The 70,155-nt window shown below is 33.5% G+C and overlaps 1 protein-coding gene and 1 long non-coding RNA gene across 14 annotated transcripts; one reads left to right on the forward strand and one right to left on the reverse strand.

Annotated features, from left to right (window-relative positions):
• The first annotated feature begins 24,863 nt into the window (after window positions 1–24,863).
• LOC107915511 (glycine-rich protein 23) lies at window positions 24,864–25,343 on the forward strand. The gene has a single exon (XM_016844662.1). The coding sequence runs from the start codon at window positions 24,864–24,866 to the stop codon at window positions 25,341–25,343; it is 480 nt and encodes a 159-aa protein (XP_016700151.1).
• An 18,459-nt stretch (window positions 25,344–43,802) lies between these two features.
• On the reverse strand, window positions 43,803–55,492 carry LOC107915067 (uncharacterized). 13 transcript variants are annotated; one of them, XR_001689170.2, is made up of 7 exons: window positions 55,334–55,492; window positions 55,036–55,112; window positions 49,119–49,208; window positions 48,457–48,828; window positions 48,013–48,374; window positions 47,797–47,887; window positions 43,803–44,096 (listed from the first exon to the last, which is right to left on the reverse strand). It is a non-coding gene; the product is annotated as an uncharacterized lncRNA (long non-coding RNA). The 13 variants fall into 13 exon arrangements; XR_005919343.1 differs by adding an exon at window positions 55,223–55,278 and having other exon boundaries at window positions 48,457–49,208; window positions 55,382–55,396; XR_005919342.1 differs by having other exon boundaries at window positions 48,457–49,208.
• Between the last annotated feature and the right edge of the window lie 14,663 nt (window positions 55,493–70,155).

Raw genomic sequence — 70,155 nt, forward strand, 5'->3', positions numbered from 1 at the left:
TAAGTCATATTTACACATTTATCAACTTTCCAATTCAACTTAATACCAAAAATTAATGTCATTTAAATAGCCAACTCAATTTCATCCTTAATATTTCTTATAACAAAATTTATCAAAATTCAATAAGAAATACATTAAATTCCATGACCGAATTTGCATTTCACCATAATAGCCACTTGCCCTAAAACAATTAAGCCACAATCATTTACTTTACCTAGCTTAGACTTAGATTAATAATTATCTAAATTATTTAAACATTCAACACAAACTCTTCTTTAATTAAGCACATATTCGGCAAGGAAAAATGGTAATTTAGCAAACCTTAGTTTAACATATAATTTGTTTATAACACATTTTAAGCCTTCTTTTCATGCCGTCAACTCAAAACACATACATTACTCAAATATAACCAAGTTCATATTCGGCAATAGCATCCAACATGATAGCCGATTCTTTCTACTTAGCATCTAATGCATACATATGATCATTTGTTTGGCTCAAACGCCCATCCACCATGATTCGTCCAAATTAATATGAAACAACAGCCATATTCTTTATTGACTACTATGGCCGAAAGCTTTATTCATTCCCAAAATCAAATTTTAACATAAACTTTTTACCTTAGTTTAAGCCTAGGATGACCGAGTGGTGTTTCTCCCCTATTCTTCCTTCACATTCGGCTTAGAAGAAACAAAGATGAACACTTAGTTTTCTTCACCCACCCCCCCTTCTCAAGCTTCAAGTGACCGAATGTTTTTGCCCCAATTCTTTCTTTCAATCCGGCCAAGAAGAACCAAAAAAAAACACAACTTGTTTTTCTTTCTTCCTTAGAACATTCGGCCAAGGGGAAATGAAGAAAGATGGACACTTTTTTTTTGTTTTTCCTTCTTACTTTCACGGCAATGGGGAGGGGAAGAAACAATTACACACATCCTTTCTTTTTTCCATTTCTTTATTTCCCCATACTTCTTATTATATTTTATCCTACATACCTCACTAGGCCAACATGTTCCCAACATGTTTCCACCCATAGCATGGCCGGCCACTACTTATTAGGAGGGGGAATTTGACATGCAAGTCCCCCCTTTTTCCCACATGCACTAATAGGTCCTTACGCATTGACCTATCACATTTTAAAATTTTCTCACATAAGTCCTATTGACTTAATTCACATGCAATCGACTAAATCGAAGCTTGAAATTTTCACACATTCATAGTTACATATTCTAGACAATAAATATCACATTCAAACATTTCGGTGACTCGGTTTAACGGTCCTGAAACCACTTCCCGACTAGGGTCAATTTTGGGCTGTCACAACCACTTAGCCCAACTGTGTGAGGAAACTAAGACCGTGTAACAAACTGTGATTATGTGAGTACCTAATTGTAAAAGCTTGCAAACATTCACACGACCGTGTGGTTGGACCGTTTAAGAGATTGAGATTGTTACCCAACTTATATAGACCACACGACCGTGTGTCAGACCGTGTATGCCTAAATGGTACCCTACAAGGAAAGTTACTCTCCAAACATTAAAACATGCCACATCCAAGCAACATACCATTTCTCAACTTATTAAAAGACATCAGAAATATATCAAAACTCAACATAAATCATCCATCCTAAGTGTCTAACCAATATGCCTCAATTTTCACCACAAGTCAACCAATCACAACCAAACATTCATCACCATTCATACCACCATTTTCATACATAAACATCCACACATATATATTATTCCATGTACCAAGATTTCATCAAACAATGTTCATAAAAATGACTAAAACATAAAGACCAAATCATGCCACAATAGGCCATAACAATTTAAAGCTCACAACATTTCATATGTATTAACTTAACATGAACCAAAACACAAGTTCAACTTTATATTACAAAATCATTTACTCCTATTTACATGCCACTTATAACCAACCAAAATGAGTAAAAATCTACAAAGAGTTGACGGATAGTGTGATCTCCAAAGATGATCCAATCGATAACATAAATCTTACAATCTACAAGGAAGAAAACAAAACAACATAAGCTTACGTAAAGCTTAGTAAGTTTGTATAATTAAACACAACATACATGTCATTTAAAATTATACTAATTGAAATTAACATAAGAACTTAGAATTTATTTCCACTTTACAGATTCCCTACCATACCAAAATGGTTAGTCATGATCATTCAAGAACATCAATACATATAAAGATAGCATATACACATAACATTCATATGCATTTCATGAACAATATCTAATATATAGGTTTCAATTCCCATTCATTCACATATCTTGTTTTCCCATTCATTTCCATATCTTGTTTTGCCTGAAGAACTTTAGTATTTAACTTTGGATACTTGGGATAACTTTACCCACTCGATAATTAAATCAGGACATTAACCATTACTCGATGTTGCTCACACAAGCTGTTAAGAATCCACAACAAATGATGGATCTTAACCATCGGTATGGTATCCACCACCAGTACATAATACCTGATAAGTATAACACCGGCACCTACTGCTTGATACAACATGAACACCGGTACAAAGTACTTGATAATGCAGTCATTGGTACATAGTACCCGATAATATAAACACCAGCACATAGTGCTTGATAAAATAAACTCCGACACCTAGTGTCTGATAACCCTAATGATATGCCATTTGCATCCTAATCATTCACTAAGCTCACACGGGCCATAATTGAATTTCCATAATCTTTCCATTGTTTAACATAATCAAATATAACAACATGTACCAATTGTCATCCCATATCATATCTCTACTCATTCCAATCACATATATATCACACTTTACAATTCAGTCCTTCAATCTCACTTTCAACATTTATCTCATGCCAACACATATATATACATAATACAAACATAAGTAAATATAAATTCAAATAAACCTAATATGACTTACCTAAATAAAAAAAACAAACACCACACCAAGGACTACTTAGTAATTTTCTCTTTTTCGTGTTTATCGACTGGTTGATCTATTTCTTGATCTATATAATAATTTAACTCAATGAACCATTTCAAATACCTTAAAATATCTAAAAACATGCATTTGACCCTTCAATAAAATTTTACATTTACCTTTTATTTAATTTAGTCTTAAAAATTGAAACTTACACATTTTTCACAATTAAAAACATTTTAACCGGATTCTCTTTTACTCCCTTACAGCCCATGATTTATGAAATTTTACAAGAATTTCATGCTAAATTCATTATATTATCATTTTATTCCCTAAACTTAAAAGTAACAAAAATCTCTTTACAAAATAGTCATATTTAACAACAAATCTTACAAATATGTCATGTAACTTCGAGAAAATCTAAAAATCAAAACCTTTAATAATTTTATAAAATAGAAGATGGGTTAGCTAGATTAAGCTATAACGATCTTAAAAACATAAAAATTACTAAAAATGAGATCAAAATCGATTTACATGCAAAGTGTAAGCTTCGTCGAACTTCTTAAGGGTTATTAATGGTGCTTTCGGGTGGAAAGTATAAAGAAGGAAGAAGATCACTTCAAAATGTTTTGCTTTTACTTTTATTATAATTATTTTTAACATTATTTTAATATAATCTCATCAAAATATGTCACACCAGGTTACCCTAATTACCCTAATTGTCAAGTTCCAGTAGAAGATTAGAAAATTTTAGTGACTGTAATGTGAATAGTTGGATTTTAATTTTGGTTCGATTAGGTTGAGACCGAATAATTTCAAAGTGGGAGTTAAAATGATTAAAAATGGATGGTGGAAAGTGCCGGTGAAGATCATGGCCAAGGAGTATATATATGGGCAAGAGTGGAGACCGAATTATCTTAATTTTGTTTGTAAGTCTTTACGTCCCCCAAGCATTTTCTTCCTCGATTGTTTTGAGGAAGAAGGTAATGCAATTGAGGGAAGCCCTGCATGTTGTAACAAAGACGTGAATCTGTAACACCCCTAACCCGTATTCATCGTTTGAATAAGGTTACAGAACATTAAAACATTCATTTCACACATCATTGCAAACATAACCTAAATACATTCAATCACATACATAACGCCCCTTAATCGAGCCCTCGAGGCCCTAGAGATACGTTAGAAACAATTCGGGACCAAATTGGAAACATTTAGAAAGTTTAAAAAAAAGTTAGAAAAATTTTACTATAGGGGTCACACGGTCGTGTTCTTCACATAGCTGAGACACACTCCCGTGTCTCAGGTCATGTAACATTTGAAATAGGGACACATGGTCGTGTCTTAGCCCATGTCCTCACCCGTGTAACTCTCTGAGTAGGGTCACACGACTGTGTCACACACCCATGTGTCAGGCTGTGTAACTCTTGAAACAGCCCCACACGCCCATGTGCAAGCTATGCGCTAGGCCGTGTAACAGCTTGACTTCTCTGTTATAAAACCTACAGGGGACATACGGCCGTGTCGCCAAGCCATGTGTCACACACGGCTAAGTCACACGCTCGTGTCTTAGGCCGCGTGGACATGAAATTAGCCCAAATCAAGCCATTTCCAACACCAATTCATTCAACCACCTAAAATCACTTTGTGCACATAATCAAAGCATCAAAACATGACCAAAACCTACATGAAATGACCAATTCAATAGTCCAAGATCATTCAACCAATATGCCATACAAGGCACCTCAATTGTAAACATTCAAACTTACTTAAACATGTATTCATTTGATCACATTTCCAACATCAAACATAGATCAACTTCTAATAATCATGCCACCATTATGACCATTAGCACTTCAACATAAGCACACCATTCATGCATCACAAGTACCAAAATGACAAAATCCAACCAACATCAAATGGTACCAAAACAACTTATACATGGTAAAATTATCAACAAACATCCAACTAAATACCAATACAATTCCACCTATACTTGCCATTATAACCTTGGCTAAAACATCAAAAACTATGGATATTTATGTTGGATAGTGTGATAGATCTTTGACAAGCTTTCAAACCGATCGGGCTTTCAATTATCTATAAAACATAGGAAAGAAAACTACGTAAGCACATAATGCTTAGTAAGTTTGTAAAATATGAATCATAACTTACCATTTCATTATAAAACATTAAGAATATGCATAATGTAATCCAACCATAAGTTTCGCACAAACCTAAGCACCATCATCAGTACACAAGTTAGTGCATTCATACATAATTCATTTCAATTAAACATATGGTAATTCATTTCCATGGAACAGACATCATTTGATTCATTCTTCATTTTCATGAACATAAGCATACTTCCATTTGAAATTTTACCATTTAAAGCCTTTTCATTGCTCATTAAACCATTTAGAATATCTTCCGATACTCGGGAAAGCTCACACAAAGTGTGTTCAAATATATAATCGTAACATTTTCTTTACATCATTGCTCACATGAGCTATGGGTCGGAATGTAAGCTACACAATACTGCTCACACAAGCTGTAGAGTATTCGCAACAAATGCAGGACCTCAACCATCGGTAGGACATTCAAGACTATCACCCAAAACATGAAATTCTTAATGACATGTCATTTGTATCCTACCACTTCCAAAGGTTCAACCGGGACTCGATAACCGTCAGGGCATTATTGGATATTCATCATTCAATTACATGGCAACTAACATATTAACATATAATTGAAAATAGCATTAAAGCGATATTCATTTATACAAACTTACCTCGACGACAAGGGCGTAAAAATGGGATCAACTAATCTGAGGCTTTAGCTTTTCCTCGATCTAGATCCGTACGTGGTCTATCTTGATCTAAATAGACAAATTCAATTCATTTAATATTTATATTATTCAATTTAGTCCATATTTCATATTTTTTCAACATTACCATTTTGGCCCTAACATTTTAACTTTTCACAATTTAGTCTTTAAGCTCATAAATTGAAATATAAGAATTTTCATCATTTTCTCAAGTTAGCCGATTTCTCTAGGGACCTATATCAAGTCATACAAACCATCAATTCATAGATTTAACATGAACTTTTACTACTTTTTACAAATAAGTCCCTAAATGCTATTTCCATCAAAACTCACTTTACAAAACTTGTTTATTTATTAACAAAGACTCATAATCTATCATTAAACATCAAGAATCATGCAAGAACATTCATGGAAAAACCCTAAATCTTTAACAGTTTTGCAAACTGATCCTCAGGCTAGCTAGGTTAACTACAATGATCTCAAAAACATAAAAATCATTAAAGTGGGACAAAATTACACTTACATGCAAGCTATATGCGTGACCGAATGCTCCAAGCTCTCCCTCTAGTGGTGGTTTCGATTGAAGCATGAAGATAATGAAAAATATGATAGTTTTTACTTAGTAATTGTAAGTTTATTTACTAAATTACCTTATTAACCTTTGTTTTTAACTTAAAAATCACTTAATTTATGTACATAAAAGTCCACTAACTATTTAAATAGTCTAATTACCATATAATTCCTCTCACTTTAAAATTTCATAGCTATTTGACCCTTTTTAGTAATAGAAATCTACTTTTGCACCTTTTACGATTTAGTCCTTTTTACTTAATTAAGCATGCAAACGTCAAAATTTCTTAACGAAATTTTAATATGACCTTACAACATCCCATATAAATTAAAATAATAATTTACTCATCAGATTTGCAGTCCTGAAACCACTGTGCTGATTTCACTAAAAACGAGTTGTTATAGAATCTAAGTCTGATGGTGGAGAAATTGAGGAACTGGTAAGTTTCCTTATATTCCTCTGTGCTTAGGAACTGAGGAAAGAATTAGAACAAGGCTTTCAAAGCCTCTATATAATTTAAGATTTTGGGTTTTTAAGAATTTATCACTATTGGTTTAACCACAACATGGTTGTCATGCTTAGTTGCCAAGAAGAAGAAGGCTCTAGCATTTGGATTAGCTAAGTTGTCAAGGATGGGAAACAATGTGAGTATCAACACTTTATCCTCTACTGTTATGTGTAATTATGAGAAATTGTCATGATATTGGTGATCGTAATATTATGTGATTGATGTTCTGCATGGTATGTATGATTACTACATGCATATTATGAAAGGGGTGACTAACTATAGGTTGGGAAAAGTTCGGAACGGGACAAAGGGATGGTTCTATTAGATACTGTCATACAGTCTTGTTGAGTACAAACCATTATGTACAAAGTTTTGGGCCTTACGAAGGAGACCCTATGGTGTTCAAGTATCAATGTATAGGATGGTGACACAGAGGAATGGATGGAATACGACGGGGAGAGTGAACAAAATATCATAGCAAGGCATGGGATCGATCAAAGGCTATATGCCTAAAATGAGTAAAACCATAACTGAAAGGTTCTATGGTATCATGATGAAGATGAGTAAGATCATGGCTGAAAGATGCTATTCATCATGATAAATATGAGTAAGATCATGGCTGAAAGACTCCATGACATCATGGTAACGGGACTAAGACTATGGTTGAAAGGCACTATGACTTCTTAGTAGTCCACCAGGATGATAAACACAAGATTATATCGATTATGACCATATTTAAAAGATGTTATGGCATCAAGAGACGATTTGACGGTATAATGAGTAAGCCTATGGTTGAAAGATCTGATGGCATCGTAGTTAGTCTAACGAGACGCTAAACATGAGATAGTCCGTCGGGATGAAAATCACGGTATGTTCAGTTGGGACGATAGATAAGGGAAATTTTCCAAAAACTTAAATAAGGGGACAAAAAGTGGAAGACTCATGGATCCTGAAAGATGTTAAGGGCGGACGTAATGTTTGCCTTATATAGGAAATGACAAGAAATAAGTTGGTGCGCCTAAGGGACATAGACCATCAGAAGAATGAGTGGAGTCAATGATGTGTCTTCAAATTGATAGAATGAAAAAGTAAAAGGAAACTCTGCGCATGATGAGTTAAGTATGAAATCTGTAAATACTAGTCCACCAAGGGAATTATGAAATTTTCCACATTACTCCAATTGGCAAAAATTAGCCAACGGAGAAAATAAACTAAAATCTATAATACGATAAAAAGGTTAGTCGAGGTGTTTAAGAAGTTGATCGGGACCTTAAAAGGAGGGATCGTATATACCTAAGGCTAAATGGCTAGTAAGGTCCACCAAAGATTAGTGGAAAGTGGAGGTCAAATATGGTAACGAGAAATGGCAGGGAAATTGTGAAGCTTTTAAGGGTTGGAACTATCTGTACCAAGAAGCCTCCAAAAGAAATACCTTAATGGGGCGCAAGTATTCTGGTAATGTCAGTGAGCCCTAGTTCTCTATAGTAGTGAGGATGTTTAAATGTGGAGAGTCTACAAACTTCAAAATCACACAGGTAGGTGCCAAACGTATTCACCAGAGAAACTAAATGTGAATGATAGGGAGTCAAATTTTGAGTTGAATGCTTTGAAAATTTATTGATTTCGGTATATGGATCTCACTAAGATCCCCCGAGCTTATAAGTTTTCTCCTTAAATGCAATATACTTAAAGATTTTGGCATCGCAAGGGACCAAGTCAAACTTCGCTAGAAGTAAGGTGAAATACAAATGTTTACATGTGTACAAAGGGGCACCCACAGAGGCTTTGCCTTAGGGTTTTAATTGTCATTTTAAGTTTCGAGTCTTAGTTCAGAACTTTTGTAATATATTGATTTAAATGAAGCCTTAAAGATTTTGGCATCGCAAGGGACCAAGTCAGACCATGTGTAGCATAATAACTTGTTTTAAGCAATTTGCATACCATTCAAACCAAATGACCTAGAATGCCATTTCACGATACAATTCTGTTCACATGCATATTACCAATTAAGATTTTCCATTTCTTTAACATTCAAGCATATTAAACTTAGAAAATACCAAATATACAATATCAAGCCACAACCATAGATTTACATATACAAGGTTATTGTACTAAAACGGACTTTAACAAGCTTAAGTTCAGTCAACCTATGTACATGCCACAAGTAACCAACTTCAAACATAAAAATCTACCAAATCGAAAGTTGATGAGTCTGAGCTTCTCGCTAATCCGATTGACACATCCTAGACGTCGAAAATCAACATAAAAGTAGTAACACAAGTATATAAAATACTTAGTAAGCTCATACAATATAAACAAATAGGTTACGTCAACGATTTAACAAATACATGAATTAATATGAAACAATTTCACCTATCATGACATCCAAAAACAACATCAATCAAGTGAAGTTTAAACCAAATCCACATATATAAAGCCAAATGGTGAAACACCATATTTAACTTAAAATATAACATAAATTCGTATTCTTATTTATCACCTTGCTCACATTCACCCTTCAGTTCGCATTATATACCCTTATCAACATTCAAACAACATTATACATATAAAGTTTTAAGCTCAACCACATATACAACCACAATTGTTTGCATTATCATTTCAAACCATCTTATATCATATATCCAAATTATATACATTATTTTTCCTACATTTTATTATCATCACCTTTTCATTTGCAATTTTTACCCAATGAAACTTTTTAAATGAACTCAATACATAGGTGCAAATAATGTCTGATGCTCGTCTGAGCTAATCATATACATTGGTGTCAGGTTACCCATCCAGGCTAAACCTTTAATGACACAGTAAATAGCCTGTCCAAGGCTGTATATACATGTAAGGGTATCAATTCAAGCTAAACCTTTAAAACGAGAACAGATTACCAGTTCAGGCCAAAACTGTGTCACATGTATCTTTGAGTCCGCAACAAATGTTGTAGCTTGGTACCATCGAAAATCAACCTGTACCTTCATGTACGAGACTTTTACTAAGTTCATCAAGATTTAACCTTAACATTTCCATTTTGTATCAACCCATTTCAATTAAATTAAATCATTAATTTATGTAACAATTCATACACAATTCAAACTATAAATAAAACATTAATATACAGTCAGATATAATTTAATAACAATTTAAACTTATTTATATTGTATGAACTTACCTGAAAAAACTATAGCAGTTTAGCTAATAAAGACTATTCAGTAGTTTTCCATTTCTCGCCTAAGTCAACAGCTTGATCATGCAAGAAGGCCGAAGGTTTGATAGCTTGAAGCTTTTCATTCTCGTTAACAATGGTGGAAATTCGATGATGGATGAAAAATGAGAATGAAAATCTTGTCTTTTCCTTTTTTATATAATTTAACATGGTTTTAAATAATAATAACAAAATCATATAAAATGGACACCAACCGTTTATTACCAAATAAAAGTGGTTATTTGCCACCTTAGACCTTCAACATTTACCTTTTAAACCCTCAGAACAAGTAAAAATCAAATACGGTTAATTTTTACGATTTAGTCATTTTTTCTTAATTAACTATCAAATCACTAAAATTTTTGGGTCAAACTTCAATACACCTATATAGTAACTCCGTAAATATTTACGAACTCATTTTATAGAAACAAGGTCTCAATACCTCATTTTCCAAAATCACTTGACTTTAGGGACAAGCCACTTCTACTTAACTAATTATCCAATTAAATAAAATTATCAAATGAAAAATTCACTATATCATAAGGCTTGACTCGTAATTATCAAATAATAATATTTACGTACTCACTCGTATGAATTATGGTCCCAAAATCATTATTTTTAACACCATGAAAAATAGGCTATTATAGTGCATCATGTATGCATACTCATATCTGGAATAGTCATCAATAAAGGTTACATAACACTTGTAACCACCTCTTACACTAATGCTCATGGGGCCACATACATCAATGTGTACAAGTTCTAGGGGTTTTCCAACCCTCTTTCCTTTTGCATTAAAAGATCACTTACTCACCTTACCTTCAAGCAAGCTTCACATTGTGGAAGATCAACTTCTTTAAGTGAACTTAAGATGTCGTCTTTCACAAGGCTAGTGATTCTTTCTCGGTTAATATGACCAAGTTTCAAATATCAAAGGTATTTCTCATTAGAGTGAGAAGTTTTAAGTGTTTTATTCGATATTTCAGTCTCAAACAATGTGTACATCTTTGGTTTGATAAAATAAAGATTATTTGACATCCATCCATTACAGATAAGATTGATATTTCTAAATATTGTAATTCCATTATTAAAAGTCATGATCAAGCCATCTTTTTATAAACATGCAACAAAAATTAAGTTTTTCTTGAAACTTGTTACATAGAAAATGTCTTTCAAATAATCTTCCTAAAATTATCAAAATAAAGATGTACGTCTCTCACTGCTTGAGCTGCCACACTTGTTTCGTTCTCAGTCCGTAATGATAAGCTCCTATCTCTAAGAACTTTCTTCTCCTTAAACCCCTGTAGAGAAACAAAAATATGATTAGTGACTCCCGAATTAATGACCTAGTGGTCTATTGAATCCTCCACTAAACAAGCTTTTATCATCAAGAGTTCCATACATTTGCCTTTGGTGGCCAGATGTTCCTTTCACTCTTTACAGTTTGCCTTGAAGTGCCCTTTCTTACTGCAAAAAAAGCATTTAGGCTTAGATAAGTCTTTATGCTTTTTGGTTCTCTTCCTTTCCACTTATGGTGGCCCAGAGACCTTAGCATTGCCTTTCTTAACACGTTTTCCCTTTCCTTTTGAGGAAGAAACAATAATTATGTTTGCTACTGCTTTCGAACCACTATCATTCAAAATCAACTCATAGGATTGTAACTCTTTCATGAGTTGTATAAGTGTCAGGTTCTTGTTCCAAAGGTTATATGCGGCCCAAAAGTTTGCAAAGTCCTTGGACAAGCTCTTGAACACCATCTCAATCTAAGTGTTCTGGTCTAAATTGACCTCATTATCCACGGCCTTGACAAAATATCCCATAAGAGTAATTATATGGTCTTTAACCGGAGTGTCAGACTTCTACTAGGCATTTATCAAGCTAGGTATAGAAAACTATCGAGCCAAGGTAGCTTGGCCTCTAAACATTTCTTCTAGCTTATTCAGAATCACTTTGGCAGCCTTATAGCTCTCTAGTTGCTTATATAGGGTGTTGGTCATGCTTTCCAACATATACCAATGAGCTATCTCATTAGACTCCTCGCAGTGTTTTCTAGCCTCAGCTTGAGTGGTCGGTGGGCACTTATTATCAAAAACTATTTTAAGTTTCTCACAGCTCAGGACAACTATCAAGTTCTTTTTCCGTTCCTTATAGTTATTTTCATTCAGTTTGTTTTCAATGGGTATGTTCAATAAGGGAGTTGGTGTCATTTTTGAACTAAAAATAAAACATCCATATATTAATATATTTGTATTAAGAAAATGTTTGAAAATGTATTGCAACATTACGATATACATTAATATGATGCATGCGTCTTACATTAAACCTTGAAAACATTTGTAAGTCATTGCAACGATAACTCCCACCCCATTTAATTAAGCCACCTTGGGTGATCATGATCAAATAGTAAGAACATGAATTTCCATCCAATTAGTACATGAACCTAATTCCTTAGGTATTCACATGTATCAATAATCATGTAACATTTGACCATCATTCTAACTTAAGCATAGCTCCTTGGAGAGATACATAACTAGATGATCTTGAGTGTATAACCATCAATTCAACACCTATCGCATCATGCACCACAAATGAGTCATCTTGCGACAATCTCACCGAGCAGCATGTTGTGCTAGTTGTCCTTTTTGAAGACAGAATTTCTTAATGTATTGCATGACAATACCTACCACAGGGGCCGGTCCAACTACCATATGATCATAAAAATATTTTGCTTACTTTTAGAAAGTCTCTTCAATGAAATTTACATGACAAAGTCTACCTTGGGGAAGGTCTATTTCATGCCATCACAAGATACCATTGATGGAGGGCATAGGTCTTAATTAGACACCTTTTCTTACTTAATATTTTAAAAAAATGCAAGGTTTTTAATGTTCGGTTTCAATCAGAATTATCAATATATGCATAACAAGTACATGTGGCATTCTTTCCTAAAATATATGGCATGCTTATCTCATATACATATGACATGGTATGGAAATTTTATAATACTCAAATTCATTTATTCACAAGAATCAATCAATCATCAAACAATTTTTTATTCTCCAAAATTTCTCTTTTAAGGGAAAAATCGAAGAAGTGATTGTGAGCCATACACTAGGTAGGGTCCTAAGAAAGGTAGGTGAATCATAGTTGACCACTTAAAAACCAAGCATTTCCTTGCCAGAGTCAATCCTACACATATGCACCTTCTCATTACCACACTTCTCACAATAATCAAATCAGATATAAAAGTGAATGGAACAATACAACACATGTATTTTCTCACTACCACACTTTTTATCTTTAATCGATCAACTGTGGATCATCTCATACATATACATTATAATAGTATCATTAAAATTTACTAAACAGATATATAAGGCGATGGGTAATTAAAATAAAATTGTCAGTCAAGGTTTCCATGGTTCTATTTCTAGAAAATAAATGAAAAACATAAATTATATAGTTTTTCACAATAAGGCATTCCTCGGGTCTTCGACTGTCATCGCTCCATCTTCTCCTAGTCATGGACTCCTTTTGGAAAAATTACATTCAAGTCCTATGCCTGTCTCTGGCTCACAACAAATTCTAAAAAATTAGTCCTATGTGGAGATGATAATCCACAGTCTATTTTCTAAGAACTACAACATTGGCAATAAATAACAATTATATAATAAATATATATCACATTCATTAACATACATTCCCCTAAACATGCGAATAATTACAAGAATGTTACATCATATCAAATATCAATCAAACAAGATTAAGAGAGATTTGGTCTCGGTTTACACTATAAACATAGCACAACCTAGCTCTTGATACCAATTGTTGAAAAAAAATCCAGTTTAAAAATGGTTTTCTTGTATAGCAAAAAATTACAATTTTGAAAATCGACCCAGTTTGTGATACTTATAGCAATAAACCTTAGACCGAAATCATAACTGTGTTTTTGGATAAGCGGATCCTTGATATTTTTCGACTTTCAACCAAATGATCTTATTTGCTATTCTTGTACCACGAACTGCTTCAAGTGTGGTCTCGAATCAATTGAATCAAAATATAGAACTAGAAAAAGTTCTCTTTTTATTTAGGGTGAAAAAGGAAATTCTTTCTTTTTTAATAGAAACTGGTAGAATTGTTATTCTAGAAAATATATATCTAATAGTTGAGAATAAATTCTCTCTATTTTTTGGCGGAGTAACAATTTCTCAAAGTTGTATGTTATACCCTACCGGAGCCATCTATTTATAAGAAGAGAAGGTAGAACCCTTGTTAGATTGTAAAGGTTTGTTTCAAATAGAAAAACAACTTCCTAATCCAACTAGGAGGGGGAGAAGGGCTAATAGGGTCTCTCGCACATCGGGTCCAATTGAGTACTTCCTAGGCCTTTTGACCTAGTACTCTATAATGTGATCTAACCCAATTCGATTTTTTATTTCCCAAAATAAACTTTAATATTTTATATTAAACAATTTTTTCATCCCTATTTTACCCCTAGTAATTTTTTGATGATTTTACCCATTGTAAAATTTCAAGAACATATGTTCAATATTTCATAACTTAACATGTTCACTGTGACCAAATGGTTTATTTTCATTTTCAAATTTCAAAACAGCTAAAAAACATAAACTTATTCTTTCGATCTTTTTTAAGTAATCCATATAGAACTGCCAATGGATTTTCTATTCCATTTTCATTTTTGGAAACCTACATTCATTTCCAAATGATTCCATTTTTCCATTTCAGAAAAAACCATAATCATTCCTGAATGTTTTTCATTTCTCTTTTCATATTCATTTGTTCATTTCTACTCAAACTCGCAATTCATTTCTGGTTACAACGAGCTAGCGGAGGGACCGATTGGACATATGTAATTAGGGATCAAATGATTTATAATTAAGTTTCGACTTTTCGCCTAGTAATTTTAAACCCATTTAGTCACAAAGTCATTCCACTATAGTATCGTGACTGAGCTCTCCTTAACAACATACCATTAATACTACTCAGTGCTCGTCCAATGACCTTGTCATAAGTGTGTTACCCTCATAGGATATCATTGATCTCTTTAGGATAATATTCGCTCTCCCAATATGATCATATTTTATCTCATGGTAACCATTACATCTTCCTTCATGAAAATTATATTACTATCAAATAGTAATCAAGTCATTTATCACAAAGACGAACGACCCGTGGCCACGTTTACTTTTCATCAATCATGTAATGCCAATGAGAGGATATCATTTACCCATGTCTTGGGCTATGGATTCCACTGTTGTGAATGACGCTACATATTGTAGAAGTTATACACCCAATGCACTAACTTTATATTCCTTATCTATTTGAACTCAGGCTTTTACTTCCATCAAAGTGTACGAGTCACGCATACATAGTTCGCCATCCACTTAAGATTTAGGTATGCCACACTATTAACGTCACAAGTCAATAAATCAATAAACGAATTCAGGATCTATTCTACTTGGGTACAGTCTGATCTACTGCTAGTCCAGTCAGTCACATCTATGTCTCTATCTTCTGGGAGTCATCTGCTCCGATGCCCAATATAAAACATCTCCCTAATTGGACTTGATAGATGACATATTAATCTTTCAATCAGTTTGCTCATTTTTTATTAGAATAATGACATGTTTAGGTTCGTCTACTAATACAAGTTGTCTTTCTGAATTATGATTCAACCATGTAATACCGTTTAGTATCAGTTTAAACAATAGAAACTAATGAGTACAATAATACAAAGTGTATTAATTGTAATAAATGAATTTGTTTTATTAACGAATCAGTTCGAAAAAAATTATAAATATATATTAACAAAAAAACTACACTTAGGGCACTAGATTCAATAGCTTACACCACAAAGCATGTGTTTTTAAGACCTGAAATCACTCAAAACGACACTCGAATGTTCTCATTTCATAATGGAACTTTAGAAAGGGTTAAAAATGACTTTTAAAACCTTAAAAATGTTTGAAGGAGATGTGAAAAATAAATGTTGATTTTAAATTTGAATTTAACATTTTCTTACTTGAATAAATTTGAAAAGTTGTATTTTGAATGTTCGAAAATTTGTTTAAAGTATTAAGTATGTCTAAACACCTAATAAATGGTCTAAAATAATTTTAAAAATGTAGTCAAGCTTTTTAAATGTTGAGATTGTTTTAAATAATTTTTATTATATTCTTAATGGTGTTTTATTAAAGGTAAAGATTTGTAAAAACCTGAACAAAATTAAACTCAATCTTTAAAATGGATAGTAGACTTACTATATATATAAGATACCTACATTTTGTACGAATACACAAGTTTTTCTGTCGATACCACTTTTTGAAAACGAAAAATTAGTATCGACTTAGTAAAAATGAAAATTGGAGTCGCCACCGATCTTTTATTGAGGTGTGATCGGATCACCTTAAAAATGATTTTGGTCTACGAGTTTTAAGAAAAACGGGTTCGGGAGTCAGTTACGTACGAGGAAGGATTAGCACCCTCGTAACGCCCAAAATTGGTGCCAAAGTGATTGTTTAATGTCTTAAAGTCGAATGTCGAAAATTTGAAAAGTTCAAAAACAATTCCTCTTTTTATTAACGCCATATTTTAAAACAATGCTTGGATAAATTTGAATGAATGTAAAAAGGTTTCTCATCCCGAGGCAACAAGATGTCGTGCCCCGTAAGTTAGGATGCCATGTTTGAATTCTCGAGCATAAGCTAACCTTTTAAAAATCTTTATTGAAACTTTGTATATTTGAAAACTAAAATGTTTAACCGCTTTAGTTCAATGAGAAAATCGAAACCCCGTAAGTTAGAGCACGATTTCTCATTGTTCCAAAGACGACATATTACAAACTTCATTTTCCCTTTTTTACGAAATTGGATCAAAGTGAAGGCTTAATGCAATATTAACAATGATATAAATTTGATTTATTCGAAATGAAAAGAAATGAAATAATAAATTTTTGGCAAATAAATCGGAAATTTTAACTATGATGTAATGTTCAGAACTGAAAAGCAAATGTATGAACATGGAATAATATACATGGGCAGAGTACTAAACAATATGTGCATACAAACTCCAAACACACATAATAATTATCGAACTCGAAATAATATATAAAACAAACTTAATTCCAAAGAAAAGGTACATAAATAAAACGACATGAAGTAAGTAATAGGCTAAAAAACTATTATGCAAATCAATTTAAGGTAAAATAAAGACATGAAATGAACTGGAATAAATCATTTAGTAAATTGTTTAAAACAACTAATAAAACACAATATACAAAAATATTTAAGCAAATGTAGTATGAAGAAAAATTAGAATATACATTATATAGAAAAATAATTAAAAAAATTTAAAAAAATAAGTAACATGTATAATTCAAAATAAATAGTATGTATATGGATGAAGTTTAAAACAATACATGAATTAAAACAAATAATATATATGAATGTACAATTTAATACAAATAATATCTACAATTTGAAATGAATTGGATAATTTACAATATATAATAAATTTGAAATAATAATACATATAAAATTTAAAAATTTTGATGATAATTCTAGAATAATCATACGTGATAAATCCAAAATAATAGTACATAATAAATTTTAAATATTAATGATAAATTTTAAATAAATATACATGATAAATTTAAAATAATGTTACGATGAATTTACAATAATAATATTGATAAATTACAAATAATAAAACGTGATAAATCTAAAATAATAATATACAATAAACTTAGATAATATTAATGATAAATTTAATAATAAGTTTAAACATTCAAATCATATCCAATTTAAAATTTTAAAAAAATAGCATAATAGTCAATACTTAAATAAATAAAACACAAGCAAATTAAATCAAACTAATGATGATTAAATTGAATTTAAAACAAAATTAAAAGGAAAAAAATGAGAATAAAAACAAAACTGAGGGCCAAAATATGACGCGCGGATAACATGGGGACCGAATGGGAAATATTCCTTTCCCTCAAAACGCTGCATCTTGGCACGGATCAAATTGGAATGAAACTCAAAAAGCGTGGCCAAATTTAAATGAAATAAAAGAATCGATTTGAATTACCCTGCGAAAGAAAAGGGACTGTTTGTGAATTTGCCCAAGTGTTACAAAAGACGCGGATCCTTCCCCGAGTCGGGTCACTGCATGGGTCATGGCCACCAAACGACGTTGTTTTGGCAATGGACTCTAGCTCAAAACGGCGTCGTATTGTGTCATTATTTAAACCAAAATTTACTTTTAAAAAAAAAGAAAAATTATTTGCAACAAACGTTTAAAAAAAACTGCTTCTGCCTCTGCTAGGGTTTCAGCCCTTAGCCTCCTTTTTGCCATTCAAAGAGGCGCCATCACCTATCCGAACTCCGATTGCCACGGAGTGAACAGAGATCCGGCAGCCCCACTACAAAGGTAACCTTCCTTATTCTTCAACTCTTGTCTCAATGAGTAAACAAACAAAGAAAAGAATTAAAAAAAACGAAAAAGAAAATAATAAAAAAAGAAAAAAAAACTCAGATCACCTTTTCAAAACTTTTTGATTTTGTTTTTTTTTTGTGCTCTTTTTATTTCTTCTCCCTCTCCTTTTTATAGCGTCACAATCTGCTTTATATAGCCGCATAAAATTACAGAAATTATATATATTCTTCTTCTTCTTTTTTTTGCTATTTTCTCTATTTTTACATTGTGTTTTTATTGCTATAAACGTGGCGGTATACGTGGAGGTGCGACTCGCGCGGAGGGGAACTGTGGCTACTGCGACGCTAGGGGCTGTGTGCTGCTACTAGAGTTTCTGCTTTTGAAAATTTTGTTTTGGGCTACATTGTAATTGGGTTAGGGTTTCTGCTTTAGCTTTGGGCTTTGGGTTGGGCTGGTGTAATTATTTTTTGGGTTTGTAATTTGGACCACGTAAAAGATATTTATTTGTAAATGGACTGAGCACTTTTATTTTTTTGGGCCCGGGCTAAAATTGGATATTACAGTTGCTACATACTAGACATGCACCGAAACATTGCAAAAATTGTTGTAAGCAGCTAATTTCTATATGATTAAATATAGGGAAATGGATTTGATTTAAAATTTAGCATTTAAACGTTTGATGTTTAAATTTTAGGATAAATTACATTAATAGTCATTTAATTAGTAAGTTTTCTTTTTATTACATAATTATTAAAATTTATAAAATAATTATTAATATTTTTAAATTTTTTTATCACTAATCATTAAATGATTTACGGGCAGATAATATGATAACTTTTAAAAGTGACATAATAATAAAGTTAACTCACAAATTTAATTTTATTTTAAATATATATATTAAAAATTAAAAAAGAAGTATACTTTTTGTTCATCTCTTTCATTGATCCTTATTCAATTTCCAGACTTCTTTCTTTAATTTAGCAATTCCCTGTTGTGTTCTACCATGGGTGTTACAAAGATCTTCTAAAGCTTCAAATCCTATGAAACGCCCAAAAACCTCTTGGCGTAATCCTGGCTCTAACTCTAACAGTACGGATGGTACACAATCAAATCAAAAGAAGCATTCTTCAAATACCTCTCCACTTCGTTTGACTACCCTAAAGCTTGGGCCAAGAATCTCGTCAAGGTCCACAGTGAAGACGTAAAAGAATCAAAGCCGGATAAGCCTGTGAGCTTCGGAAAAGAAAATGTTTGATGTAGGTTCCACTTCCACCAGTTGTTTGGTTTCAGATCCGACTCACCAAGTCAAAGAACAATAAAGTCGCTGTTCCAAGCTTGTTTACGCTGGGTCGGCTTTTATAACATCGTTGCCTTCGAGTTTCATTACGTTGTCGAAGTCTTTCAGAAAGATTGAAGGATGACGTTGTTAATCTGGGTAATGTTTAATTGTTGGGTTTATTTTTAAAACTAGTGTTAGTGGGTTAGGACTTGGGACATACAATGTGTAATGGATTTGTGTATCCTCTTACTTATCAAGGATTATATATTATATTTAATTTACCAGTAAAATTTTAGTGTTATGTCACGAATTGTAGAATCAAGGCAAGGCCAAAATCAATAATAGTTTGGTTATTAGTTGGAAATTATCTTAGGCTAAAGTTTATCTATTTGAAAGGATTTCCTGGAATAAATTATATTGTTTATGCAGAAATCAAGTATCAAGAAAGTCGAGCATATTTCAATTTATTTACTAATTTATTTATTTTGAATTTTAATATTTTTTTAAAATTAGAATTAGATTGACTCAATTTATAAATATTGAGGGTTAAAATTTTTAAAATAATGATCAATTTGATACAATATATATATGTTGAGAGATAAGTTTGTTATTATTCCATTTTTAAAGTTGTTATGTCATATACTACTATTAGACATTTAATGGCAGGTAAGCCCAAAAAAGTAAATTCAGTAGCGTTAGTGATCAACTTTTATAATTTTTCATATTTGTGTGATAAAAAAAGAATTTACTAATAGTTGAGTGACTATCAATATAGTTTATCTTAAATTTTAGGGATTTCAAATTTAGGGTTTTCATTTTTAGATTTAAGGTTGTGTACGCAATATACCGACAAGGTTTAAGCCTTGGTCTTTGAGGTACTAACAAGAAATTTAACCACAGCTCTCTTAGCACTACATATAATATATTTTTTGAAATAACTAACTTTCAATATCATATGTGCATTTATATTTTTATTATTTAATAAATATATTTATTTCATACCATTAGCACAAGTAATAATTGTTAAAAATAACTAGAATAAAAAAAAACTTCAAATTACAATTAAGTAATATTACAATATTAAAAAAAATTTATATAATGCTTAAAAGATGAACATATTATAAATATATACTTTTTATTCTTCAATTTTTATATATTTTTTATCTCTACAAAATTAGTATCTCTTTTTTGAGTTTTGTGGTTTAATACTTGAATTAATCTCACTTTAAATACGAAATTATTTAAAATAATAAGATATTAATTATTGATTAAACTGAATAGTATAAATTGAAAGTGTAATTGAGGATGGATTACTTCAACACTAATTATAAATTTGAATAAAAGTAAAAAGAACAATTCTATCTTAAAAATTTATGTAAATATGTTAAAGACTAAAATTCAATAAATAAATAAAATATTTTGAAATTGATATTAGAGTTTGATTTAATTTATATTTGTACACTATAAAAATAATAATTTTTATTGTATTAAAATGATCAAATTAACTATTAATTTTTAAAATTAATATTAAAACATTAATTTCAATTTTTTTAATTTTAATATTAAAGATTATTTTTAACATTTTATAATTTATTTTTTTCTGATTTAAAACAAAATAAAATGTTATTAATTAAAAGCAAACTCAAATTGTATTAAATATAATCAAACTAAATTTAATGAATCTTGTTTAAAATCAACTTGTCTAATTAGAATGAGATTATTTTCAATTTCATAATAGTAAATCATCTAATTTTATTATAAAAATATTGTGAAATAAATTAAAGACAAATAAGAAAAACTTTAACTTCTTGACATTGATTCAAATAAATGTGGTTTTAGACAAATTACAATATCTAACGTAATAAAATCTATTTTAAAAATAAATACTAATAATAATACAAATATATGTAAATTTTCTATTTAATCTCTGGTTTAAGCTATCATTCCCGTCATCATTTTCCATCTTTATTTTCTTCTTTAATCTATCATCCATTTTGTCATCTTCGATCAACATTAGATTTTTTATACAATTAATTACTTTATAGTTGCAAATCACCTAAATAATTATAAAATTATAATAATTTATTCTTGTAAATTGGATATTTTATAAAATTATAATTATAATAGAAATTAAAAAATAGGAAAAAGTAAAAATAAAATTCATAAGAACGTACTTATATAGTGAAGTTTTTATATTAGATAATAGAATAACAGTGAAAAGTGAATAAATGTGAGTTTAAAATAAATTTATAATAATGTGTATAATAAATTAAGTAAATCTGTGATGAATTAATTATCATAATTTTATCTCATCAATTATTAAAAGAATTTTTCATCTCTTTACCATTGTCATTTAAATATGACTCGAAATTTCTTCTTCGAAGAATCGTTACAATAATATTTATTATTTTTAAGACACTTCAAACTTATCAATACTAATACTGAATGTTATTTGTTTGAAAATGCTTAAGCTTTAAATGCTATTTATAATGAAAAATCTTAATGTTATTAATATATAATTGAAAGATTAATTAAATCAAAATTAATTTAAAAACAATATCTAATAATTAATTAATTAATATGTTCAACTATGTAATTTAAACTAATAAAAACTCACCAGAAAAAATTGTATTAATATGATTTTATCTATTATTAATAATTAATATTAATTATTATTAATATGTTAAATTAGACCCAACTCTATAGTTTAAATGAATAAAAATGCTATTATTTAAAAAAATAGTTTTTTAATATTAATTATTATTAAAGTGTATTGTCATTGATTAAAAAGTTTCTTCAAATTTGTGTTTTTATATAGAGTATAGGTTATCAAAATATAGCCACTATTTAAATAGTTGGTGCGTAAAATATGTTTTAATTCCTATTCGTACATTTAGAATTTATTTTCTTCTATTTTTATTTTAAAAATTTGTCTCTTTAATTTTTGATCAGTCAAGTTGTTAACACTGTTTTTTATTTATTTATTAAATTTAGATTCATTTCTAGTCATTTTTTGTTTCATGGCTATCACCAAGTGAATCATTTTTATTTTAAAATGTCACACTAATAAATTTAATAAAAAAATATAACCATATTAACAATTGAAAATGAATTTTGAAATCAGAAAAAAAATTCTTAAATTTAATTTTAAAACCCGAAATGTAAAAGAAAATATATTTCTAAAAAAAAAGGAATTAAATTTTATAAGTATGGAAAGTATAAGTACTTGAAGCATAATTTTAAGCATATATGCTAACTTGGGGCTTCAACTGTGCAGATTAATTGTCTTCGACTGAGGTTTCTGCAGAGGGCTTTCCGGTTACCGATACTGCTGTTATAATTTGTCCTCAGAAAGTTGACATTTTAAAGTCATCTCATAGGAGAAGACATAAATGCTAAAAAATGCAGACACCAAAAAGGTTTTATTGGCCAATCTTTTCCTTGTGCAGTAGTCTTAGTCTTCTGAATGCTTAAATTTGAACCAGCTTTGCTTGCAGGTTGCTTTCTTTCATGCAACCATACAAGAATCCAATGCAAATAGTTTGAGGCGTTTACCATTTTTTATATTTAGTTTGAAGAATTGGATAATCATTGAATTTCTACAAATTCTTTACTAACTTTTTAAAATATATTTTAGTTTAGAAGTTTATTAAGAAATTGTTGAAAAAATCAATTTTTAGGAAAATTTCTTTAAAATGTTGTTTGTCAGATAGTTAATATTACCCTCTCAACAATCGAAAGTATTATTCCTGTGTAGTGGTTTTATTCTTAACTTCCACAAAGAGCCACTGTACACTTCACGGAAAGTTCACGAGAGAGGCGTTAATATTATTCATACGAGAATTTGAACCACCAATCAAAGCATATGTAGTCTTTAGTTAGCTCAAGTGGTACCATGGATGCAAGGTAAAAGCTACATATGTTTTGGTTGTTGGTTTGAATCTTTGCACATGCATTTTTCATGATTATTATTGTGAATAATACTAATGCTTCTCCCTTAAGCTCTTTCAAGTTGTATCTCCATCAATTGAAGCAGTTCACTTTCATGAACCATACAACGGCTTTTTGTGGAGGTCAAGGATAAAACCCCGACACAAAGACAATATCTTCGATTGTTGAGGAAAGCATCGACTACCTGGCAAACGACTTCAATAATAACAAATAACAACGAATTATCCATTCTTTCTCTTTTTTATTCATCCTTGTCAATCTTATAATTTTAGAATTGCAACACCCACGGTAGAACACAACTGGGAATTTCTAAATTGAAAAAAAAAAGTTTGGAAATTGAATAAAGATCAATGACAGAGATGAAAATGAAAATTGGAGAGAAAATATAAAAATATATTTTTTATTTTTAAAATAAAAATTAACGATGAATAAATGTTGATGATTAAATTTATTATTATTTCAATTTTAAAAATTGTTAGTTGGTGAACAAAAAGCACAAATATAAAAATGTTAGGTGAGTAGGAAAAAGCTATTAATAATTGAGTTAAAATTTATGAAATTTACCCTGAAACATTAAATTTTAAATTTTAAATTATAATTTTTTCCCTATATTGAATGATATAGACATTGGCCGCCTACAACAATTTCCTCAATCTTTTGATTTAATTACAACTCAGTTGAAGAAAAAATTTGACTAGAATTCGGAAAAAATCCATGGTCACTCCTAACAACTTATTCATGCTTGATAACTCCAATGGCAAATATATATATACTGCTACATATTTTATCGAGTGTCAACTAGACTTCAGGTTTCTGTTATCCGTACTGATGTACCGCACCGAACCAAAAGTTCCTACAATGGCCTTTCTCGCGGACGACATAACACATGACTTTCTTAAATTTCTCTTCTTCCCATCCAACTAAGACTCTGGTGCCAATTTCAAAGAAGTTACCTTCTCGAGATCGTGAGAGTGAAGTCTCATTTTCATTTACCACCCTCTTTATTACCCTCAACTGTCCCCTACCTTTCAATCTCTTATATATATGTAAGGCAATTCCATGTAAGCTAGCTAACTCAAGGGAGCAGCAATTTGACAATATCTGGAGAGAGATAGAGGAGAGAAATGGGTAGGTCATTTGCATTGTTTGTGCTTGTTTTGGTTACTATGCATGCAAGTCATGCACGTACTGTGCCTGGCGATGTTGGCCTTGTTACCCAGCAAACCACGATATCTGATAGCGCGAAGGAGCAAATGCTGGAAGCCAATGCACCAAAGGCAGATTCACCAAAGGGTAATGCTATTGATGACAAGAAGAATTTTATTTATGGTGGTGTTGGTGGTTTTGCGGGGATGGGTGCCTATGCAGGCATGGTTGGCGGTCTGCCTAATTTGGTTGGTGGCCTTGGTGGGATCGGGAAATATGGTGGAATTGGTGGTGCAGCGGGAATAGGCGGTTATCATGGCATTGGTGGTCTCGGCGGTTTAGGTGGGGCAGGAGGTTTAGGTGGACCAGGAGGTTTAGGCGGTGCAGCAGGTAATGGTGGTGGTGCAGGTGATGCTGGCGGAGGTGCAACTGGTGGTGGCATTTTGCCACCTCCTTAAGTAGAATGTGTTTTTGAAGTCCACTTTCATCTAATAATTGCTTTCTGTTCCTTAGGCGTCTAGGTGTTCCAGTTGGTGCTGTGGTTTCTTTGTGGACAATAGGGTGGTTGTTGCTCGTCCTGTTTGTCGTAGAAACTTTCTTAATGTTGTTTGAGCAAAGCATGGTATTGTATCTCTTTATGAGTGTGTTGATCCATTTTCTTGTATTAAGCAATTCTTTGGTTTCTTTAACCATCGATTTATATTGCCATCGTCAACCCGATTTCCCCACAAAATCTTCACTGATCCGTTTTCTTAGAAGGCGAATGCATGAAATGGAGCACCATAATTTTTTTAAGACTTCAACTCAGGATCCATTAAAAGCTTCACACTTACATAATCTTTTAAAGGCTTACAATAAATAAATTAGTTTTCTCGATTGCATGCAGTAATTGAATTATTTTTTTAAAATTCGTCATAAAATTTATTACGACAAGATGATTATAAGTTTAATATGAAAAAAAATGATAATGGATATTAGATTGAATTTAGATATATAATATTATGAAATTATTTTTAAAATATAAATATTAAAATAATATATTGTGTGAAATTAGTTTCTAACTTAATTTTAATTACTAATATTGTTAATTAGATTTAAATATCCTGTAATTTATTCTAACATTATTTATATCTTTAAATATTTATTTCAATCTTACTATTGTATTTAATTTGTAAAAATAATGAAAAACTTAAAAAGATTTTTTCAAATGATGTTAAAACTTATGTATTGGAAAAATTTACTATAAAAATATAACTTGCAGAACACCTTTAAAATTTATATTAAAATGTGAAGGGGTTTAAGTTACAATTTTTCTCTCCACAAAAGTTTTTTTTATTCATTTCTTGCCATATGTCAAATTTTTATCGTATGAATACATTATAAACTTAAAAACCTTGTAATATATAATATACTATAATTTTCTTACTCGTGCATACTGTATTTATATTAACAAAATATAATATAGTTGTATATTAATTAAATGAAACATATGCATAATTATAAAAATAAGTATTTTTTTATTTTTTATTTAAGCAATATTAATGTTATAACATTATCATGATATTTTTAGTTTTTATAAAATAATATTAATTAAGTTATCAATGGATTATATGTTCTACTAATGTATGACATTTGTTAACATTTTGTTTATTAGCATATTTATACTATTTATTAAGTTTTTTATTGAGTTGGTGTCACTTATTAATTGAATTCCAGCTCAATTAGAGAATTACTAAAAAAATCATTTTATTTGCTAAATAAGTTATATAATTATGTAGGTGTTTTTATCTTTTTATATTTTTATAAATCAATAAAAATTTATCCATAATTAGATTTGAACCAAAGACACCATGCATATTAAACTTTTTCATTTACCATTTGAACTAAAGTAATATTTTTTTGTATGATTTTTTTCTTTATATATTTGTGTATCTAAACTGTTATTTAAGCTCCTCACTGAGTTAGTGTCACTCTTAACCAGATCATCAACTCAATTAGGGAAATTACAAGATGTTTTTCCGTAATTAAAATAAGTTATATTATTTGAGGGTACTTTAGTCTTTTTTAAGAAAAAATAAAAATATACATATATGATGGGGTTTGAACTCAAACCAATTGCATTAGCAAAACCTTTAATTTATCCATTAACTAAAATTTTATTTTGATATATTTTATCTAAACTATAATTTAAGCTCTTGATAGAGTTGATGTCATCCTCAAACAGGTCACCAACTCAGTTAAGAAAATTTCGAAAATGCTCTTCTATAATTTAAATAAATTTTATTATCTGAGGATACTTAGTTTTTTTTTTAATTTAGAAAAAAACAATAAAAATATGCATATGGTAGGATTTGAACCTAAACCAATTGCATTAGTAAAAACATTTTATTTATCATTCAACTAAAATTTTATTTTTATATTTTTATACATTTTAACTTTATTATGCATAGGTGACTACTTACATGAATTGTATATATATTAATAATGTGTTTGATTGAGTTGATGCAAGTTAACTCGACACTGACAAAAAATTGATGACAACACAATGATAATCAAATTATTTTTTCAAAAATTTAGGGTTTAAATGTAAAAGGTTTTACGGAAAATGTTTTCTGCATTTTCCTATGTTTGTTTCATAGAAAACAATTTGGTCAACGAAAAATGACTTACAGGTTAACGTAAAATAAGCCTTTTTTCCTCTACCCTTTTGAAAAGCGTAAGTCATTTTCTGGAAAAAAACTCTTTTATAGGTAATTTTATTTTTATATAAAAATTAACTTAAATCAAGTTTAATATTATTATATTGATAATAAGTTTTATTTTTAAAATATTTAAAATTATTAAAATATTAATATAAAATATTATATTTTTCAATATTATTAAACATACCTATTTAATTTATATTATTAAATATTTATATTTAGTCATATAAAAAATTATTAATTATTTATATTTAGTCATATAATAAACTATTAATATAATTAATATAATTTATTATTTTAATAAATTATTTAATATTTCAATTTTATTTTAATAATAAATTTTAAAATAATAAATTTAAATAATATTCTTCACATATTATTGAAAATATTCAATATTAATATTTTAATAATAAATATTTATTACAGTAATAAATATATTAATAATAAATGTTTTGTAGTATAAAGGTTAAAATATGTGATAAATCTATATACTCTTCACAAATTTACAATTTAGTCTCTATACTTTTATTTTCAAGAATTTAGTTTCTCTACTTTTCAGATTTAAAAATCAAGTCCAATTGTTGACCTTGTTAATTTTTTTTTCAATTTTGTTGATGTCACATTTTGAAATAAAAAATACTCACTTGGTAGTTATGTAACTAAAAAATGACGTTGTAATGAATCTGAGTTTAACAAAATATTTTTAATATATGTAAAAAAATGTAAAATATAAATTTGTAGATATAAAATAAACTCAATTAAACAATATGAAAAGATAGAAAATCTCAAATGTATATTTGTTTCATTGAAAACAACTTTTATGAAATATTTTTAAGAAATTTGGCAAACAAGAGAAAATATTTTACACAGATTCATCCAAATACTAGAAAATATTAACTTTTCCATGAAAGTAAGTCATTTTTCAGAAATCATTTTCTGGAAGTCATTTTCAGTGAAACGAACAGACGCTTAGTATCGTACATATTTTATATGTTATTTTTAATTAGTTTCAAGCTATGCATTTCAATATTATGTATTGAATATTATTTTTAAACACAAATTTGTATTCTATATTTGTGATTTTCATACATATACGTATTTAATATCATTTTTAGTATTTAATAACAATTCTAAAGATAGGTAAATTTATTTTAAAATTTATATCCATTTGTTAAAGAATTTTCTTCCAGTAAGTTTTTTTTTTTCAATTTTTTTTTTCAAAATTTTTATTTATATGAAGCTCTCAATTATACATTTGTGGTTTCATTTAAATGGCTTGATTTTTTTTATTAGAAGACGAATGCATGGTTTGTAATAAATACAATACTAATTTTTATAAGAGTTTAACTTAGTATGATAATAAAAATTAAGCTTTTTGAATATATGGTTTATAATAAATACAATACACTTATTAATTATTTTTTATTGATTATATGTATTAATTGAATTATATTTTAAAATTTATCATAAAATTTAATTAATAATATGATTATAAAATTAGAACTTATATAAGTTTAATTTAAAAACATGATAATTGTAACACCCTATACCCGGCCTAAACGATAAGGCCAAGCCTAGAGAGTTACAACGAACGATAATCAAAACACATTCAACAATTTATGGTAACACACTTTTAAAGCCTGCTAAAGTTTAATAAAGACAAACCAGTATCTCAACATTATCTTCTAACTAACTGAAACTACGGATATAACTAGCATAGTTCATAATACTAAACGGTATAAACACATAATCGAGCTCCCCATCTGCCGACCCGATCAAGTCTATGATTTACCTAAAATTCATTCAACAATAACTGAGTTAATATACTAGAAAAGAACCTAACTATTTACATATTCAAAAGATTAACAGTAAGCCAAGATATCTAAGATGTTGATTTAGAACCAAGAAACAATTCATTCAGTATAGATCAGAGTCATATAGAAGGATAACAGTCCAAGCTATACTCAGATACAGAACAGAACAGATGCAATTACTTAATACCAATCGCTACACACTGTAACACCCCAAACCTGACCTAGACGTTATGGCCGAATCCAACAGTATTACATGGAAGGGATTTTGAAAACAGTGTTATTTTGATAAATTGTCCAAGTTTAAAAACAATTATTGAAAGCATTATTTAATTAATTCATTTTCCTAAACATAATCTACAGAGGATTTTTTTAAAAAAAAACGTTGAATCTTGGAAATCTCATTCGTGTGTTCGGAAAATCCTTTATTTTTGTAAAACCGTGATTTTGGTTAAACGTGGTCCTAAAAGTTAAAAAGCCTCCAAAACCAAAATAAAATTCAAACAGTCCAGAGAGTCCAATTATTACAAACTTCTAGAAATAAGCCTTAAATTAAAATAAAAAACCAAAATTTTAGCAGTTTACGAACTCGTGGTCACCGTGAGGCTCTGTCATACCGATCCGCCTAAGTCTGTGGATTACCTGAACAGAACATGCAAACAAATGTGAGTTTTCGTAAAATCAGTGTGTAACCCAACAGAAATAGACATGCAATACAAACAGAAATCTCATATACAGTCAGATACAGATTCGGACTTATGTCCATTTCAGATACAGATAACAGAATTAGATAAGCAGTACAGATATGCAGAATCCTACCCCCATCCTCTATACACCATCTCTGACCATCCCATCACACCATGTCGAGTTAACAATACCCACCCATCTCTGCACACAATATAGTGTTGATGCGACGCATTACAGATAAAATGCAGTCAAGCTACCAAAATATAGGCGAAGTGTCACCGTACAAATCACTTCCTCCACATATACAAAACCCACCCCAATCACAGATACGGAATAACAGATACAGTAATATCACACATAACATGCTCATATACAGATAGCATATATATCTACTTAAACAAAACAGATATACATATCGGTGTCCTACACATGGTGGACTATCAGAAAATTAGATCACATAATTTAGGGTTTGGTTAGCGATTATAGACCCTACAGTAGGCCCATAGTCGATCGAAATAACCCGTGTGACTTAAGGGAAAATTTCTGAATTATAGGCCCACATGCCCATGTGACTTGCTCGTGTGGGCTCACACGTTCGTGTGGCCCACACAGCCTAGCCCAGAACCCACACGACTATGTGGGCCCACAAGCCCGTGTGGCCCATACGACCAGACACACACCATCACACGGCCGAGTCTAGCATACGGCCTCACCTTCGTCAGACACACGGTCATGTCTCGCACACGGCCAACCACACGGCAAGCCATACGCCTATGTGGCGTCGACAGAAGGTTTTTTCGGCTTTTATCAAAACTTGATTTTCTGCATTTTAGGAACACACCTGGCTCATTTTAGATGCTACAGTAATCCAGAGCCCTCCAAAACCTAAAAAATAGTATACCAACACCGATTTAGCGACTAAATTACGAATTCGTCAACAACAATCTGACAAAAACTCGACTTACTAGCGACAAAAACCACCGCTAACTCCGTTCAAACAAATTGAGCGAAACTCACAGTTCAACGCCTTTTCGTACACCAAAATAATCGCAGAAAAATCAGATTTCATGATTACACCAACACGCCATCACGGAAGGAAATAACTTGCCTTATAGAAAATGAAAACTCCAACAGATGCAACCCTACTTACCTTAACCGAGTAAGGAGTTACAAAATTCCAAAAGCAACAATAAAAGTTAATGGGTGATGAGCGGAATTAGGGAAAACAAGAGGGAACAGAATTTGCAGAGAAGAGAATAGGAAATGTCAAAAAAATGAAGAGATTTTTGGGAAAAATAATAAAATTAAAATTAAAAATAAAAGAAAATAAATATGATATATCCTCAAATTTGCTCCCACTCACCAACCAACCCACTAACTCTTAACCACCTCAGAATTCCAACTCTACCAAAACTCTATTGCATAACCGAGCAAAAAATAACACCTAAGCTCACGCAAGGGTTTGAACACTGGACCTCCAACACACTAATTCCTTACCACTCAAACCAGCAAGCTCATTCTAATATGGATTAACAAACAATTTAATTTAAGCCCACTCAAGAAGAGTAAGGCTTGGATCCAAAATAACAAAGTTTTGCCAAAATTGAGAATTGAGCCCAAGACTTCTCACACACACCCAGAACACTTAACCACTAGAGCAAATACATAATTGTGTCAGGATTTACAGAAACATAAATAAATTATTCAAGGCGTTACAACTCAACCCCCTAAAATAAATTTTGACCTCGAAATTTACCTAATCCGAACATATGAGGATACTGCTGACACATCGAGTCTTCAGGTTCCTACGTGGCTTTCTCAGTGCCATGATTCTTCCACAGAACCTTCGTAAAGGGAATGGAATTCCTCATCAGAACTTTAATATCTCGATCCACAATCTGAACAGGCTCCTCCTCAAAAGTCAAGTTCGGTCTAACCTTGATCTCCTCAACAGAGACAACATGAGATGGATCAGACCAATACCATCTCAACATCGAGACGTGGAACACATCGTGGATATGGTCCAACTTTGGAGGTAGCTCCAACTGATAAGCGATCGGTCTCACACGCTTCAAAACCCGAGACGGCCTAATGAACCTAGAGCTCAACTTGCCCTTACGACCGAATCTTAAATCTTTCTTCCACGGAGAAACCTTAAGAAAAATGAAGTCACCTACAGAGTATTCGATATCCCTCCTTTTCAAATCCGCATAAGACTTCTGTCTATCAGAAGCCGCCTTCAGTCTATCCCAAATCAATCTAACCTTACCTTCGGTCTCAGAAACCAACTTAAGACCCCAATTTTATCGCTCACCCAACTGAGTCCAACATAGCAGAGTACGACACTTACGACCATACAAAGCCTCGTAAGGTGCCATCTAGATGCTAGACTGAAAGCTATTATTGTAGGTGAACTCAGCCAACGGCAAAAAATCCTCCCAACTACCTTAGAAATCAATCACACAACTCCGAAGCATATCCTCCAATATCTGAATCACCCTCTCAGATTGACCATCGGTCTGAGGATGGAACGTAGTACTAAAGTTGAATCTCGAACCTAGAGCCTCATGTAGTTTCTTCCAGAATTGAGAAGTGAAACGAGGATCTCTATAAAAAATTATCGAAACCGAAACCCCATGCAGTCTTACAATCTCAGAGATATAAAGCTTCACCAAATTTTGCAAAGAATAATCCGTCTGAACCGGAATAAATAAGCTAACTTGGTCAATCGATCAAGGATGAACCAAACAAAATTTTTCCTAATGGGTGTCAAGCGCAACCCACTAACAGAGTCCATCGTCACTAGTTCCCATTTCCATAAAAGAATCTTAACAGGTTGTAGCAAACCTGAAGGCAATTGGTGCTCAACCTTAACTTGCTGGCACGCCAAACAACAAGTAACAAAATCTGTAACCTCACGTTTCAAACTCGGCCACCAGTACAGTTCACGGAGATCCCGAGACATCTTATTACCACCGGGATACATAGCATAAAGGCTACCATGCACCTCCCTCAAAATCGACTGTCTCAGATCAGAATCATTTGATACACAAACCCGACCTCAAAAACATAGAACCCCATCTTTATTCAGCCCAAAATCAAATGTACCGCCACTCTCAACTTGACGAAAGCGTACAAGCAAAAACTCATCCCCTAACTGCTTTTCTCGAATCTGCCCAATCCAAGTCGGCCTAACTTACAGCTCAGCCAACAGACTCCCATAATCGAACAGACTAAAACGAGTGAACATCGCTCTCAAATCATTCATTGCTCTACGACTGAGAGCATAGGCCACCACATTAGCCTTACCAGGATGATATTCTATCGTGCTGTTATAATCTTTGAGCAGCCAAATCCATCGACGTTGTCTAAGATTCAACTCCTTCTCAGTAAGGAGGTATTTGAGGCTCTTGTGATCAATGTAGATGAGACACCTCTCACTATACAGATAGTGTCTCTAGATCTTTAACGTAAAAACTACAGCAGTTAGCTCGAGATCATGTGTTGGATAATTCCCCTCATGTGACTTAAGCTGACGAGATGCATAAACCGTAACCTTACCATCTTGCATAATACACATCCCAAACCGACGTGTGATACATCACTATACACCACAATCTCATTTTCGGATTCAAGTTATATTAAAATAGGAGCCTGAGTTAGAACAGACTTGAGCTTCTCAAAACTCAATTGTTGCGCATCAGACCAGATGAAAGGAACACCATTGCGTATAAGTTTAGCCAAATGAGCTGCAATCAAAGAGAACCCCTCGACAAACCATCAATAATATCCCACAAGACTTAGAAAACTACATATCTCAAATACATTCTTAGGCTGTTTCCAATCAAGCACTGCTTCAATCTTTTTAAGATCAACTCGAATCCTCTCAGTAGAAACCACGTACCCTAAAAAAGTCACCTCTTACAATCAGAACTCATATTTTCTCAACTTAATGTAGAGTTGTTTCTTTCGGAGTATTTGAAGCACTAATTTAATATGCTCATCATGCTCATCCTCAGTCTTAGAATAAACCAGAATATCGTCGATGGAAACCACGAAAAACTGATCTAGATACGACTGAAACACTCAGTTCATCAAATCCATGAATGTAGCCAAACCATTCGTTAGACCAAAGGGCATAACTAGGAACTCGTAGTGCCCATAGTGAGTCCTAAATGCCATCTTATGAACATCCATTTCCTTAACTCTCAGCTGATGATACCCGGAACGAATGTCTATTTTCAAAAATACTGAAGCCCCTTGGAACTGATCAAACAAGTCGTCGATCCTCAGAAATGGATACTTATTCTTCACAGTCAGCTTATTCAATTGCTGGTAGTTAATGCACATCCTTATGGTACCATCATTTTTCTTTACAAACAAAACTGGTGCCTCCTACAGAGACATACTAGAACGGATGAAACCATGATCCAGAAGCTCTTGAAGTTGAGCCTTAAGCTCTATAAGCTATTTCGGTGCCATGCGATATGGAGCGATAGACACCGGAGCTGTACCCGATAGAAGCTCAATGTCGAACTTAACTTCTTGACTTGAAGGTAAACCCGGTAACTCCTTAGAGAAGATATTCAAAAATTTTTCACTGTTCTGAAATCCCCGACAGAAGTCCACAGAAACTGAAACACTGACGTAAGCCATATACACCTCACACCCTTTTCGAACCAATTTATCAACCACAAGAGCGGATATCATATTAGATAGATAATCTCGACGCTCACCAATCACTATTATCTCCTTATCATCCTCAGTCCTTAGAACAACCCTCTTAGTTGCACAATCCAGACTAACTCGGCACTCAACCAACCAATCTATACCCAGAATTAAGTCGAATTCCCCAAATGATAGCTCCATCAAATTTTCTAGAAACACAGTCCCTTGTACTTCTAATAGTACATTCCTATAAAGTCTACTTACTCGAACAGACTGCCCTAACAAACTCAGTACGGTAATCTCACTAGAGTTGCACTCCACAGAAATCCCTAAATTTTTGAAAACAATACTAGCTACATAGGAATGTGCAGAACATATGTCTATTAGAGCCGTATAAGGAACATCAAAAATAAAGAACGTACCCGTGATCACATTAGGAGCGTTTATATCCTCTCGGCATCGAGCAACATAAACTAATGTAGGCTACTTCACCTCAGCCTGACTAGCACTTCTGCCCAATGCTCTCTATCTTCGGCCCATACCATTACCACCCCTAGCCTGTCCATGGTCCTTAGGTGGCAGCTAAACTGCCCTTTGAGGCTGTACAGAACTAGGTCTTAAAGCTTGCAACTGATCAGTACACTGTGGACACTCTCTAAACCGATGCTCTAATGACCCACACATCAGACATGCCCCTAACCTCCTCCAACACTATGCCTACCACAACCACTACACGGTTAAATCCTAGTAAGAGCAACAGGAAACCCCACTCTAGCAGGCCCATCAGGTCTGACCTATTTCTTAGGCCTCTGAATAGAACTAGAGGGCTCTAAATCCCTATCATTCCTACCTCTCTCTCGATCTCTATTCTACTGCTCCATGCGCTTAACCTCTTCAGTGATCTTCTCCTTATCCACCATAACAGAAAACTCACACTTCCTTCGCGACTATCCCTCAAACCATCCTCAAAACGGACGTATTTCTCATACTCAGATGCCACCATGCATCGAGCATAGCGGCTCAACCTCAAAAACTTAGCCTCATACTCGGCCAAAAATCTATCACCTTGCGTGAGATTCATGAACTCATACCTACAAGCATCAACATAGCTCACGGCCACATATTTCTCTTGGAAAGTAGTCTTAAAATAATCCCAGCTCAGACGATCTGGTTGAGTACCCTCATCAATCGACAACCACCACTGATACGCCTCGTTACGAAGCAAAGAGACTACACCCTTTAGTTTCTGCTCAGGAATACAGTCTATAACGTTCATAATTCTCTCGATGGCCTCTAACCAATACTCAACCACAGTAAGGGAGACTCTAGTAACACCCCTAAAAACCTTAGCACCATTGGACCAGAGTCGTTTCATTACCAACCCACTGCCCCCAAATCCAGAAGGGGTCTAGTAACCCTCTCCAACACCCTTAACATGGCTTGGGACAATGCGTTGTCCCCAACCGAGCGACTTTGAGACCCAGTCTTAGTAGCAGGAGAAATCAGTGTCTTACTCGTGTCTAAGTTTGACATACTTCCTAGAGAAGAAGGCTCAGCTCGATCCCCCTACGACCTCTACCACACCCACGAATACTACGATCACGAGTTCTACGAACACTTATCGTATATACAAATTCGTCTACAGTATAAAATTTTATGCATCAATTCCAGTATTTATTAGCAGATATTTTATGCTTTAAATTATCAGAAGTTCAGTAGTATTTTAGAGATTTTAGTCTCTAACTAGCTCGGTATAGTTTTTAGAAAGTGCTAACTACAGTGTTTTCAGAAATTTCTATCTAAATTCAAAAATACTTGCAGGATTAGCATCGGAGACTCAGTGTACCTCATACTTACTCAGAACGATCCAAGTTATTTAAAAACTAGTTCTTTTTGAAACATAATTTTGGAACCCAAAATTTACAGCCCGAGTTTTACAGCCTAGTTCTAATGCACTAAATGTAACACTCCAAATTCGACCTAGATGTTATGGCCAAATCCAAGAGTGTTACTTGGAAGGGATTTTGAAAACAATGTTATTTTGATAAATCATCCTAGTTTAAAAATAGTTACTGAAAGCGTTATTTAATTAATTCATTTTCCTAAACATAATCTACAACGATTTTTTTTAAAAACGTTGAATCTTGGAAATCTCATTCGTGTGTTCGAAAAATCCTTTATTTTTGTAAAACCGTGATTTTGGTCAAACGTGGTCCTAAAAGTTAAAACGCCTCCAAAACCAAAATAAAAGTCAAACAACCCAGAGAGTCCAATTATTATAAACTTCCAAAAATAAACATTAAATTAAAATAAAAACCAAAATCTTCACAGTTTACGAATTCGTGGTCACCGTGATTCTCCGTCATACCGATCTGCCTAAGTTTGTGGATCACCTGAACAGAACAGACAAACAAATGTGAGTTTTCATAAACTCGGTGTGTAACCAAACAAAAATAGACATTCAATACAAACAGAAATCTCATATACAGTTAGATACAGATTTGGACTTATGTCCATTTTAGATACAGATAACAAAATCAATTAAATAATACAAATATGCAAAATCCTACCCCCATCCTTTACACCCCATCTTTGACCATCCCATCACACCATGTGGAGTTAAAAACACCCACTCATCCCTACACACCATATAGTGTCGATGTGACACATTACAGATAAAATCCATTCAAACTACCAGAATATAGGCGAAGTGTCACCGTACAGACCACTTCTTCTACATATACAAAACACACCCTAATCATAGATACGGAATAATAGATACAGTAATATCATGCATAACATGCTCATATACAGATAAAATATATATCTACTTAAACAAAACAGATATACATATCGGTGTCCTACACATAGTGGACTATCAGAAAATTAGATCACATAATTTAGGGTTTGGTTAGCCATTACTGACCCTACGGTAGGCCCACAATAAATCGGAATGACCTGTGCAACCCAAGGGAAAATTTCAAAATTATGGGCTCATATGTTCGTGTGGGCCCACACGGCCTGGCCCAAGACCCACACGCCTATGTGGTATGCCCGTGTGGGCCTACAGGCCCAATATGGCTTACACGGTGACACACACACCATCACATTGCCGTGTCTAGCGCACGGCCACACTTTCGTTAGACACACGGTCGTGTCTCATACATGACCAACCACACGCCCAATCACACGTCTGTGTGGCATCGACAGAAGGCTTTTCCAATTTTTGTCGAAACTTTATTTTTTATGTTTTGAGAACACACTTGACTCGTTTTAGATGCTACAGTAATCCCGAGCGCTCTGAAACCTAAGAAACAGCGTACCAACATTGATTTAGCGGCTAAATTACGAATTTGTTAACAATAATCTGACAAAAACTCGACTTACCGACTACGAAAACTACCGCTAACACCGTTCAAACAAATGGAGTGAAACTCACAGTTCAAGGCCTTCTCCTACACCAAAATAATTACAGAAAAATTAGATTTCATGATTACACCAACACGCCATCACAAAAAGAAATAACCCACCTTACATAAAATGAAAACTCCAACAGACGCAACCCTACTTACCTTAACCGAGTGAGGAGCAACGAAATTCTAAAAGCAACGATAAGAGTTAATGGGTGATGAGTAAAATTGGGGAAAACAAGAGTGAACAAAATTTGCAGAGAAGAGAATAGGAAACATAAAAAGATAGATTTTTGGGAAAAATAATAAAATTAAAATTAAAAATTAAAGAAAACAGATATGACATATCCCCAGATTTTCTCCTACTCCCTCACTAACGCACTAACTCTTAACCACCTCAGAATTCCAACTCCACCGAAACTCTGTCGCATAACCAAGCAAAAATTAACACCCACGCTTGCGTAGGGGTTTGAACACTAAACCTCCAACATACTAACTCCTTACCACTCGAACCAGCAGGCTCATTCTAATATGGATTAACAAATAATTTAATTTAAGCCCACTCAAGAAGAGTAAAGCTTGGATCCAAAATAACAAAGTTTTACCAAAAGTGAGAATTGAACCCAAGACCTCACACACACACCCAGAACACTTAACCAATGAAGCTAATACATAATTGTGTCAGGATTTACAGAAACAAAAATAAATTATTCAGGGTGTTACACACACAATCTCCGACCAACCCAACACACCAAACAGGATATTCATAACCCATCTAACCTTACACACCACTTAATGTCTGTCTGACATGTTTCAAATATTGCAGACTAGCTGCCAGATTAGTATATGGATACCAGGGATTTAACCACTGGTTCAGAACATAATACTTCCTCTTGATTCAATTCCCATCCAATGCATACACATACTTCACATAACAGTTAACACAAAGTTCTATGTAAATATTCAGATATACTCATGTTCATATACTGTAGATCAGTTCAAGTAATTTTAGTCAAACACAATACGCACATTGATAGTCAGTATTCAAATTCTAGATTACAAAATATCAGTTTTTACAGTCAAATTTAGTTCAAACGGCATCATAGAATGCTCGTATTTAACTCAAGCGGTGCTTGATATATGGCAAAATTTCATAAACTGGCCTATACGCCCATGTGGCCTCACACGGCCTAGGTAGCTGGCCGGACGGCTTCACACGACCTGACACATGCCCGTATGTCTTACATGGCCTAACACACGAACGTGTCCTCCACCCGTGTGATCCTTATCTTGTAATCAGTGAGTTACATGGCCTGGACACACGCTCGTGTCCTTGGCCCATGTGAACCCTGCACTAACATGACCATACACGGCCTGGACACAAGCCCGTATTCCTTGCCTGTGTGGCTTTTATTTGGTAGACAGTGAGTTACACGGCCTACCACATGGCCTGTCACACGGTTGTGTGGCTCACACAGCCTACCACACGATCGTGTGACGTCGATAGCCATATTTTTTGGCATCTAAAATTTACAAAAACTTAGGTTTTCAATACGCACCTGAAGTAGTTTCAAAGTAAGAACAATGTAGAAGACTCCCAAAGCTTAAAACGACCATTCCATAACTCAATTAAACAACTTAATTGACAACAATACACAATCACGCGCAGAAAAACTATGTCGAAAGTTTTAATGCAAAACCTTCAACGAATCCTAACTTACCTACAAAATCAACAACAATTACTCGAGTTAGTGTGCTAAGGATCATTGCTTTCGATATCCTCACCTAAAAAAACCAAACAATTGCTTAAAAGAATGTTTAAACAAATCGAGTTGGAAACAACTCCAAAAAAAACGAACAAACCACCATATAACAGAAGTTCTACGATCAATGAAATTCATGCAATTAATTTTTCACTTGGCAGTAATGACACGCGTACTTACCCAACAAAAGTAGCAGACAAAAAGTGTGAATCCAAGCAGCAATTGAACGAAGAAAAAAAAGAAAACTAAAAGGGAAAGAGACGAAAAGGAAGAAGAAATCAAAAATAGAAAGTAGAAAGGAAAAAGAAAAAGGAAAGTTTAATTTAATTTAAACACCGATCAAATTTTCAACATTAAGTAAAAATATTATCTAACGCATACACCGATACTTGAACATAGTACCAGAGAGTAGACAAATACTTAGCCAATGAACTAGCAAGCTCATTCTTGACATAGATTTACACAGAATTAAATTTAAGCCCATGGTTCAATAGTAGAGATTAATTAAAATTAAATTAGTAAAACTTCCAAAGACACGACTCAAACTCCTGACCTCAAACACATAAGCAAAGCACATAACCACAGATACATAAACTTAACTACTATAAAATCCTACAAATAAACATTCAATTTTTTGGGGCGTTACAATAATTGATGTTAAGTTGAATTTAAGTAAATATTAGTATTTTAAAATATAAATTTTATAATAATATATTGTATGAAATTATATTTTTACATATAGTTTATAACTTGATTAGTAAATCTATATTGTTAATTAAATTTAAATATCCTAACCAATAAATAATTTATTGTATCATTATTTATATTTTTCAATATATATGTTGGGGGTTGACCCGATTAAACAACGAATAAGTAAAAAATAGCGAAAGAAATTAAGAAATTGAATACACAAATTTAACGTGGAAAACCCCCTCCAAAAAGGATAAAAAAACCACGGGCAAAGATAATTTTACTATAATGGCAAAAGAACGAAGAGTACAAAAGATGAAGATAAAAACTAAACTCCGAAAACCCAAAAACAAAGAACCCTCAAAATATAAACACAAAATTCTCTAAATGTGTTATGAGTTCTAATCTTTAATGGGTGTATTTTCTAATGTTGTAAAATAGCCTATTTATAAGCTAAATTCATAGGTCAAACAATAAAATAATCTAAACTAATCAGAGTTTGATTGAAATAAATTAGTAGAGTTTAACTAAAAGATAATTTCTCAAATTTGACTGAAATAGGAGTCATACTTAACAAATCTCCATCTTGACTCATACTTCCACAACACCATCTTTGCCAAAGCCCGCCATGGGCCTATCTTGAAATATGTAGGGAATTAACTAAGTCGAATCTGTGCTTAGAAACTGGAAGACTTCTAACATTTGACTTGTACACTGCCAAATCAAAACTAACCCAGGTCTGATTACCACAAACACAGTGCCCTAAATTTTCAAAACCTGCATCTAAAAGAGAACCTCTCTTCAACGAAACGATCATGCCTTTTTCCCTCCTATGACCAAGTTACCTCTGCTCCAAACGAGTTGACTTCGACTTCGTAACAAATGAGGGACATCCGATTTCACCGATCACTGTAGAACTTTCCAGAATAAAAAGGCTGTAGGTTCTTTTACCTTTTAACAAAACGAGAGCCCCACAAGAGGCCTTAATGTTGCTTGAATCGATGTTGATTCTACAACCTTTCGAGTCTAAAATACTCAAGGAGATGAGATTCTTTCACAAATAAGGTACATAGCATCCTAATCGTCCCATCGTGTATCCTAATTTTAATAGTACCAATACCAAATATCTTACTGGATGAATCGTTTTCCATGCACACAACTCCACATTCAACCGAACTGTATGTGGAGAACCATTCTCTATTGGGAAACATGTGGAAAGAACATCCTAAATCCAAGATCCACTCGGACGCAAGCTTGAAGCTTTCGCTCGTTGACACTAACAAAAAATCATCACCGCTTTCATCAGCGAAATTAGCACCAACTACATCTTCTTTGTTACTCTTAGCAACCTTTTTATTTCGCAGTTTATAACAATCTGCTTTGACGTGACCTAACTTCCTACAATAGCGACACTTTCTGTCTCGCTTCTTTGATGCTACCAAAATGGAAACTTACCTATCTACCTTGCTATCTGAACTAAACTCATTCTCGAGTTTGTCTTTACTCAACAAATGACCCTTCACATCCTCGAATGATAGTTTGTCTCTGCCATAAATCAGGGTCTCCTTGAAAGACTTGTATGAAAGGGGTAAAGAACACAATAATAGCATAGCCTGATCTTTATCGTCAATCTGAATCTCAACGTTATTTAAATAATTTAAAAGGGTAATGAATTTATTAATATGATCTTTAAGAAGCTCACATTCGTTCATGCAAAATGTAAATAGACGTTGTTTCAACACTAATCGGTTATCCAGAGACTTAGTCGCATAAAGAGTTTCTAACCTTTTCCATAAGACGGATGGGGTCTTCTCCATCAATACCTCCTGAAATACCGTATTTGCGAGGCACAATTGGATTGCAGAAAGACCTTTTCATCAAGCTCTTACCATTCTGTTTGATTTAGATTCTCAGGCTTTTTTTCAATAACAACCTTTTTCAGGCCGGTTTGAACTAGAATTGCCATCATCCGAGCTTGCCACAGATTGAAATTTGTGACACCATCGAACTTCTCAATTTCAAACCTTGTTGCTGCCATCTCTGAATGAGTTGATATACGAAAATTAAACTAACTCTGATACCACTTGTTGGGGATCAACCCGATTAAGTAACGAACAAGTAAAAATAGCAGAAAAAATTGAGAAATTGAACACACAAATTTAACATGGAAAAACCCCTCCAAAGAGGATAAAAAAACCACGGGCAAAGATAATTTTACTATAATGGAAAAAGAATGAAGAGTACAAAAGATGAAGATAAAAACTAAACCCCGAAAACAAAAAACCCTAAAAACGTAAACACAAAATTCTCTGAATGTGTTATGAGTTCTAATCTCTAATTGGTGTATTTTCTAAGGTTGTAAAAGAGTCTATTTATAGGCTAAATTCATAGGTCAAATAATAATAAAATAATCTAGACTAATCAAAGTTTAATTTAAACAAATAAACAAAGTTTAACTAGAAGATTATTTCTCAAATTTGACTAAAATATGAGTCATACTTAACAATATATTTCAATCTTAGTAATGTATTTAATTTGTAAAAATAATGATGAACTTAAACAGTTTCTTTAAATGATTTTAAAATTTGGAATGGCTTATTATGTGAAATTGTAAGTTGAACGATTAAATATAAATAAATTAGAAGCACTTATTATAAAATATATATAACTTGCACAACATCAATTATAATGCAAAAGAGTTTATGTTGCAATTTTCCCCTTAATAAATGTTTTTTTTTCTTTTCTCGTCACATATCAAATTTTTACAATAAACTATTATAATATATTAGTTTTCTTACTCATTTGATGCATGAGCTAACTAAATTTATATTGAAAAAATATAATATAATTCTATATTAATTAAATAAAACATGTGTAGTATTATAAAAAATAATACTTTTATTTTTATTTAAGTGATATTAATGTTATAACATTATCATGATATTTTTAGTTTTTATAAAAAAATATTATATGTTTAATATTATCAATAGATTATATATTATACTAATGTATGACACTTGTTAACGTTTTATATAGTAACATATATTTAATAACAATTCTAAAGATATGTAAACTTATTTTAAATTTTATTTTGTATTGTTCAGTAAGCTTTTTTTTTAATTGATTTATATGATCACTTTCAACTATATATTTCTATTTTTTGTGAAGTTTAGTTAGAGAATTAGATAATATGAAAATTACAATCCAAATTTATTTAATAAGAAAATCAATAACATGTATAAAAAAATATTAATTAAATTTAAACAAATGATAATATTTTTTTTTAGTTTGGAATATTGTTTTTTAGTCTGCTACCCTAGCACGTCTCTGTCTGCCTCTCTGGCAAGCCTAGGTTTTTTTATGTTTTCTGGTTTCGACTGCCGACATCTCCTTAGCCTTGAATAGTGTTATTTTTCACATCTTACGACCATGGAATCAGAATTTGCTGGTCTATCCCTTGATGATGATGATGAAGAAATCCTGCAAGCACAAGGAGATACAAAATCGGTAAGCGAAGAAGAAGCTCTGAGTCTGGTTGGATGTTTTCTTACAGCCAGTATCATCCATTATCCAGCAATGAAAAATACCATGGCTAACTTATGGCATCCGGTCAAGGGTGTCCAAATTAGAGATCTGGGAAAAAAAAGTACATATTTAAATTCTTTCATATTGTAGATATGGAAAGAGTTATAAAAGGGTCCCCTTGGACATTTAATAACCATCTGATGGTTTTGCATAAGTTGCAATGGGGGGAGGACCCACTAAGAATTCCATTAATATCATCTCATTTTTGGGTACAAGTCCATGATGTACCCTCGGCTTTTATTCTGAAAATTTGGCCATTAAATTAGGGAATTTTATTGGAATTTTCCAAGAGTATGATGGCTCTAGTTTGGGGAAAGAAATTATGAATTTTATGCGAATAAGAGTACAAATAGATATTTGTCGTCCTCTTAAAAGGAAGAAACAAGTTATGTTCAAGAACAAATGCTCTTACGTTAGATTTAAGTATGAAAGATTAACTCTCTTTTGCTTCTATTGCGACTGTCTAGGCCATAATGACTCCTTTTGTGAAGCAAAGATGGAGGCTGGGGTTGAAGTGGATGAGATGGGATGGGATTTGTCCTTGCGTGTACAGTCAAGAAGAGCCCAATGAATGAGCAGCATCTGGTTAAGGGAGGAAAGAGGATCTGCAGACAGAACTAATAGAGGGGACGAATTTAGGGGTAGTAGTGAATGGAGGAAGGAAATAAAATTTGAAAGCACTCATGATCCTATTTTAGGATTTAACCTGGAAGGGAACAGGTTCTCCCCATGTTTAGGAAAGGCTAGAAATTTAATTGACAATAATCAGGTGGCGATGGAGCATGATATGGAAAATGAGGTGGTTATAGTAGAGGAAGGGAAAAAGAGAGCAAGAGGGGATATTGAAGGAAGTGATGAGACGGGAGGGAGAAATAGGAGAAGGGCTGAAATCAATCTTATGTTATCGGCGGTTGCCAAGAGGCAAGTTGACCGATCGCAATGAAAATTTTAAGCTGGAACATCCGAGGTTTGGGGAATCCTCGGACAGTTCGACGACTTCGGCATTCGCTGAAGAAACACTATCCCCAAGTGGTCTTCTTAATGGAGAAAAAAATAAACAAAAAACGGATGGAAAAAATACGAAAAAGCTATAGGTTTCAATTTGGGATTGATGTTGATTCGATTGGATCTAGAGGTGGACTAAGTCTAGCATGGAGAGGGAATGTTAGTATAATGCTTCAAATTTTTTCAAATTGTCATATTGATGTGATAATCGGGGAAGGGGAGGCGATAAAAAATGGAGATTTACATGTTTCTATGGTTCTCCCTATTCACATGACAGGGATGAAGCATGGAATCTGTTGAGACAATTACGAAATCATGGAGAATATCCATGGCTGGTTTGCGGAGACTTTAACAAAATCTTATATGGCTTTGAGAAAAAAGGTGGATTACCTAGAGAGGAAAGAAGAATGGAAGCTTTTCGGCAGGTGTTAGAAGATTGCATTCTGATGGATTTGGGCTATTCAGGCAAATGGTTCACATGGGAGAGAGGGAACTTAATAGAAACAAACATACAGGAAAGATTAGACAAAGGAGTAGCAACGGAACAATGGAGCGCTTGATTCCCAAATTCTCTGATTTGACACCTCCCACATTCATTCTCAAACCATTGTTCAATCCTTATGGATACGGTTTACAGGGATAGAAGGACGACAAAAAAGAAATTTAAGTTTGAAGCGTGGTGGGTATTAGAAGAGACATTCTTTAGCGAAACTAAACAAATTTAGGAAAATTCCACAAGAGATTTTATGCAAAAGTTGGAAAACTTAAAAAGAGGTTTAGAGAGGTGGGGAACCAAGATCCAACAGAATAGAAAGATGAAAACAGAGGTGTTAACTTCAAAACTGGCAACACTACTAGAATTTGACAGAAGTGATGAGAATCTGGCGAAAATTATTGATAAAAAAATCCATCTGAACTTTGAGATCGAAAAAGATGAAAGCTATTGGGAGCAGAGGGACCGAATTAATTGGTTGAAACTTGGAGACAGAAATACAGCTTTTTTTCACAAACAAGTGTCACAAAGAAGAAAACAAAATCAAATCCATAGGTTGCAGTTTGAAGATGGAAGGGAGATAGAGGAGTGTAAGGAGATGGAGGAAATCGCTAGATTGTATTTTCTGAAACTATTTTCAACAGGAGGGCAAAATAACTTTGAGAGAATTCTGTCAAGAATTGAAAGGTGTGTTTCCGAGGAAGACAATAATAAACTAAAGGCAATGTACACGAAGGAGGAGATACTGAAAGCTCTTTCAGAAATGAAACATACAAAAGCTCCAAGAGAGGATGGTTTTCCAACCTTGTTTTATCAGAAATGTTGGCCAATTATTGGAGAAGATGTCTCTAAATATTGCCTCCAGAGATTAAATGAAGGTATGGAGTTACGCTCAATTAATAAAACAAACATTGTGCTTATCCCAAAAATCTCGAATCCCTCGAGTATTACTCAATTTAGACCAATTAGCTTATGTAATGTGATCTACAAACTGATAGCTAAAGTCATTGCTAAAAGACTCCGGAGAGTAATTCATAAATGTATTGATTTAGCACAAAATGCTTTTGTTCCATAAAGACTGATTTCTGATAATGTGTTGCTTGCTTACGAAATTCTACACATTTTAAAACTCAAGAGGATGGGGAAAAAAGGATTCATGGCTGCCAAATTGGACATGAGTAAGGCATATGATAAGGTTGAATGGGGCTTTGTGGAAGGGTAATGAAAAAAATGGGATTTGATCCAGGATGGGTTGATTCAGTATTAAAGTGTGTCTCTTCCAGCTAGAGGCCTAAAACAAGGGGATCCTTTAAGTACGTTTTATTTCTATTTTGTGGAGAAGGCCTATCGAGCCTAATGAGGCTTGCAAGAGAGGATAACATTCTTAAAGGAGTAAAAGCAAGCCGAAGAGGGCCAACTATCTCTCATTTACTATTTAGAGATGATTGTATTTTATTTGTAGAAGCTACAGAAAGGGGGGCACAATCTTTAAAACAGATACTGCAAGAATATGAGTCGAGCTCAGGGTAAAGTGTGAATTATGAAAAATCAGCGGTCTTTTTCAATACAAATACAAAAGAGGGTGAAAGGGGTAAAGTTTCAGAGATCCTCGGAGTGAGAAGAGCAAATGATATAAAGAGATATCTAGGGCTTCCTAATATGGTGGGGAAAAGAAGGAAATCATCTTTTCAAAGTTTGAAAGACAGACTCAAACAGAGAATTGACAACTAGAGTATTAGGTTCCTATCCCAAAGAAGAAAGGAAGTGTTTATTAAAGCGGTACTACAAGCTATCCCAACTTATTCGATGACTTGTTTTCTACTCCCTAAAACCCTCTGTATAGAATTGGAAAAAATAGTGGCTAATTTCTGGTGGCGGAAGAGATGGAATAAAAAAAGTATTCATTGGTGCTCCTGGAAAAATCTATGTTTATTAAAAGAAGATGGTGGCCTTGGTTTTCGAGATTTTGCGAAGTTTAATATAGCGTTATTAGCGAAACAAGGTTGGCGTCTTGTTAATTACTCGTGTTTTAAAAGAAAAATATTATCCCAACTTAGATTTCTACAAAGCTCAGTTGGGAAATTTACCTTCACTTACCTAGAATAGCGTATGGACTGCGAAAGGACTGCTTGAAAAAGGACTCTGCTGGAGGGTGGGGAGAGGTGATAAAATTTCCATTCGTGATGATCTGTGGATATCAGGGAGCGAAGCAGATAGAATACCGGATCAAGAAGTTAATGGAAATATTGAATTAGTTTTGGATTTAATTGAGTCTAATAATAGGAGGTGGAAAACAGCGACAGTAAAAAATACCTTCCAACCGGATGTAGCAAAGAAAATATTGAAAATCCCACTGGCGGAGACGGAACATAAAGATTTTCAAGTTTGGAGAGGGGAGCTGACAGGGGATTTTTCCTTTAGGAGCGCCTATAAACTATTACATGAGTCTACCTTGGATCCTAACAATTTAATTTTACATATCGAAACTAAAGATTTCTACAGCAAACTATGGAAATTGCAGATCCTGTCAAAGATCAAAATGACAATATGGAGGATTTCATGGAATTTTATTCCATCCTTTATCAACCTCAAAATAAAACGGGTCGTGGTGAATACTCAATGTCCCAGATGCGATCGTGAAGAAGAGAATAGCTGCCACATTTTTCAACAATGCCCTACATCGATTGAGGTTTGGAATCATTTAAACCTTACATGGATACTAAATCAGAATAGTGAGAATATGTGGAGATGGCTAACCTAGGTCTTTGCTCAAGGAACCGATGAATGGCGGCGATTTTTCTGTTGTGGTTTCTGGTTTATCTGGTTCAGCGGAAACCAACTCGTGTATGAAAGGAAACATATGTCAGGAACTGAAATCGCAAGAAAAATCAGAAACTATATTATAGAAATTGAAGCAAAAAAAGAAGGAAAACCTACTCTCCATTATTCTGACAATATTCAATAGGTATTCAAAAGGGGAAGGGCAACGGTTCATTTCGACGCAGCATTTGACGGAAGCAAAACGGTTCATTTCGACGCAGCCTTTGACAGTCAGACGTTCAGATCAACATCGGGGCTAATAGTATGGAACGGGGAAGGGGAAATCCTTGCAACACAGGCAGTTCAACACTCCAACATTGAAAATCCATTCACAGCAGAGGCATATGCAGGTTTACAGGCAATAAAACTAGGTATTAGTTTGGGAATCAACAAAATCGACATTATAGGAAACTCGAAAACTGTTATCAAGAAGTGTCAAAGCTCCATTATTGACAGATCGGTTATCGGAGCAATTATCAGATATATTCAAGAAAGGAAATATAGTTTCCAAGAGTTAAGTTTACTTTTATTCAAAAAAAAAAAACATCTACACCCATACTATTGCTACGGAGGCTCTTAAGAGAAGAGAAAGCTTTTACCTGGAAAGGGGGTACCAGAAATGGTCCGTCACGCGCTGGAGAATCTTTGGCCGAAACCTCAGGATTGAAGAAATCAAGATTTTTTCTCATCTGCAATAAAAGGTAGCAAAGGAAAGAAAGCATTGGAAATCTGCTATCATAAATGCTGCACGGTCAATTTGAAAGGAAATGAATTAGTGGGATCCAACCATTGGATTTGACTGGTATAGGATAGGATAGAATTTATTTTAGTTTAGTTAATTTCAGAAGAGGAGAATTAGTTAGGCCCAATTGTTTTTTCAGTTTTCAAATTGTACTTCATTGTGAGCATAGGCCCAAAATTCTTTGTTTCCCTAATTAATATGAATAAAACCAGTCGAATTACTCAAAACAAAATTTAAACAAATGAAATAGATATATGCATAAATAAATGGCCAAAAGCTGTAAAAAGTTCTCAATTTTTTTTCAAAAAGAAAGTAATTAAACCATTTTTTCACTCAATTGGGTACTTTAACTTTCATAATGTATAAAAAAAACCCTCAAGCTTTTTCAAAAAAAAACCATTAAGCCTCTTTTCTTTTCTTTTTTTTTTCACTCAATTGAGTACTTTAACTTTCATAATGTATAAAAAATCCCTCAAACTTTTTCAAAAAAAAAAATTAAGCATCATTTTTTTTTTGCACTCAATTGAGTACTTTAACTTTCATAATGATAAAAAACCCTCAAACTTTAAAAAAAAATAATTAAGCCCCTGCTTTTTTTTGCACTCAATTGGGTACTTTAGATTTCATAATGTATAAAAAAAAACCTCAAACTTTTTCAAAAAAAGCAATTAAGCCTCTGCCTTTTTTTGTACTCAATTGGCTATTTGAACTGCCAAAATGCGTAAAAAAAGTCATTTGACCATTAACTTTAACAGTTGACTGTTAAAGTTAACCGTCCCTAATTTTTTCAATTAAAGGCACCACGTGTCACAAGCACTACGTGACATGTGGCAAAAAATGATAAAAAATAAAAATCAATAAAAGTTATAAAAATTATAAAAATTATTAAATTTTAATAAAAAAATAAAACATACTTAAAATTTATAAAAAAAAGAAAAAAATTATAAAAATCGTAAAAATATAAAATATATAGTAATATAGAAAAAATATAAAATTTTATAAAATCGTAAGAAAATTATAAAAAAGTGTAAAGAAATATAAAATTCATAAAAAAAATATAAAAATTACCATACCAAAAGAAGCATTTTATATTTTTTATATAGCTTTTATTGATTTTTAATTTTTATTATTTTTCGTTACATGTCACGTTGTATTGCGACATATAATGGCTTTAACTAAAAAAACTGGGGGCCGTTAACTTTAACAGTAATGGTTAAAGTTAATGATTAAATGACTTTTTTTATGCATTTTATAATTTTTTTATGATTTTTATAATATTCTACAATTTCTTTTTTTATATATTTTTATGATTTTTATACTTTTTCTAATTTTAATAAATTTTAAATATTTTTTATTAAAATTTAATAATTTTTTATAAATTTTATTGATTTTTATTTTTTATAATTTTTTGTCACATGTCATGCCGTGGTTAAGACACGAGGTAACTTTAATTGAAAAAGATTAGAGAAAGTTAAAGTTAATTGTCAAGTGTTAAAGTTAACGATCAAAGGGTCTTTTTGATGCATTTTTTAAAGTTCATGTACCCAATTGAGTGCAAAAGAAAAGCAGAGACTTAATTTTTTTTTTAAAATATTTGAGGGTTTTTTTATGCATTTTAAAAATTGAAATACCCAATTGAGTGCAAAAAAAAAAAGAAAGAAAGAAAGTAGGAGCTTAAAATTTTTTTTGAAAAAGTTTGAGAACATTTTACATCTTTAAACCTAAATAAATTATCATATAGGTTTACATCTCAATTAAAATTTTCATAGTATATTGGAACAATATTGGTAATAAATTTGCATACCATAAAGTTTGGATTGAATGTGGTTGAAAATTTGATAAATGATAAAAGTAGTACGTTTTAATCCCGTTTTTAATGCATTTTTGGATGTATTATTTGATGTAAAATGGTAAATTTTATGCTCATAATCTTTTAAATTCATGTTTCTATACTTAGAAGAGCATTTGGAAGCAAAAAGAGTAAAAAATGAGCGAAAACCAAATATTTGAAGCAAGGTACAGGGGCCACATGGGCTGGGCACACGGCCGTGTAAGCCACATGGGCTGCCACACGACCATGTGCTAGATCGTGTCAAAATCATGATTTGCACTTCTAACACGCGAAAAAAATATAATTTTTAGGTTTTTTTTTTTTGGTATTATAAGACCTATATATGGCAAAGATAAAAAGAAAGGATGGAGCTGTCATAAAATTCTCAAGAAAACAACTCGAAAAATACCATTGAAGCCGACTCTGAAGCAGATTTCCATCAATATTGAAGATCTCCTTTTGATTTCTTTGAAGTTTATTATGAATTTCTTTGTTTATTATAGTTGTACTGTCTTTGAGATGTTTTTATTTGCTATCATGAACTAATTTTCCAAATACTTAAGGAGATGAACCGTAGGATGGATTCAGTTATTTGATTTCTATTTTTACGCAATAAATATTTGGATCCTGTTCTCAATTATGTGTACTTAATTCTTGGTTTAATATTTCTAGACTATAAATCCATGTTTGATGTGCTTAAATCAAAGGAGGGATAAACCCTATTTAAGAGTAGATCTAGCATACTTAGTGGAGTTCCATGCAATCTTAGAAATAAGACGACATATATCTATAGGATTAGAGTCAAACCTAATAAAGGGATCCATAGATCGAGTTAATGTGATAATAGGTTTTTAATTAGAAAGAATTTTCAATTAATCAACCTAGAGTCAGTTGCTCTTAGTCTTTAAGAGAGATATTAGAATAATTTAGGAATTTCCACGGATTAAGATACTAAGTGAAAAATTACGTAATTTAGATTGATAATTACAGATATAGCCTAGGTGAATTCTTTTCTAGGTATTGTTTCACTTCTTGGTTGTTAATTGTTTATTTTCCTCATTTGTTCTTTATTGTGTTCTTTAGTTAATTAATTTAGTTAATTTTAGTCTTAATCAATCACTCCAATTCATCGGTTAAATAATAGAAAAACATCAATTACTAGTACTTTTAATCCTTATGGGAACGATATCTTTACTCACCGTAGCTATACTATTAATTAATAGTTGATTAACGATTGCATCAAAAATATATATGCTAAAAATATAATTTCATAAGAGATATTAAGAGTAAAAATATTAATATAAGTTGGCTATTAAAATATTTAAATAATTATAGTGATAAAATTTAAAAACAAACATTAAATTTACCAAAGTAAGTTCTAAAATGGGGGGGGGGGGTGAAGAATACTTTATAAATAGAAACATTTTATTTAAATCTTCATCGATCTCGTGTTCAACGCTTTATAAAGTTTTGCTAAAAAAATGGTAAAAAACCCCCCATTATTTATTAAAAAAGGATTTTAAAAGTAAAATAAGAAAAAAAAAGTGTTTTAGGAAAAAAAGTATTTTAGTATGATAAACTTAATACATTAATTAATTTATTTAAGTCTCAAAATTATTATTTTAAAATGTCAAATATATTCAAATTTTTTTAATCGAATTGAGTTTTACTCACCCTTAATCATAAAAATCAAATTTTTTGTACTATAAATTGGTGTCACATGTAAACTCAAACTAACTCAATAAGGGAGATTAATAAAAATCTACATTACAACAAAGTAATGAATATTAATATAATAGTGTTTTTCAAATGCTTAATGTAGTTAGTGTCATGAGTAAACTTGACACTAATTTACTTTAAAAAATTACTTCAAATATATATATAGTTTCAAATTTATATGCTCTAACATGTAATTAATTATATTATAATAAGATTTTAATTTGACATTTTTACTTTTTTTTAAAATTTAACACGAATAATTCCACTCGATTCGATTCGACTCGAATTGAATTTTATTTCACTCGTATTGTAACACCTTGCTACCTGACCCAATCGCCAGGTTCGAGCAACAGGATATCACGTTCGTTGCTGGAGCAACTGACATCGTTCGTTGCATAATAAATTCAATACACTTAGACCAATAATCACGTCATGATTAATATACCAATATATCAAGTATTAACCTATTTATTCATTGCATTTCATGCATTCTCTATTCCAACTATATATATACCGATTTACATCCAAAGAATTATAACCTCATCTAAATACTCGAATAGCAATATCAACACCAGACATATACATAGTACAAACCATTATCAACTATCATATATGCCTATTTATATAACATCTTGAAGTATGAAATAATTCTCCAACTAAGCTTAATATAACATAAAATCTTATAGGTACATGCCAACCAAAATAACAAAAGTTTCACCAACTCGATGAGTGCGGGATTTTCTACTGAATGTGAATAACAATGAGTGCACATGATTGAACCTAATCTGTTCGTTAGCAATTTAATATGTTAAATTATATTATAAGAATATAATCCTTTCATATTGCATTTGTAGTCATACCAACTGGTTGTCACATATTCATGTTCAAATTCTTGACATGTAAACTCTAAAATTCAATTAAACATTGAATAATCGCTTACATTCACATAAATCATGCTTCAATGGGCACCAAGATACACCATTTAAATCTAATAACCCAAGAAATTCTATCAAGCATTACAAGCTTCTCAACCCGTAACAATAAACCATATTCGAACGACATAAAAATACACATTCTAACCGTTAAGACAACAAATCAGATAGCAGCCAAGCATATAATTCGATTAATAATTTAACGCATTAATTTGGTAGTTTCCTAGCTACGCACTTCTGAGCAACAACTTAATATTTATTCTTAGACAATAGAAGATTTAATATTTATCTTCAGACAATAATTAAACATGCAATCTCGAACAACGTTTTAATAAATATATTTGGATTCGGACCACCCCATTATGCACAAAATGAACTGCCCTGTTTATACATATTGAACAACATTATTATGTTAAAAATAAGACAACATTAACACCATATATAACATCAAATTGGACAGCATTATTGCCTCTTTAAGACAACCACAATTTAAAACCTTTGAAACACATTTATAGCACAATTGAGCAGCCCTATTCAGTCACCATTAAGGCAATTATAAACAAGCATTTGAACACATTCAAGCATAACTTAGTAACCATATCCGAACATTAAGAAGCAAAATCTGCAAACATATTTGGACATCCTTATAACATGCGAAACAACCATTAGAACAACATTGCAACATACCAAAAGCAGCCGCCTTTGGACAACATTAAACATACAAAACAATAACATTTGGACAACATTATAACATGTAAAAGCAACCACATTTGGACACCATTATAACATGCAAAACAACCACATTTGGACAACATTATAACATGTAAAAACAGCCACATTTGGATATCATTGTAATATGCAAAACAATCACATTTGGACAACATTATAACATGTAAAAACAACCACATTTGGACACCGTTGTAACATGCATACCGCCATTATAACATGTAAAAACAGCCACATTTGTATCAATAATGTCGGACTTTTAAGATCAACAAACCATTTAATATGTCCTTGTTCGGACATCTCAAAACAACATCTAAAAGGGAGTAATAATCGGCCAAAAACATAGTTATTATGTCCTATTTTGGGACATCATAATCAATCAACATAATTAAGACACGTAGCTTGGAATTAAATGCTAAAAGTATAGCATTCGGACAACAAATATCATCATTTAAACAATAAACTTTAAATCAGATTTTTCTTTGTTCTCTCAAATCGAAAACACAAGGCAGAAAAATGTAGAAATTTAAGCAATTAAAATTTCAAAATGGCCAAGAAAAGCTCACCAGAAATTTTCAGAACTGCTCCTAGCTTCTATCGTTCTCCTGCTTCTTCGTGCTACAACCCCCTCCTACTCCTTTAGCTATCAAAATTAACTTTATATTACAATAGAGAAACATTTATAGCAAAGTTAACAACAAGGTTTATGCTAATCATTTAATATTTCCATGTATTTACATTCCATGCATTTACATTTTTTTTTGGTCAAGCTTCGCCACCGTTTTTACCCATCAATTCATTTTCTTTTCCTATCCAAAAACAACACAAGAACAAATTAATCAAGAAGGAAGTTAAGAGGATTACCGAGTGACTTGAGAGATTGATTCTAACTAGCTCAAACTAAGATTTTACCCTTTATGCATGCGGCACCAAACATTCTTCCAATCGGTTTCCAGCAGAACAATTAAGGAAGAAAAATTAAAAATCCCTTCTCCCTTTTTTTTTCCAAACGGTGGAGATAAAGAAACGAAAGTGGAAGATGACACCATCTTTTTTGTTTTATTCATTTTTTATTATAATTATATAAATTTTTAACTTTATTTCCACCTAATTCCATGTTTCTGCCATACACCAACATAAATAAATGGTAATTTCCCATTTTGGGCCTTGGTTAAATGTTATTTAAATCTATTATCAAATAAAATCAATATGATTTAGTCCTTATACCTTAATTAATCACTAAATCGATAAAATAACTTATCCAAAATCTAATTCACTAATATAATAACTTCGTAAATATTTAATAAAAATATTCACGGGCTCAGTTTATGGAAACGAGGTCTCAATATGTCATTTTCCAAAACTATTTACTTTAAGATCGTTACACTTGTATCTTAATTAACTATCAATTAAACAAAATCACTAGACCAAATTTTAATATATTTCTATACTAGCCTCATAAATATCAAATATTAATATTTGTGAACACAGTTTAAGGAAATGACATTTCAGAATCATAATTTTCAACACCACTGGAAAATCGGGTCATTACAACTCTCTCCCCTTAAGAAATTTTGTCTTTGAAATTTATCTGAGAAAAGGTTTGAGTACTAAGATTTCATTTTCGAATCAAATTAATTCATTTGCTCCCTCTTTAATGGTCCATAGTCTCATTTAACTGGATCGCATGGTCTTTCTCATGCTATCAATAATCATATTTTGCAATTTATATTCAAATAATCAAATCATGATATCAATCCAATTCATATTTCCTTTAACCTATTCCCATATTATAACTTTATTAACTTGGTTCGGACTCAAGCCAAATATATAGATTAACCAACTTGTATCCCAATCTAGCATCGTAACGCATCATCGGATAAACCGAAATAACTATACTGCAAACATAGTACATCATCGGATATACCAAAGTAAGTATACTGGCACACACAGTGCATCATTGGATAAACCGAAGCAACTATATTGGCACACACAGTGTATCATCGGATATACCGAATTAACCATACTGGCATACACAATACATCATCGGATAAACCGAAACAACTATACAGGCATACACAGTGCATCATCAAATATACCGAAGTAACTATACTGGCACACACTATGCATCATCAGATAAATTGGAACAACTATATTGACACACACAGTGCTTTATCAAAAACTGAAGAAACTATACTAGCACATACAGTGCATCATCGGATAAATTGAGGCAACTATACTGTCACACACAATACATTATCAGATATATCGAAGTAACTATACTAGAACACAAAATGCATCAACAAATAGACTGAAGCAACTATACTACCACACCAATATTTTATACCAGCATGAATGAATCCCTCTCCTTTTGTTGATTATGAAAATCTTAAATTAATGGTAAACCAATATTTTAAAATTTTTCTATGAGGAGATTGATATCAGGATAGTAAGAATATAAACCAATAAAACTAAATACATTTTAATAAGTTTGTGCTTTTGTATGTTGCTTTTCATATTATGACATATATTAAAAGAAATTATAAGTTGATTTTTTTCTCAAGGTCTTACTAATTTCAGCTAAAGAATTTTTTCTCCAAGAAAAAAAAAGATTTATTTATCAAAGTGGTTAAAAGAATAATAATAACGTGACAAAATCTTGTTGGCGGGGGTACAATGAGGGCGGGTTAAGTAGACGATTTCATTAAACTATAAATAAATTTTTATTTTAGTTATTTAACTAAAAAAATTGAACTATTTAAAATTTTTCATTTAAGTCATTGGACTATTAAAATTGATGCTACATGACTTTCTTTATTTGCACTGTCTACACTAATCGAGAGTTCTATTTTCCTTTCTCTTTTACAATTCAATCTTTTTTTCATGAAATAGCTTTGGACGTTACAAATCTATAAACCAACGTTCGAAAAGCTTTTTCCTTTGATCTTCAACACTGACCACTAGATTCTCTTAGATCTAAGGTATGTTTTTCTACTCATTCATGGGTACTGGTTCACCATACTAATCATCGCTTGGAGCTCGCTAGTGAAACTTTAAAAAGAATATAACAACCCAGTGTCTTTAATAAATTTTTTTGAATAGTTCAGAGATTTAAATGAAAACTTTCAAATAGTTGAGTGACCAAATTGTAACTTTTTTAATCAAGTGACCAAAACGAAAACTTACCCATAATTAGTGAATAGTGATGTAGTTTATCATTTTTCTATATACATCCAACCAAAAGTTGTTTCATATTAAATATTAAATGAATTTTTTATTTGATAATTGAGGGAGGGAAATATATATTTTTTAAGAACGAATCCAGAATCCAAACTCTCATGCTTATAACATAGTACTTTTACTACTAAGTAAAAAAGATAATTGACAAATATTAAATGAAATTAAGCAAGGAGCACGGGTAAAACTTATAACAAAACATGGGCTAAGCCTAAATGGAAAATAATTTATTGTAATATAGCATTATTATTCAAGAACAATGCGAACAGTTAAAATCACACTTTCCGATTCACTCAACTCAAAGATATTCTACTAACATCGATCAAATACATATATATTCTACTAACGCCCATGCTGAGCACCCCAACCAAAAGCCTCTCTAGAACCTCCGCCATCGCCACCTCCGCTACCCTTGCCTCTCCCATTGTCACTGTTAGATGTTACATGAAGTATGAAGAATAACAATGTAGTAATCTGAAAGTAAAGCATAAATAATAGAGAAACCAGAAATTCATGAAATAGAAGAAGGAAATATTAATAACAGATAAAAAATAATAGAAAAGAGAAGGAACATGAGAAAATAGAGAGAGCTTGTGAGTGTAACACTCAATTTAATCATCATTGATAGCATAAGAATGATAAAGCAGCACCTAGGCTACTTATAGGAGTTCAGGTGTTCTAAAACCATCAATAACAAAAAAATAGCAAACGAGCTATTGCTGACCACTCGTTATAACAACAATAACAAACTTAATTTGATAAACCAGAAACCAAATGGGTCGTTAACAGAAATGCTAAACCAGAAATGGGCCAGAACAAGGTAGACGATTTTTCACAAGCATTTTAACAAACACCTTGCAGTCATAGGCAGTGAGTAAGCTATGTTATGCTTAACTCAAAAATATCATTGAACACCTGAAGGTCATTCTTACTGCCTAATATTCCCCCTGTTTCTCCTCCTTTGAGAAAATAAAAGTAGTGGATGCTGAGCAGAGTTGACATAATCCAAGCTTTGATTGCAGCGCAACAAATTGAGATTCACTTAAAGGTTTAGTGAATAAATCTGCAACTTGATTGTGTGTAGCAACATGATTGATTTGAAGGTCACCCTTTACTACTTTTTCTCAGACGAAATGGAGGTCTAGCTCGACATGTTTCATCTTTGAATGTAGAACATGATTTGTCGATATCTAAACTGCTCCAAAATTATCACACCATATCGTTGGAATCCCACAACACTGTTCTCCAAGATCAGTGAGAAGATGAATGAACCACGGGATATTAGCCGCAGTATTGGCGACATTTCTGAATTCTGCCTTAGATGTGGAACGTGACATCACATGCTGCTCCTTGGATGACCAACCAACAAGGTTGCCACCTATGTAAATGTAGAAACCAGAAGTAGATCTTTTATCTTTTATAGAGCTGCCCCAATCCGAGTCTAAAAAAGCTGTAACATCAACCTGATCTGTTGTAGTGTAGTATAGACCAAACTCAAGAGTTCCTTGGAGGTATCGTAGCACTCGTTTGACTGTCATCTAGTGCTTGTCAGTTGGAGAGTGCATGTACTGACTAAGTTTATTTACAGCAAAGGCTATATCGGGTCGGGTAAGTGTTGAAGTCAGCTCCCTTGTAGCAGCAAAGGTGGCCATGCAAGGAACGTGCTTCAACAGCAAAATTGGTGCAGCAAGCTGAAGCTATCCATTTAGTTTCCTTAATTGAATGTTTTGTATTTAGTTAGGATCAAATTTAGTTGGTAGCTGCATTTTGATGTAACTAAGTGATGAATGACAAGTTTAGGTAGCTGTTTATGTATTCAAACAAGTTTACCAAGTTACTAGGCAAATTAGTGGTGTTAGGTAAGTTATTAGGTGATAACTTGTTTGTTTTGCTGTTGTAATCTCTTATATGTATTGGCATTATGCCTTCTAAAAGTATGTATGAAAAATATCAGCTCTTTTCATTCAAAATTACTCTCTCAATTTCTTTGTTTTCCATTTGCATGTGTTTCTGTTCTTGCTTCTGAGTTTGTTTCTTCAGCAAGGCTCGAGACTTGCCATACAAGCAAGATAGATAAGCAGTCTGCTGCTGCCTCTTGCACCAACAATTGGTATCTAGAGCTCTTGTCTTAGTGGACCTGTTGCTTCAAACCAAGGAACCTGATAGCTTCTTCAGGATTTTCACCAGCAGCCCCACCAGTCTTCAATGGAGAAGGCTTTCACATATGGCTGGTCAAGATGAAGACTTACCTACAGGCCTTCGATCTGTGGGAAGTTGTCAACACAGATACTGAGCCAGCACCACTGAGGGCTAATCCCACAGTAGCTCAGATTAGGCAACATGCTGATGAGAGGACCAAAAGGCACAAAGCCATGTCCTACATCCAGAACTGTGTGTCAGATGTCATCTTCACCAGAATCATGGCCTGTGAGACTCCAAAACAGGCCTGGGATAAGCTTAAGGAGGAGTTTCAAGGCACTGAAAGAATAAGGCAACAGCAGCTGTTGAATTTGAGAAGGGATTTCAAGAACCTGAGAATGAAGGAAGAAGAAACAGTGAAACAGTATGCAGACAGAATCATGGCAGTGGTTAACAGTATAAGGCTCCTAGGTGAGCACTTTGATGAGGCAAGGATAGTGGAAAAAGTCCTCTCCACTTTGCCTGAGAGATATGAGGCCAAGATATCCTCTTTAGAGGACTCAAGAGATCTTGCTACCATCTCTTTGACTGAGCTAATCAACACCTTCTATGCTCAGGAACAAAGAAGAGCTAGCAGGACTGAAGACAACCAGGAAGGTGCATTCAATGTCAAGGCCAGAGAAGCCTCGAGGACCAATGCTCAAAGAGGCAAAAAGCCTTGGAAAAGCAGGCCTAAGCCTGATGCTGCAAGGAGCAATGACCAGCCCTGCAGATATTGCAAGAAGCTAGGCCATCCAGAAGACAGATGCTGGTTTAGGCCAGATGCAGTATGCCAACACTGCAAGAAGAAGGGCCATGTTGAAAGGGTCTGTAAAAACAGGAGTAAGCCAAGGCAGAATCAATTTCAGCAGTCAAAGGTTGAAGCTCGAGTAGCTGAGGACAGTAGTGACCAAGAAGAACAGGTCTTTGCTGTTTCCTGTTTAGCTGCTGAGAAGAAATGTTCAAAAGGCTGGTTGCTGGACAGTGGTTGCACTAACCACATGTCACCAGATGCCTCCTTGTTTAAAACCTTGGACAGAAGTTATAAAACCAAGGTCAAGGTTGGAAATGGTCAGTTTATAAGGGCTGAAGGAAGAGGAGAAGTGCTGATATGTACTCCCACAGGCAACAAGATCATACCAAATGTGCTGTTGGTGCCAGAGATTGACAGAAACCTTCTCAGCATAGCTCAACTGCTCGAGAAAGGTTATTCTGTTGTGTTCAAGGACAAACAATGCCACATTACTGATCCAAGTGGATCAAGCCTTATGACAGTCACAATGACTGATAAATGCTTTGAGGTTCACTGGGTAAATGACTCAAACTCAGCATACACAACTTCTGTTGATGACTTCAAGCTTTGGCATCAAAGGCTTGGACATGCCAACTTCAGATCAATGGCTCGATTGGCCAAAGAGGGCTTGGCAGAGAACTTCACCAGCTCAGTTGAGTATGATGATGTGTGTGAAGTTTGCAGATGGGGAAACAGGCAAGACTGCCATTTCCTACAAATTCAGCTTGGAGAGCTACTGAAAGACTGCAGCTGGTGCACTCTGATGTATGTGGCCCGATGAGGACTGAATCACTCAGCAAAAATAGGTATTTCATCCTCTTTATTGATGATCTTACAAGGTTTTGCTGGATTTTCTTCTTAAAACACAAGTCTGAGGTAGCTCAAGTGTTTGTGAAGTTTAAAAATGCTGTAGAAACAGAAACAAGTTGCAAGCTGAAATCGATAAGGACAGGCAATGGCACTGAGTACACTTCAACTCAGTTTCAAGCCATTTGCAATGATGCTGGTATCAAACATCAGCTTACAAATGTCTACACACCTCAGCAGAATGGGGTAGCTGAAAGAAAGAACAGAAGTCTGATGGATATGGCCAGATGTCTCCTGTTTGAAAAGAAACTGCCCAAGACCATGTAGGCTGAGGCAGTAAACACTACTGTTTACCTTCAGAACAGGCTTCCTACCAAAGCTCTTGCATCCGAGACACCTTTCGAGGCTTGGTTCAGTTTCAAGCCTTCCTTGGCACATCTGAAGGTGTTTGGTTGCCTGTGTTATACACAAATACCAGCAACAAAGAGAGACAAGCTCTCTAAAAGGGCTCAACCAGGTGTTCTAGTAGGCTACAGCTCAGTCAAAAAGGGCTACAAGGTTCTGGATCCCTTGACAAACAAAGTCCAGGTGAGCAGAGATGTCATCTTTGATGAAAAAGCCTGCTGGAATTGGGAGAAAAATGAGCCAGAAGCAATTTCAGAAGACCTAGTGCCTAATCAAGCTGAACTTGAGCAGCTAGGACCTGAAATGGATGTTGATGATGTGCCTGTGAGAGGCACAAGGCCCCTAGAAGATATTTATGAAAGGGCACAGGTTGCAATAGCAGAACCTAGCAGTTTTAAAGAGGCTGAGGCAGATGAAGGTTGGAAACAAGCTATGGTTGATGAAATCAACATGATTGTAAAGAATCAGACATGGGAGTTGGTTGAAAAGCCTGCCAACAGAAAGACTATCGGTGTAAAATGGGTCTATCGAGTGAAGCACAATGCGGATGGAAGTTTAAACAAGCTAAAGGCCAGGCTAGTTGTAAAGGGCTTCAGTCAAAGGTATGGTCTGGACTACATGGAAACATTTGCTCCAGTAGCCAGACTCGATACAATCAGATTGCTGATTGCAGTTGCTGCTCAGAACCAGTGGATAATCCACCAAATGGATGTCAAGTCTGCATTCCTCAATGGATTCCTAGAAGAGGAGATATACATCGAGCAACCCCTAGGTTTTATAATGCCTGGTAAGGAACATTTGGTGTATAGGCTAAGAAAGGCCTTGTATGGCCTAAAACAGGCCCCTCGAGCCTGGTATGCTCGAATTGACTCATACTTGGTCAGTTTGGGATTTGAAAGGAGTGCTAGTGAGCCAACACTCTATGTTAAGAGGAATGGAGCTGAAACACAGCTTATTGTGTCACTATATGTTGATGATCTTCTAGTGACTTGAGGAGACAAGTTTATGATGGCTGATTTCAAAGCAAGAATGAAGGAAATGTTTGAGATGTCAGACCTGGGATTGATGACATATTTCCTAGGAATGGAAGTCAATCAAGTAGAAGGAGGAATCTTCTTGAAACAAAAGACATTTGCCTTGAAAGTGCTGGCTAAATTCTCAATGGAGAATTGTAAACCAGTGAGCACACCAATGGCTATTGGCATAAAGCTATCGAGCCAGGAGGAACATGAATCTATCTGTGAAACAGATTATTGAAGCCTTGTTGGCTGTTTATTGTATTTGACAGCAACAAGACCTGACATTCTATTTGCTGTGAGCATGCTGTCACGATTCATGCATTGCTGTAATCAGCAGCATTATAAAGCAGGAAAAAGGGTTCTGAGGTACATCAAAGGTACCTTAAACCATGGAATACAGTTTAGAAGGGCTGAAGAGTTTAAACTGATTGGCTACACTGATAGCGATTGGGCTGGTTCAAAGGATGATATGAAGAGCACTTCTGGCTATGCTTTTACACTTGGCTCAGCTATGATTTGTTGGAGCTCAAGAAAACAAACAATGGTGGCTCAATCGACAGCAGAAGCAGAGTATGTAGCAGCTGCCAATGCTGTTAATCAAGCTATGTGGCTGAGAAAAATTTTGAGCGACTTGAATCTACAGCAGAATGAAGCAACTGTGATACATTGTGACAACAAGTCAGCAGTTGCTATTGCTAAAAATCCTGTCTTCCATGGCAGGACAAAACATTTCAACATCAAACTCCATATGATAAAAGAAATGGAACAAGCTCGAGAGATCGAGCTAATCCATTGCAGTTCTGAAAATCAGATTGCTGATATCTTCACAAAGCCTCTTGGTGTATCAAGATTTCTAAGCCTAAAGAGGGAGCTAGGAGTCTGCTGCATAGAAGCTGAGGAGGAGTGTTGAAGTCAGCTCCCATGTAGCAGCAAAGGTGGCCATGCAAGGAACGTGCTTCAACAGCAAAATTGGTGCAGCAAGCTGAAGCTATCCATTTAGTTTCCTTAATTGAATGTTTTGTATTTAGTTAGGATCAAACTTAGTTGGTAGCTGCATTTTGATGTAACTAAGTGATGAATGACAAGTTTAGGTAGCTGTTTATGTATTCAAACAAGTTTACCAAGTTACTAGGCAAATTAGTGGTGTTAGGTAAGTTATTAGGTGATAACTTGTTTGTTTTGCTGTTGTAATCTCTTATATGTATTGGCATTATGCCTTCTAAAAGTATGTATGAAAAATATCAGCTCTTTTCATTCAAAATTACTCTCTCAATTTCTTTGTTTTCCATTTGCATGTGTTTCTGTTCTTGCTTCTGAGTTTGTTTCTTCAGCAAGGCTCGAGACTTGCCATACAAGCAAGATAGAAAAGCAGTCTGCTGCTGCCTCTTGCACCAACAGTAAGACAGGCATATTGAAGCCCACCCACAATGCTTCTATATAAAACAGCCTTGGATGTAGGTAGCAATTGACCATCATTTGAAGTAAGAGTAGGAGACATGATCATTGGAGTAAGAACCGAGGTAGCATAGGCCATATCAACACGGTTGATTAATTAACAAATGTACTTTTTCTGCGATAGATGTAAAGTGCCATTATGTCTATGCACTTCCACTCTAAGAAAATAATGCAGAGGTCCCAAATCCTTAAGAGAAAATGTCGTGTTTAACTGATGGATAACATCACTTAGTTCCTTCGAATTGCTACCAGTGAGAATAATATCATCAACATACACCAAGCACCATATCCTAGTTCTTCCACTTTGATGTGTGAATAAAGAAGGGTCAGCACATGAAGCTTGATAATTCAGCTTGGAACATAGAAAATCTTTGAGCTTTTGAAACCAGGCTCTTGGCGCTTGTTTGAGGCCATAAAGTGCCTTTCGTAGTTTGCAAACTAGGGGTTGACCTTTGTCACTTTGCTGCTCAAAACCAGGGGGTTGTTGCATAAACACTTCCTCAAAAAGATCTCCATTGAGGAAGGCATTGTCCACATCAACTTGCCTCAATTCCCAACCATGAGTAACCGCCAAGGAGAGGAGAGTACGAACTGTATTTGCTTTTGCTACCGGACTGAAAGTGTCATGAAAATCGAAGCCGATTTTTGAGCATATCCCTTGGAGCTCTCTTGTATCATGAAATGTATATATATTTATTTATCATGTTATAAGTGTAATGCGATTATATTGTAAAATGTTTTAGCAAATTTAGTGATTAGTGAAGATACGATTAGAATATCATAAGAATTAGTTAGCATACCTTTGAGTGCATTACTGATCCATTTTTAGGGTGTCCAGATACACAATATTTTAAAGTGATAGATTGGAAGATTGTGTATCCAAATTCTGTTATACTAAAGGCGTAATGCATCAAGAAACTGCTTAAAAGATCTGAATTGCAATAAATGAAATTGAGTAAATGTTCAATAAAGTGCAACACTTTGAAATAAGTTTTATGAAAGCCCTTAAAAGGTCATAAAAATTTGAAAATTCTATTATCACAATGTTTGATTATATGTATAAGGAATTAAGGGATTCTAAGAAAACTTAAATGAAATTGTGACTAAGTCAATGTTGATTAAGAGTTAATTATGTTAGAATTTATTGTCCGAATAGCTAATGAAATGTTAACAAGAAGGATGAGCCCATAATTTAAAAAAAATTATCCAAAATCAAATTATGCTAAGTGTGACATAAAAGAACTTGAGTAATGTCTAATAAGAGGTTCAACACTAATAAATAAGGTAGGATAAGTAAGTTTATCCTTGAGAATTTACCAAGTTTTTAAAACTCACATGTCAGTGCTTTAAAATCCATAGGTATGGGATTCATCAAGAAGTATAGGGTCTAAGCTTGTGAGCTTTGCATAATCAATCATCTTTTAAGTTGTGCATCATTATTTTGGATGTTTTTTATATTAGAAATTGGCATATTGTAACACCCCAAACCTGGCCTAGACGTTATGGCTGAATCCAAGAGTGTTACATGGAAGGGTTTTGAAAACAGTGTTATTTTGATAATGCTTTGTTTAGTCATTTGATAAATCATCCAAGTTTAATATCTGTTACTGAAACTGTTATTTAATTAATTCATTTTCCAAAAAATAATCTACAGTGGAAGTTTTTTGAAAGCGTTGAATCTTGGAAATCTATTTCATGTGTTTGGAAAATCCTTTATTTTTATAAAATCGTGATTTTGGTCAAACGTGGCCATAAAAGTTAAAACGCCTCCAAAACCAAAATAAAAGTCAAACAGTCTAGAGAGTCCAATTATTACAAACTTCCAGAAATAATCTTTAAATTAACATAAAAACCATAATCTTAAATAGTTTACGAACTCATGGTCACCTTGAGGCTCCGTCACACCGATCCGCCTAAGTCTGTGGATTACCTGAATAGAACAGACAAACAGATGTGAGTTTTCGTAAACTCAGTATGTAACCCAACAGAAATAGACATGCAATACAAACAGAAATCTCATATACAGTCAGATACAGGTTCGAACTTATGTCCATATCAGATACAGATAACAGAATCAGATAAGCAGTATAGACATGCAGAACCCTACCCCTATTTTTTACACACCATCTCCGACCATCCCATCACAGCATGTAGGGTTAAAAAACACTCACCCATCCCTACACACCATATAGTGTCGATGCGACATATTACAGATAATATGCAGTCAAGCTGCTAGAATTTAGGCTAAGTTTCGCCGTACAGATCACTTCCTCCACATATACAAAACCAACGCCAATCACAGATACAGAATACAAATACAAAAATAACAGATACAATAATATCATGCATAACATGCTCATATACAGATAGCATATATATATACTTAAATAGAATAAATATACATATCGATATCCTACACAAGGCGGACTATCAAAATGTTAGATCACATAATTTAGGGTTTGGATAGCCCTTACCGACCTTACGGTAGGTCTACAGTCAATCAAAACAAACCGTGCGACCCTAGGAAAAATTTTAGAATTATAGGCCGACATGCTCGTGTGGCTTGCCCATGTGGGACTACACGCCCAGATTGGCCTTGCTCGTGTGGCCCACACGATTGTCCCAAAACCCATACGCCTAACTTGGCCTAGCTCGTGTGGCCCACACAACCACACCCATACCACCACACGGTCGTGTCTTGCGCACGGCCATGCCTTTGTCAAACAAATGGTCGTGTCTCGCACATGGCCAGACATACGCCTGTGTAGCGTTGACAGAATGCTTTTGGCTTTCGCCGAAGCTTGATTTTCTACGTTTTGGGAACACACCTAGTTCGGTTTTGATGCGAAAACACTCCCGAAACCACCAAAACCAAAAATTGAAATAACCATTCCCAAAATCAATATTAATCCTCAATCAAGCCGACCCAACGAAAAACGATCACAAAAATTTTTAAGTGTTTGATACTTACCCAACTTCTCGAACTAAGCCGACTATGATTCTGTAATAGAAGAAATTCGTTCTCCACGATTTGCTGCCAACAGCCCAAAACCACATTATCAAAATGAAAAGGATTAAAACGATTCAAAACAGTTAAAGAGAGAAAAACAATACCCTAACCCACACGGAAAAATCCACTCCTTACACTTACCAAGCCGTACCACAACACCGAAAAACCGATACACTAAGACTGAGCGACAAAAATGTGACAGAATTCAAAAGGCAAGGGAAAATAGACTTTGCCAATTGATAGGAAAGAAAACGTCAAATTTTTGGGGATTTTTGGAGGTGAGAGAAAAGATAACCAATAAAAAATAAAAAATATGCCATCATATCCCTAAATTTTCTCTCCTCACTAACCCACTAACCACTCAGAATTTCTGACAGAAACTCTAACAGACACACAAGAAAATAATGAACACCCACGCTCACGCAAGGACTTGAACACGAGACTTCCAACACACTAACTCCTTAGCACTTGAACTAGCAGACTCATTCTGATATGGATCAACAAACAATTTTATATAAGCCCACTTAACAAGGGTAAGGCTTGGATCTAAAATAATAAAATTTTGGCAAAAGGGAAACTTGAATCCAAGACCTCACACACACACCCAGAACATTTAGCCACTGAAACAGATACACATTTATGTCAGGTTCAACAAAAATAGGCTTAAATTAATCAGGGTGTTACAACTCTACCCCCGTAAAAGAAATTTTGGCCTCAAAATTTACCTGATTAGAACAAATGAGGATACTGTTGACGCATCGAGTCCTCAGGTTCCCACGTGGCTTCCTCAGTGCCATGATTCTGCCACAGAACCTTTACTAATGGAATAGATTTCCTTCGCAGAACCTTAATATCTCAATCCAAAATCTGAATCGGCTCTTTTTAAAAGTCAAATCCGGTCTAACCTCGATCTCCTTAATAAAGACAACATGAGATGGATCAGACCGGTACCGTCTCAACATTGAGAAGTAAAACATATCATGTATACGGTCCAACTCTAGAGGTAGCTCCAACTGATAAACGACCGGTCTCATACGCTTCAGAATCCAATACGACCCGATGAACTTAGGGCTCAACTTTTCCTTACGACCGAACCTCAATAGTTTCTTCTATGGAGAAACCTTAAGAAAAATGAAGTCACCCATAGAGTACTCGTTATCCCTCATTTTCAAATCCGTGTAAGACTTTTGTCTATCAAAAGTCGCATTCAGATGATCTCGTAAGTATGACACTTTCGACCATACAAAGCTTCGTAAGGTGCTATATAGATGCTAGACTGAAAACTGTTGCTATAAGCGAACTCAGCTAGCGGCAGAAAATTCTCCCACCTACCTCAGAAATCAATCACACAACTCCAAAGCATCCTCCAGTATCTGAATCACCCTCTTAGACTAACCATTGGTCTGAGGATGAAACGTATTACTGAAGTCCAATCTCGAACCTAGAGCCTCATGTAGTTTCTTTCAGAACCGAGAAGTGAAGCGAGGATCCTTATCAGAAATTATCGAAACCAAAACCCTATGCAGTCTTACAATCTTGAAGATATAAAACTTTGCTAACTTTTGTAGAGAATAGTCTGTTCGAACCGGAATAAAATGAGTAGACTTGGTCAATTGATCTATGATAACCCAAACAAAATCCTTCTTAGTGGGTGTCAAGGGCAACCCATTAACGAAGTCCATCGTCACTCGTTCTCATTTTCGTAAAGGAATTTTAACAGGTTGTAGCAAACCCAAAGGTAACTGGTGCTTAGCCTTACCTTACTGGCACGTTAGACAATGAGCAACAAAATCTGTAACCATACGTTTCAAACCCAGCCACCAGTACAGCTCACGAAGATCACAATACATTTTATTACCACCGAGATGCATAGCATAAAGATTACTATGCGCTTCCCTTAGAATCGACCGCCTCAGATCAAAATCATTCGGTACATAAATTCGACCTCAAAAACACAAAACTCCTCCTTATTTAGCCCAAAATTCGATGTACTGCCACTTTTAACTTGACAGGACCGCATAACCAAAGGCTCATCCCTTAGCTGCTTTTCTTGAATTTGCCCAATCTAAGTCAGCTTAACTTGCAACTCAGCCAACAGACTCCCATCATCGAATAGACTAAGACGAGCGAACATCGCTATCAAATCAGTTATCACTCTACGACTAAGAGCATCGACCACCACATTGGCCTTACTAGGATGATACTCTATCATGTAGTCATAATCTTTGAGCAGCTCAATCTATCGACGTTGTCTAAAATTCAACTCCTTCTGAGTAAGGAGGTACATGAGGCTCTTGTGATCAGTGTAGATGATACACCTCTCACCATACAGATAATGCCTCTAGAACTTTAATGCAAAAACCACAGCAGCTAACTCAAGATCATGGGTCGGATAATTCCTTCATGTGACTTAAGCTGACGGGACGCATAAGCCACAACCTTGCCATCTTACATCAGTATATATCTTAAACTGATGTGCAACGCATCACTGTACACCACTAACTCTTTACTGAATTCAGACTGTATCAGAACAGGAGCTTGAGTTAGAACAGACTTGATCTTCTCAAAGCTCGATTCCTGCATAACAGTCCAGAAAAAGGAACACCCTTGCCTAGAAACTTAGTCAAATGAGCTGCAATTAGAGAAAAACCCTCGATAATAACCCATAAGCCCCAAAAAACTACGGATCTCCGATACATTCTTATGCTATTTCCAATCAAGCACAACCTCAATCTTTCTAGGATCAACTTGGATCCCCTCAACAGAAGCCACATGCCCTAGA

The sequence above is a fragment of the Gossypium hirsutum genome, chromosome D10 (genome assembly GCF_007990345.1).
Source record: "Gossypium hirsutum isolate 1008001.06 chromosome D10, Gossypium_hirsutum_v2.1, whole genome shotgun sequence".
Lineage (NCBI taxonomy): Eukaryota > Viridiplantae > Streptophyta > Magnoliopsida > Malvales > Malvaceae > Gossypium > Gossypium hirsutum.

Bases quoted from the DNA above. Each gene is read 5' to 3' on its own strand.
- LOC107915511 (XM_016844662.1), top strand. From the start codon at position 24,864: ATGGGTAGGTCATTTGCATTGTTTGTGCTTGTTTTGGTTACTATGCAT.